The sequence below is a fragment of the Mercenaria mercenaria genome, chromosome 10 (genome assembly GCF_021730395.1).
Source record: "Mercenaria mercenaria strain notata chromosome 10, MADL_Memer_1, whole genome shotgun sequence".
NCBI classification, from domain to species: Eukaryota; Metazoa; Mollusca; class Bivalvia; order Venerida; family Veneridae; genus Mercenaria; species Mercenaria mercenaria.
The window spans coordinates 17,341,429-17,411,284 of record NC_069370.1 but is presented as its reverse complement, the minus strand read 5'-3'; the positions used below and the strand labels follow the sequence as shown (position 1 = coordinate 17,411,284).

At 36.3% G+C, this 69,856-nt stretch overlaps 4 protein-coding genes and 2 long non-coding RNA genes across 6 annotated transcripts; 3 read left to right on the top strand and 3 right to left on the bottom strand.

Moving 5' to 3' along the window:
- Positions 1-5,095: 5,095 nt before the first annotated feature.
- Positions 5,096-15,832, top strand: LOC128559790 (uncharacterized). The gene is made up of 4 exons (XM_053552349.1): positions 5,096-5,191; positions 12,376-12,439; positions 14,153-14,209; positions 15,466-15,832. Exons 1-4 carry the CDS (start codon positions 5,159-5,161, stop codon positions 15,672-15,674), a joined length of 363 nt encoding a protein of 120 aa, XP_053408324.1. The 5' UTR covers positions 5,096-5,158; the 3' UTR covers positions 15,675-15,832.
- Positions 15,833-19,778: 3,946 nt separating this feature from the next.
- Positions 19,779-24,024, top strand: LOC123560929 (uncharacterized). Its single transcript, XR_008372643.1, has 3 exons — positions 19,779-22,151; positions 22,657-22,718; positions 23,935-24,024. It is a non-coding gene; the product is annotated as an uncharacterized LOC123560929 (long non-coding RNA).
- A 13,447-nt stretch (positions 24,025-37,471) lies between these two features.
- Positions 37,472-39,109, top strand: LOC128546354 (uncharacterized). The gene has a single exon (XM_053516787.1). It carries the CDS (start codon positions 37,472-37,474, stop codon positions 39,107-39,109), a length of 1,638 nt encoding a protein of 545 aa, XP_053372762.1.
- Positions 39,110-48,334: 9,225 nt separating this feature from the next.
- On the bottom strand, positions 48,335-54,014 carry LOC123559753 (uncharacterized). Its single transcript, XR_008372642.1, has 4 exons — positions 53,613-54,014; positions 52,318-53,138; positions 51,227-51,843; positions 48,335-50,730 (listed from the first exon to the last, which is right to left on the bottom strand). It is a non-coding gene; the product is annotated as an uncharacterized LOC123559753 (long non-coding RNA).
- A 145-nt stretch (positions 54,015-54,159) lies between these two features.
- LOC128559789 (uncharacterized) lies at positions 54,160-56,411 on the bottom strand. Its single transcript, XM_053552348.1, has 3 exons — positions 56,120-56,411; positions 54,911-55,020; positions 54,160-54,437 (listed from the first exon to the last, which is right to left on the bottom strand). The coding sequence occupies exons 1-3, from the start codon at positions 56,163-56,165 to the stop codon at positions 54,225-54,227; spliced, it is 369 nt and encodes a 122-aa protein (XP_053408323.1). The 5' UTR covers positions 56,166-56,411; the 3' UTR covers positions 54,160-54,224.
- Positions 56,189-65,014, bottom strand: LOC128546353 (uncharacterized). Its single transcript, XM_053516786.1, has 4 exons — positions 64,326-65,014; positions 63,904-63,998; positions 63,498-63,543; positions 56,189-56,227 (listed from the first exon to the last, which is right to left on the bottom strand). The coding sequence occupies exons 1-4, from the start codon at positions 64,479-64,481 to the stop codon at positions 56,189-56,191; spliced, it is 336 nt and encodes a 111-aa protein (XP_053372761.1). The 5' UTR covers positions 64,482-65,014.
- Between the last annotated feature and the right edge of the window lie 4,842 nt (positions 65,015-69,856).

Genomic DNA, 69,856 nt, shown 5'->3' with positions numbered 1-69,856 from the left:
GAAAAAGTCTGTACTAGAATAAAGTAAAAAATTTACTACAATATCATTTAGTTAAGTCACAGACAAAATTTCCACAGCTTTACCAAAATGTTTGGCTAATCTGACACCATTCTCTTCAAATGCAAGAATTATTGCCGCTTTTTAAATACCAAGAAATTATTTCAAGTACAAAGATTGTAAGGCTGTTAAGAGATTAAAGAAAAGATCTTACAAGCAATGATCAGCAAAGTGATGCTCATGACCTTGAGGTTTCTGTTCTCCTTACATGTCTCCACGAAATGGAAAAGTGCCATCATCAGCAAGGCTGTAGAGCCAAATATAAAACCAAGTATTTCAAACGTCTGCACTGTGCGAAACCAATCTGAAATGAAAACAGAAAATGCACATTTACAAAATCAAGTCTGTTTTATCTGGGGGTCTGGGTGGGTGAGGAAGGCAGAAGAGGCAGGGGTAGGGAAAGTAGTTGGCGATAGAGTATACAGGTAATACTTAAGTGAATTCTCAATCTGACTAAAGTACATCTCCTATTACGATACGCATAGGATCTGAGAACGACCTATTCATGGCCTCGTTCTGACAACCCTTTCGCTAGCCAATCAGAGCTTAACTTACAACAATTTGCAAATCTACCCGTAGCTTTTACTTTTGATATTTACAATTCTTATGTCGTAATGTGTGACCGTCGGTTCGGCAGCTCCAAATAGTTGCGGGGGAAATTATACTCAAGTGGTAACTGTAACTGACCACCGAAGACCGATCAGTCAGCAGATATTTTGGAGTGGGGTCATTGCCCCTGTATGGATGCACAAATGATGAACTCCATGTTTAGTTCAGTGATTAATTGATTTATTTTATGATGGACATCAATGTGTAGTTTATGTAATGTTATTTCAATATTTTAGTATAGTCAAGTATTTCAAATGTTATCAAAGTTGTACGTTCAAAATATAATTAAAGATAAACACATCCAAGACAAGCACCAAAATTGTATTCTATACTGTCAGTTTAGTTTATCGATGTTGCTTGTTCGAAATTACAAAGAAGACTGATTTTTAGTTCTAAAACAAATTATAAGTTTCCAAGGGCAATCTCTAGGGTAACCATATTAGCCAATGAAGTTTTAAAAGTAATTTTATATTTAAACCAATGAAAATCATTGTAACAAAAAGGTGAAATCATTTACTTAAGAATTTAGAAGTTTACTTAAGAACATGCCTGGGCTTCACACTTAATCAGCCAAGGAAGCCAAGGTGTTTGTTAACAATAGCACCTAATGCAAAGTGCTAAAAGCAAAATCTGTTTTATAATCAAAATTGTTTAGAAAGTGATAAAATAAAAATTTCTGACATGTTTAAGCAGGAAAAATAATAAGTTAAGTAACACATGTCCAAGCAAATAATGTTAAAAAGTAGAAAAATCAATTTTGAATAATTCTTACTTAATTCACAAAATATTGAAATTAAATTTATAAAATTTTAATTTATCATTAAAATTTTAAGAAAGAATTTGGCTAATTTTATAGCCTGGTTACAAATGAATCAGATTGCCGGATAGCTCAGTCGGTAGGCCACTTGCTTTGTAAGCGAGGGGTCCTGGGTTCGAGCCCTGGAATGACTGCACATTTTTCTTATTCACTGACATATGATCAAGTCGTCTGATTGGTTTAAATAAAAATAGCAATATTGGAAATCCAAAATATACAGAAGACGAATGTGAATAGGCCGTTCTCAGAGCTTCGTTTAGAAGATCAAGTACTTTAGTCAGATTGGTGAATTCTCCTCTTAATATTAAATTCACACAAGCTACCTACTTGAACTAGCCCTATAAAAATTCACCTCTTAAGAATATATGATGACAGTCAAACACCACGGAGACCTGGGGAACAGATATTTATCTTATAGAGCAGTCACAAGTCTGACAGAGTAAATACACTAAAAACATGAAGTGAACACTGTCAGTCTGTTAATTGATCTTTGTTGACAGAACTGTGGTCTTAAACACAGGTTTGACTCTGTCAACCCTTTGTTAATAATGTAGGAATTGGGACACAACATGTTTCAAGACATGCAGATCTACCCATTCCATATAGATTACCATAACTTTATTATCAGCTGTTTAAATGACAGTTCTTTGGTTGTTTTCACATTGTCAGTGTTACTAAAAATAGAAACGTCAGTGATATATACATTTAAGGTATTTTTGTTCAAATTTAGTTAATCCGGTATATACCGGAGTCTGTAATATATCACGGGCGCACCAGCTTTGTATTTAGTCACAGCCTTTTCAAATATTAACCCGGGCGTTTTTTATTTTGAGCTGACCCCTAGTTTATTGCGCTATGGACGCCGACGTAACGTCATATAGCATTTCTTACCCTCGGGACGGACATTTCTATCCGATTCGTAAACACATGACAGATATTATTAGCCTTGCGGGATTGCATAAAAATGTGCTCGGTGTCTTAAGGATATACAATTATTAGCTTTCCGTTTTGAGAGAAAAAAATCAAACAACACCAAAAAGAAAGATCATAGAAAGAAAGAGTTGTTTCAACTAAAAAATAAACAACATGTAAAACATGTACAATGTATATTACTCTACTAAACAGGTGTTCAGGTGATTAAAGTTTCTCTCAATGAAAGGAAACAACGTTAGGAAAACAATTAAGGCAGTTCTGCACGTTTGGATCGAAAAATTTTCTACAATGTAAAATTTGATTAAACTCTGATTTTTCAAAACTTCAGAATATACCTAGAAAATTCAGCAAATAAAAAAGATAGGGTCGTGTGCTTGATCTTTTGCTAGACTGATCTAAAAAATGTGGACCTCACGCAATATTTCATAATGGGAGTCTACGGGAAAATCATAACTTTCATGACATTTTTGTGAATACAAATTTTTCTACAATGTAGATTTTGATGAAACTTCTCACAGTTGTAAATAAACACATGGCCTTTAGTATGGTAAAATAAAATTTATAGGTCCGTGAGCATATATTTGAGATATTTGACCATGATTAAAGTGAACTGGAGATTTCACGCTAATTTTTAGACATAATTTTGAATTATTTAACGTCTCATATGTTTTAATACCGTATTTTGACTTTAGAAATATAGAAATATTGCACTTATAATAAAATTACTCACGGGTGGCCATTAATTAATAAACTGATTTTTATTTCCGTACGCCGAATCAAGACTTTATTCTACGTTTTCCGGATAAATGACGTTAAGCCATCACTTCCTGGTTATCAAACGTGCAGAACTACCTTAATTAAAAAACAAAGATGCTATAAGAATGTTAGCCCAGATGTGTAGTGCATAAAACTATTTTTGATAAATGATTTCATACTGAAAATCCTATTTTATTTTAGAACACTTTAAACTAGTCTAACATTGTTTTATTACTAAATTAAAGTTTAAAGAATGTACAATGTCCTTTCTTTTCTCTTGTAACCATGTTTAAAACGAGTTTGCTGTAGAAGTGGTTAAGTTAGCCTATATAAAGAATATATATACAAGCCTCCTAGTGAAACCTTTATTATAGAGCGCAACTGTACAGTCTTTCCCTTAACATTCTTTGTGGCAATGGTGTCTAGTGACGAAGTCTGTATCTGTCACTTTTGCCCCACCAGAAACAATAGAAACCTAGGGCTCCTACTGTTATTTATCTAATTGTTAAAGTGAGCTCTAGTGTGACTTTTGAGCATTTACATGTATAACGCAAATGTTCATTTTTGCTCGGTTTGGTTTGCCACTTTCCAAGACAACCGTCCTTCAGTGCTTTCAACGCTTTGATTATTTTGATCATTGAGCTGTCTTGAAATTCAATTCTTATAGCTCAGACATTTTCCTTCTGAAACGTTTAAACGCTGATCTTCAAATCAACTCGAAATCCAGAGTCAGCTCAAAACTCTGACCTTAGTAAACTTAAAGTTCGATCTTTGAACTTACTTAACTTACTTGATATTGAGATCTAAAGTCAGATTTTTAAACGTTTGCGATGTTTATCATTGAGTTGGTTTCATTCGCCTCCGTTGTTCTATGAAATGGCTACATCTTCATGCTGTCTTAGTTTAAAGCTACATCAAAATTTGACCGATGCATACATAATTCAAATAAACTTGATAATTATGAATTTCAATTTTTGAACCAAATCATAATCGTAATGCAAATCTAGGTTAAATTAAATTTGGATTTCGATCTCGCACGATGTACAGTACCATCTTCACGGTAGCGCACTGTATTCAAATGTTCATGTGTTTAGAATAGCTGATAAGGCACATCAAAATTACTTATTGATTTACATCGTGTGACAAAAACTGTATGGTGCTCACCAAATAAATAAGATATTCTGTGTTAACTGTTTCCGTAAATGTATAATTCTCTTTAAAACTACAAGGCAGCTAAATTGTTGTTTGCGACAAAAAAAAAAATCAATCAAAAATGTTTCAATGTATAACCGGCCATTAGAAAAAATAACAAAGCAAGTAATTTGAATGCCCCTAGCGTCGCCAATTGCATAGAGAGTGCACTTCTACTTCATGGTGCAGTGATTTTATGTAAAAAAAAGGTTCACTCAACTTTTGCACGTGAACATTTTGATTATCTTCTTTTACTCAGTATTTTCCACGTGGGTTTTAGGGACGTTATATAAGCACTACGGGGAATCACATGATCAAAATAATCTCTAAACCAAAATAAATATATGAATAATATGGGATAACTATGAAACAGCTTTTGCTGTAAATCTAAAATACAGCCTATCATATGGCAACACATATGTATCATAACACTACATATATTTCAATCACAATCCCCTTCTGACTATCTGGACCACTTCAAGAAACTGATACTTCTTATTTTCCTTAGTGTTTGTAATTACAGGATATCTATCATTATTGTCAACAACATGATAATTTAACAATTTTCATTAGTCATATGATAGGCTATGTTTAAATTTCGTATCTCATCATGGTAGGAAATTTATTCATTTTCTTCAAAATGTAACTTTGGTTTGAGATTATTTGGATCATGTGATTCCCCACAGTGATAAGGCCAGATTTTTATGGATCTCCCCACTCTTACGAGAGCATTTAAGCGTTCGCTTATTACAGATTTCATTACACCTACTACTTTTGCACCTACTACTTTTGAAGATGGAAGCTGCCTGGGAAGATCTCAGGAGACGAGTATGTAGCGAATTATCTATTTTTCATTTCACCTTTGTGTTTTTTTCTTTGTTCTACCGGATGATGAAAGTTAAATCTGGCGAAGCCAGGAATCGAACCTTTTGCGTTGTCGTAAGTGTTCTTCGTTCCAGTAATGTCATAGATATTGGCCGCTGTGAGTGATGTTTTGCGCGAAACTAAGCACATTTTTATAAAACTACATAAAAAATATGAAGTACATTTGTTTGTATAACACATATGGTCAAACAGCGCTTTTCAACACTGGTATCTATAGTGCGTTTTTTTTTTCGACCTGGCGGGGCGGAGTTATCTCTGGCTTATGCAAATAATGGTAATCTAAAAGAAACGAGCAGGTCGATTATTAAAATGCACAGTAACATAAGTAAGCATTTGCCGACTAGCTTTATACAGAATTAATGTTCAGGAATTCACGCATACATTATAGAGATAGGAAATTGCACAAAATTCCCCGCAGTATTCATATCAAAGAAAGAACGAAATTAGAAAAAAAGTCTTTAAAAAACTCACCATTAGCAGCGTAGTAGCACACTGTCCTACTTCACATGATAATAAAGCGATTGACCTTTCAACCAAATTTATTACAAATATCATATTCCCGTCTTTCTGCAAATTATCGAAAATTTCGTGCACATTTCTGGATATGAAATAGCGAATTCATGAGAAATGACACGGAAAAGCTGATTATACAATTTCTTTGGCTGTATCCCAAGCTTAACTTACTAACATATTTTACCGTCTCTTTTAAAGCATTTTCGTTCTTTTATATAATTTAATGAGAAATCCGAAAAACAAAACTTTACTGTCATGTTACTAAAATTACCGTTTCTCCAATTTGTTCGTTAATTGACATGTATTTAAACATAAAGCTGTTATTAACGGAAAAGTACTTGTTTGTCTGTCTGCCTGTTCAGCTTTCTAATCGCATAGTAATAATGTTTTCTACTTTTTAGCTGCACTATTTGGAGAATATCGGTGCTATCCTACTCATAAAAGTTTTTCGACAACCTTTGTTTTTCTTTGTTGCTATTGCTTATATCTTACTCTAACTTCACAAGTGTTGCAGGGGCTGGGCCCATTGTACCCAATGTCAAGGTCACCAAGGTGTTATACTTTGGTAATTTTTATAGTTTTTCGGCAACCTTTGTTTTTCTGTCATATCTTTGTTACTATTGCTAATATCTTACTGTTAATTTACATTAAACAATGTCCAGCATACAAACAGTATGTGCAGGAGCTGAACCCAATATACGAAAGGTCAAGGTCACCATGGTGTTATACTTAGGTTATTTTTAAGGTTAATGTTTTTCGGCAACCTTTGTTTTTCAGTCATATCTTTTAAACTGTTGCTTATATCTTACTGTAACTTCACACAAACATTGTCCAGCATAAAACAAAGTATGTGCAGGGCTTGGCTCATTATACACAAGGTCAAAGTCAGTCACAAAGTTGTTAAACTTTGAATTATTTTCATGTTAATTTTTTCGAAAGCTTCGTAAATGAACATATCTTTGGTACTCTAAAAGATAGTAAACATATCTTTGGTACTCTAAAAGATAGTGACTTGAAATTAAAACATTTCTTTATGATCATCATTTGCATGTGTGCTTAGGCCTACAATTCCCATAACTCTAATTGTATTTTTGACAGAATTATGCTTCTTTCATACTTAAAGTTCTTTTGTAATCCATCTGGCAATCATTGCTTTCTGAATATAACTTTAGTACAGTATAAGATAATGATTTGAAACTTAAAAGTATCTTCATCACCATCATGTTCTATAATAATAAATAAAATAGATAAATAAAATAAAAATAAAATATAAGATAAATATAAATATTATTTGAGTTTAGCAAAGTCCTTATACTTCATGTGCCTGTAGTTTCTTGGACTGTTTTGTTTTTCTGATAAAATTTAACTCCATCAAAAACAAGAATGTCATTAACTCCTCCATACTTGACTTTTAACCCCTCTGGGTAGTAGGGTCTTTTTATATTTTGGTGTATCTTCCTTTCAAAGTAGAGGCTTCCTATTGAGAAATAAATTCATTTTACTGTCAAATCGCCGAAAAGTAGAGCGCGCTGTCTAACGGACAGTTCTTGTCTACTTTTGTTTTTTCTCATTCAACTTTTTATGACAAAACTTTCGGATAGGTGTACATCTCCGACAGCTTATCTACCTATAGCAACCAATATTAAGGATACCTATTTTGTATACACGTATTGAAGCATATTTCTCTTTTCTGTTAGTATTGACCTAGCATTCATTTATATTCCGTATATTTTCGTAAATTTATTTTCGGTGTCCGCATCAAAATAGTTATATAGGTTTCGTAAATACAACATATCACACATGCAAATAGCTTTGTTGACAAAACGTTTGGCTTTTAAAGCAGCATGCCTTCTGATTTGGCTAAAATATTTTTCTTTCAAGTTGAAGTTTGGTCTTATTATGAACATATTTGTTTCTAAAATATTTTAAAACTTCTAAATCAAGAAAAAAAAGATGACCGCCTCAGGAATCGAACTCCGGACCGCCGTGACAGTAAAGACATTTTCCCGTCGTCGTAACCAATAGTGTTATCATAATAGCTGTATTTAGTGAGTAATGGTTTCAAAATATAGATATTTATAATCGAGACAGTTTACATGGAGTAAAAGCGTGACAAACACTTTTCGATTTTCATCGTAAAAAGTAGTAAAAACAGCAAATTCTCATGTGTTCATAAGTTTGTCAGTAATTAAGTTTTAAAGCCTTTTTAAGAAATATAGCAATTATTTCAAGATATCTAAAAACATTTTTATGCCCCCGGCATTTACTGATGCAGGAGGTATATAGTCATTGTCCTGTCCGTTCGTCTGTTTGTCCGTCCGTCCGTACGAGGTAAACCAAATGGGACCGTTTCGTCTAGCATCAATACCCCTTACTAGAATGACTTGATACTATTGCAGATGTAACCTGTGACCATTCCTCATCTTTAGACATCACCTGACCACTTGACCTTGAACTTGGCCTCATTTTGGACTTAGGTTGCTTTGTATCGACAAGGATGCCACCAGGGGCATCAAGCATTTATTGAACGCAGTCTCTTGTTTTTTGTTGTTGTCGAACGATCTGGAGGCATGCTGCTTTGACAGTCATAAAATTTGTCATTCTTATCTAACTGAACTTACACAATTGTTGTTATAGTTCCTTTGTAAAAAGAAAATCGATTGTTTTCAATATTTTTATGTGAATGTCTGTTACTCGTTGTATAACATTAAAATGGGTTGCACAACGTCCGGGTGCTGGTGTTGCGCGTAAAAAGAATAGATTTTCCCGATAAAAAGCAAAAGGTTGTTCGACACAAATATGATAATACATCATATGTGTTAAATATCTGGTTTGTAATTTATTATTCGGCTCTATTATCACAAATACTCAGGCGACACGAAGCGTGAAAAAAGTATGAAATCAACAAAAATGGAAGTTTCTGACCTCATATGCCTAATCCGAGGACAATTGATACTTTTATGATAACTCAACTGTTATAAACTTACAAATATCAAAATTGTTTGCTTCAAATCCTGCTTACGGGGACATAATTGACAAAAAATCATTGGGAATGGGGCTGCGCACCGGGAATGGAGTTGCTCGTATACATCATAATGTATATAATGTAAACGCGCAACTCCTTTCCCGGGGCGCAACCCCATTCCCGATTATTTTTTGCCAATCTTTTCCTCAAAAGCAACATTTCATTCAAGTGTATGTAATATTCATAACTGTTTTACACGTGTTTGATCATTAGAGGCGTCACATTCCCAGACAGAAGGCACAACAGTTAGAAAATTTGCATTTTTAATGATTCCATGCTTTTTTGACAGTTCGAGATAGCAGATTTTTTTTTTCATAACAGAGCTGATTCTTAAATTGATAAGCTGTTATTTTACACATATAATCTTTATTCATTTTTGTGTCGAATAGCATTTTGCTTTTTTTTCGAGAACACTCGTAAATGTGTCATTATTTACAAAAACCCACCTACCTCGATTTTTTACATATTGATGCGCAACACCAGCACCGGAAGTCGCGCAACCCATTTCTGTCCATTTCTTGTCACTACTTGTCACCATCATTTCTAAGTATGTTCATGAAAATCTAGAACTTGCTTGTTCAACGGACAATTCAAGCAAATGGTGTAAAGTAATCATAAAACAAATGCAAGAAAAAAAAATAATAACGTGCATCTGTGGTGCATAAAATAATGTAAGAATAAAGGCAGTATGAATAAAATCAAAATACATAGATGTGAATTCGAACCCATGGTTAAGAGCATAAAAAACAGAGACCTTATCACTACGCCAACGTGCCATCGGTTGGTTAGTAATGGATGCCACTATTGCGTAGACGTAAGGAAACGCCCGAAACATATTGGCGAAGATTAATGATTACGGAAACGCTCGAAACATGTTGGCGAAGATTAATAATTACAAAAACGCCCAAAACATGTTGGCGAAAGTTAATAATTACGGAAACACCAGAAACATGTTGACGAAGATTAATGATAACGGAAACGCCCGAAACATATTGGCGAAGATTAATGAGTGCCACATCAATACTTAAAGGTCCATAATGTTTTAAATTTTTATCTTAAAAACAGATGAAACAGCTTTCCAAATGGATGTTATGCATATTTGCATGGTTTGAGTAGCACCATTTTTAATAGTGCACATTAACTGTTATAGAACCATAAAGGGAGGTAATAAAAAAGAGATTCATTAAAACATTGTAGTAAATTCAGCAATATTCAAACATTTGAATTTTTTTTAAAAAGTAAATAGAAATAGAACTTTTCAAAAATTATATGTAATTTATGGTTATAACCGAATATGTGGCAGCCACATTTTTAACAAAAGCATTATGACCCTTTAAGGACAGTACATGTTTTAATCTATTTTATAGCAAAGGTAGCAGATTTGACCAGTCGTTTTAGATATGCTTGTATATTGCTTTTTAGGCATCTGACCAGTACTTGTGTCTATTGTCACTAAATATTCAGAAAAGAACTTGAGAAATTTTCATTTCAGCCAGTTCAGAACCATTTTCTGATCAATTGTAGCAGTGGATTTATTATGCACGTGTAAAGGTTATAGTTGGAGAAATCTTTAGCAATTGCAACTTTAATATATTTTTGAAAAAAAAAGCTTAATTATGGAGCTCCTAGATTTAGAATGAATAGAGCTTAAAACGCCGTTCTACTCACCCGAGCGCCGGCGTCGGCGTCACAACTTGATCATGCATAGGTTGATACATCAAACAATTCTTTTCATGTCAATTATTGCTCTTGCGTACAACCAAATTCCAAGATTATCTGAGTAAAAAATACAATTTATTGGAATGAATCTTCCCATAGTGCTTCCCAAACAAATTTGGCCGAGTCTTGGTAGCGGCAAAATGCGTTGCTAGGGTACATATGATGTGTTAAGGGTTATGGAATGGAACTTTTTTTTTTTTTTGGTAGTTTTTTTCTATATCAGGGTTTGTGCTCAATTTTACATTGCGCACAAAAGAGAGAGATTAAAGGATGGAATATATTCTACAAAAAATGGTTTGGAGTTACCTTCCAGAGATATAATTTTCGCATGAAAACAACCAAAAAATAGATTCTTGGGCGTTTGATAAGGGCCTCAAATAACGCGTTCAATGCAGTAACATTGTTTTGTTGTTTTAATGTGCTATTGTTGTTGGAGGGATAATTCATCGCGATCTTTTAAAGCACGAAAATATTGGATTCTGTAAAACGAAGTATAAATGTGTATGGCACGTGTATCCTCCTCTACCTTGATATTTTTTTTACATCCCACATAAACATAAATGGTGAATTATATGCGTGTTTTACATAAATATTTCCGGCAAAAAAGATTTTTTTTCTCTTTAAAGGTAATGGGTTTTGAGAGTTCACCACAAATATCTTTGAAACACAACGTAAAAGAATGGTAAAATAATGGTCGTGGGTTTGCTCGAATAATTTTCCAAAAACTAACTTCTAGATCATTATTTTTGGTGTATACGGGCGAGTGGTGGTGTGGGGTCCTCCCCGGACATGTAAATGGTGAGTTATGTGTGTTTAGATGGGTAAGAAATATATCTTTTACCTAGAAATGAAGCTTCCTCCTCAGTAAGGTATACAATGTCATGTATATTATTATTTATCTGCATATATAAATGCGAATGATTTCTCTATATGTTTATCGTGGATTTTGGCTTTTTCCTTTATTTGTATGCATACGACGGGTTATGAGAATACCGGGGAGGAGGGGGGCTTCAAAAGTAATTCGCTATCTAACTTGAGCAGTTCTTATCCAATATTCACTAAACTTTGTCATATTGTTAACATCTCGGGCAAGTTCGATAATCAGCCAGATCGTCCCAGTAGTTCTGGAGTTACATTTAAATTTCCTTTAATTGCTCAAAACTGCAAGTATTAACTGCGTCCGCTCTTTAACTTGAGCAGTTCTTATCCAATATCCACCAACCTTGGTCAGTATGCTGATTTGCAGTACATCTCGGCCAAGATCGATAACAAGTCAGATCTTCTCAATAGCTCTGGAGTTATGCCCATCGAATAACTCAAAATTGCGAATGTTGACAGTTTCCGCTCTCTTACTTGAGCAGTCGATTTACAATTATGTTCCAACGTTTTTGCTACATGCCTTCTTAGGGGAATAATTATAATAATAATAATAATAATAATATAATAATAATGATAATAATAATAATAAACGTATTAAACGTTACTTGAAACTGCGGGTAACAGACAGCAGTATACTGGATGCAACGTTAATATTTGCATTTAGTACATTTTAATAAGAAATAATTTAAATATGAAAACATAAATCAGCATTAGCGAGACGTTTAGGGCTAATGTACAGAAGCATCGGATCAAAGTGATCAAAAGTTCCGATGAAAATTACACAATTAGAAATTTAGAGTCAAACTTTCGATTTACTATATAAAATACAAGTGGTGTTAATGTTTTCCGTACATAATTATATTCGCTGTTGTTGTTTCTTACTCGGGTAGCAAACTAACCAATATTGAAAATAACCCACATTCAGAATATGTTATTCTTCAATAGCAACTCTAGTTATCTTTGACGACGTGATTCTGATATTTTATTTAAGGTTGCTGCGTTCACGGAAGAGTTTGGGAGGAGCGTGGTTTTAAGCTCTAGCCTAGGGCATGTTGGTAAGATCTACTTTTTTTATTTCCGTCTGCTTAGTTCAGTAGGGAAAACTCGGATCTGCGGATCACGATATCGCGAATTCGATACCCGTATAAAGGTGTATGCTGTCCCGTAAAGACATTGTTTCTGAATGTACCCCACTGCTTCTTCATGTGAGGAAGTTGGCAGTTACTTGTGGAGAACAGGTACGAATTGCTAAAGAACCCAGGAACACTGGTTAGGTTAACTGTCTGTCGTTACATAACGGCGATACTGTTTTTAAAAAACGGTGATAAACCCAAAACCAAACAAAAAATCTACCTTTTTAAATAATCAACTGGAATGATTGTTACTTTGCATGAAGTACGGGCAATGTTAATGAAAATATTGCTCACTTTGTAAATACTGGAGCCCTATTCTTCTATATGTACGGGATTAATGCACTTACTGGTATGTATTTAGAGTGCAGCACCGTTTTGACTGACTTGATCAACGATAAATGAGTTATGTTATATGGAAGAGGGGCTACTATGTATCGAATACAGGGATGAATTACAAGTGATTCCAAGTCGCCAATATAAATCAATTACTGCAGGAAGCTCCCTGGAAATTATCAACTTAAGAAAAAAAAAAGTTTTTAACAAGTAGTCTCTGTGAAATAGGTAATTGAAGTTAAAGGTATAGTTAAGGTAGTTCTGCACGTCTGGTAAACCGGAAGTTAACGTCTTTTTTCCGGAAAACCTAGAATAAAGCCTGCATTCGGCGTACGGAAATGAAAATCAGTTCATGAACTAAAGGCAATCTGTAGGTAAATTTATTAAAATGGCACTGTTACTGTGTTTCTCAAGTAAGAATATGATATGAAAACATCTGCAACGTTAGATAATTAAAATAAAGTCCTTAAATTAGTTTGAAATGGGCGGTTCACTTTAAACATGGCCAAATTTCTCAAAAATTAGTACATGGACGTATACATTTTATTCCCCATATAATATGCCATATTTTATTCACGACTGGGAGAAGTTTTACTAAAATTTACATTGTAGAAAAATTTCTATTCGTGAAAATGTTATGAAAGTTACGATTTTCCTACAGACTCCCATTATGAAAACTTGCGTGATGTCCAAATTTTTCAAATCAGTCTAGCAAAAAATCAGTCACACGACCCTATCTTTTTTATTTGATAAATTTTCTTAGTATATTCCGAAGTTTTGAAAATCAGACTTCTTTCATAAAAAGAACTTTTTCTACAATGTAGATTTTAATGAAACTTCTCGCAGCCGTAAATAAACGTTTGGTCTATATTATGGTGAAATAAAATCTACAGGCTTGTGTGCTTGTTTTTTGAGATACCTGACCATAATTAAAGTTACACGCACATTTCAAGCTAATTTAAAGACATTATTTTGAATTATCTAACATGTCAAGTGTTTTGGTGTAATATTTTAAGTTTAAAAAGATAGTAACAGTGTCATTGAAGTAATACTCCAAGGTTGCCATTAATTCATAAACTAATTTTCATGCCGAACCCAGGCATTATTCTACACTTTCCGGATAAATGACGTTACGCTATCATTTCCGGTTTATCAAACGCGCAGAACTACCTTAAGCGTAAAATTCAAAAACAGGAATTTTCAAGGGACAATAACCAAACACTTAAAATGAACATTGAAATATTATAAGCATATGCAATCTTCGTAATAAGCTTTCTTGCACATGAAAATTATATTTTTCAGGAACTTGCTATACGTCAAGCACACTGAGAGCCAGCGTGGACGATTCCCTCAGAAGAAGTAAATATATTCAGTTATAGTCAAGAAAAAGCACATGTTCACTGTATAAGACAAGCACGGGTTTTATTGGTTGAGGTTAAAAGTGCGTTCTAGTACGTCTGCTGCAAGTTGAAATGAGGCTCTGGACACGTTACATATACTTGTCACATGTGATAAATACGATAAATACGCTTAATTATTATATACCTATATAAATACGCTAATTTATTATATACCTATATAAATACGCTAATTTATTATATACCGATATAAATACGCTAATTTATCATATACCTATATAAATACGCTAATTTATAATATACCTATATAAATACGCTAATTTGTTATATACCTATATATATAAATACGCTTATTTATTATATACCTATATAAATTCTGTAAAAGTTCTGCTTGTAGTTCACAAGTACATATGGTCAGTCAAAAAAATCAGTATTTTTGTATTGTGTGTTGTCTGACTACATTCATTAATGTGTATGGCCTGACAATATTCTATAAGTATTCACTAAGTTCCATTTTAAAACATTGATAAACTTTGAAGATTTCGTTCAGTAACAAAATAACAAATTGCTATGGTATATAATGAAAGTTTTTTCTATTCGTCTGTCGTGGAATTTTGCAAGGTCGGATCACACTCGGCGATTTCGCGCATCTGGCAAAAATCCACCCGAATCGAATACAGCATCTCGGATCGAGCTACTGTTATGATAACCCTATTTTCCAAAACAATGTGCTATTATGTAAACGTAGTATAAGGTCATTGAACATTTATCGACTAAGTCAAAACAAAAGGGTAATACTCTTTAGCCATTTATGTAGTGTTTTAGTACGGTACATGACATTGGACACTAAATTTCACAGTTTTATAATCCCAGTAAAAGACGACTTAATTATGGAGGGGTTATTGGACCGGCAATTAATATAAGGAGTCATGTTTCGAATAATATTTATAAACCTATAAAACAGTAAGTGTAGCGGCAATTGTAATTTGAGTTTGACGTTTGAGTGACTTCTCTGGCAATTCGGTATATCAGCAACTACACTACATAAAGCAGTGAAACACATATTATTGTTGATGAAACGCATCATGTATTTTACTTGAATATCGTTATATGGCATGCAGATTGTGTCGCTGTGTACACTAAATTCTCTAAAGTGATAGAAAAATATTGTAGTAACAAAAATGTAATAGTTGTCATGAATTGATTCTCTTTCACAGCAGGAACAAGAAACTGTCTATGAGAAACTTTCTATTTCAGGTGATAATGACATCAGACATAGGAGAGATGTTCGTCTAGGCCAGGACCCAGAGGCAATACCAATGAGACAGCTTAGGGTCAAGATCTCCAGTCTGATTGGAGGGACACGTGTGTATAAAGCCATCACTTTTTTTCTTACTCGTAAAACCAGATTCTTACCATGTTTCATTAAGGTCAAAATCTTGATACAGTTAATGTTTAAAGCTTAAAGGTCACCAGGTTCGCCATTTTGAAGCAAGTACAGAATGCCCTAACCTGTATTCGGACCTGAGACCTAAAAGGTAGACAAAACGAATATATTGGAGAGAATTTGTCTTAACATGTTTGTATAAATATTTGTATGTAGAAACGCTTTGTGTTTTCTTATAGACATAGGGATAAAACGACAACGTTTAAACGTACATTTAGTGCGTTGTACCGAGACAGTTGATGACATGTGGAAGTTCTCGGATGAAGACCCAAGGCTCTCAGTTACACCCCAGTCACACATACGGCGTGGATAGCTACGTCTAGCCACGGATAGAAACGTAGTAATCCGTATCGATCCGTACCTGAGCCGTACCTTAAGGTAGTAATCCGTATCAATCCGTACGGCTCAGGTACGGATCGATACGGATAACTACGTTTCTATCCGTAGCTAGACGTAGCTATTCGCGCCGTATGTGGGACTGGGGTATGACACCTGATATCAAGCACGGGTCTCTGTAGGTAATCTTATCTTGAGCAAGCTAACTGGACTGCTTGCTCACGTAATCGCTCTGACAGTGGGAAACACCGAGGAATATTCAAAAATCTATGGCATTTAAGAAGACTTTTTCGAAATGATTTTGGTATTTTTCATGGAATAAAAAGATCTATAAAATATGTCAGCCTCAAGGGAAATTTTTGTTCTCTTGTTTTTCATATACATATGTAAGATTTTGGAAATACCTGTCTTTAAGTTATAATCTGTAAACAAAGAACGTTTGTCCAAGAGAAAAACCCGATTGTGAGTGGTGGTTCTAATTTTCCCTATACGATTTAATCGAAAAATTAAAAATATTCTCTTTATTTGCAGACCATTTTTTTCCAGCTGTTTGTTAGAAATGTTTTTTTTTTTTAATTCCAGTTTTAGCTGTGAAATTTGGCGACGGATTAAGACAACAGAAGCTGTGTTTTCTTTGAACTGTCTCATTAGTCTTTAGTTTACTTTGATACAGGAAAGTCGAAGTACACGGAGGAACAGCAGCCACCGTGGTGGGAGAGGACTGGAATCCCCTTCATGTCCCCTTATAAAAGTGGTATGTAGATATGCAAGTTGCCATATGACAAATAATTGTATCGGCGCGACGTTAAACCCAACAAAATAAAATAAAACTAAATTGAAACTTTGAAGACTCGTTTATCGTCATGATCTCCATCTGTAGGCAAGAAAACATAACTGTGTCAACTTTTTTGGCTGAATTATGGCCCTTTTTGGACATGTAAATAAGTTTTAATTTTTCACACCTATCCATATTTTGTCTAACCTATTTGTCATACGGCTTTGAAACTTCTTTGTCATTACAGTCTACATATGTAAGGCAGGGAAAGTAGCATAACTAGGACAGAGACTTTTGTTCAGTTATGGCTCTTTTGACATAGAGTTTAGTAAAGTTTCGCATACCATTCCATATTATGTCTGAACTGTTTGATATTTAAACACTTGTTAACCATCACAGGCACACATTGCGATATAGTGCAAGACTTATCCACTTATCTTTTTTCCTTATTTTGTCTGAAAATCTCTGGTAATATTTTGACCCCAAACTTACATCAATACATCGCTGTCAGCAGATTAACTCGTTGAATGAAAGTCAGTATGAAAGGATACTATGTAATCCTCTTATTTATTACTTATGTAATTTTCTCTTTATAACAGTTATTTCTCTCCTTTTTTCAGTTGATGGTAAGGGCCTCTCCAAGAGAGAGCTGGAGACTCTTTTAAGAAGTTATGATAAAGGGTATATAAATATCACTACTTTTTACATAATAATTATGCACCGAATCTCAGAAAAGGACTGCATAAAATTGCCCATACTTTTTTTTACAGATAAGCACTTTTAAAAACACCATTTTCAAGGAACTGTTACATATCTTCATTTTAATGCGTTTGCAGTAGTCCCAATGCTGAAATTTCAGATGGCAGATAGCAAATGGTTTTCATTTTTAGGGGAGGAGTGGGGGGGGGGGGGGGGGGGGGGGGGGGGTGAGAATATTTTGATTAATCGTTCATGTGGGACAGTGCGGTATAACATTACATCGGACAAGTAAACAGTTGCTAAAGATGCTGTTTGTTTACAAAGATTTCTATGGTTTGGTGGTTTGGATATACTGCTAAACCTTAAATAGATAGTACGAGTAAAGAATGGATGTGTGGAAAGTTTAACCAACCAGAAAGACTAAACAAATCGTAAAATTTCTAATGTATTACACAACTTTGTATAGTAATTACATACAGTTTGTTTCAGTAGAAACAGGTTCTTTACTGTACATTAACTTGTTTGAGACCATACCATGGGGTTACGTACGTATTTTTATGGACATAACAGGCATATAAAACAAGATACAAGAAACATCGTCCAGGTCCAAACCATCCAAATGCCCTGACAAAAGGAAATTTCTGATTGGACCTCAACATCCCTATGACGCAGAAAAAAGTAATCCAATATGGATCATTACTGGAGACTGTACTTCTAAAACTGCTTACATTTATTTTTATTTCATAAGTCGAAACGGCGGAGAGCCAGTCGGGCTACATCCCGTGGAACGCCACGAGACCGAAGAACCAGGCGAACTGGATCAACAAGATACCCAGACCCCACAGGTAATATAATTGATGTTTAATCACACAAAGAAGATAGTTAACCAAACCTAATGACCAAGCTTGATCTACCTTTTAGGCTAATGTATATACTGTGAAATCATTAATATTCGTGGAGGACTAATTTTCGTGGATTTCGTGATTGAGTCAATCTACGACATTTAATCCCAACAAACAAGAAACATTTCCATCCATCTTATGTTCAAAAGTTGAAATCCACGAATTCTTATCCCCACGAAATTGCCATACTGACCAAAACCACGAAATTAAATGATGTAATATATTATTCGTTACTTTCTTAACCCAGTCGCTAGCATTTAACCGTAAAAAATAACATTTTACATTATTATAACCAATACAATGATTTTGTAAAGAAGTTGGAACTTTGCGATGCATTGCTCTATGGCTGTTTTTGGGGTGCTTTGTGTTTTCGAGAAATCTACCCTTACATTTTATACCTAGAAAAAAAATCATTTTAGCTCCAAGAACTCGGCTTTTGTATTTCAGGCTGGTGGCTCGGGTGCAGCAAGCCATGTGGGGTCTGGGGAGCGAGGAAAAATTAAAAAAGTTTTGTCCAGTGCTTTTAGGCACAGGGAAGTAAGGTATGCATGTAAATATTATTATTTGTAGATCTGCTTCATAACAGAATTTGATCAAAGTAAAAGCTAGTTTCAAGATTTTTAAAACAATTGGAGACAATTGTATTGATCAACATTCTATGGTTTTATCAACGAAATATATGTGCAAGTTAGATCTCTGAAAGAGATCCGGTACTATTTCATAGTATATATTAGGTGGGTGGGATATGGTTACGCATATATTTATTGATAGAGCTTCAAGCGCCTGTGTTCCTTTTTACTTTTACCTTAAAACCTCAAAGTCAAATTAATCATCAAGTGTTCAATGTATTTTCTTTTGCAATATAATTATAAATATACTGATGATATGTTTCAAAGCCTTTTATTGAGATGATGTTTTATATGTGTCAAGTTTCGTTAAAATCCAGACAGGACTAAGAAATGTAAAATTAGGGAAAAAGTACTTAAGCAGTGAACGTACGTGCATGCGTGCGCGCGTCAAATATACTGGACATGCACGTGGTACAACTGCAAATCGCTAACTTGCATTAGTACGTTACATTGTATAGAATATTTTTTTCATGATATTCGTAGTACAACATCGTAGATTTTATTCTAGCATCTCGGCCTTTTTGACTGATTCGTTAAGGTTGCCGACATTGAATTAATTGCACTTTACCCGGTTGTGCTTCCTAAATTCAAGCATTTATTTTCCAATATGTCCTAATTTGTGTCGATACTAGGCTAAAAACAAAATGAAAACATAACTCATTTAGGATGATTGTGTGATAAGACATATCAGTTTTATAAAGTCTACTCCTTTGACAGCAGCATTGTTTACCTAAAAATATTTTGTTTTCATTCACTTATTTTTCATAGTTTTGACATGAGAAGAAAACGAGCAAGGAGAAACCTTTTTGGAAACGTAAGTTGTTTAGCTGACAAGATTTAATTTCCACGTTGCAACACTGAAGTAAATATTTAAGAAAAAATAAGGCCAGAGTGATATATTGTTTCGCATAAGAACGAAAAAAACTCTGGTTATTCTACGAAAAATCACACTTGGGAACTTATTAGTGTTAAAAAAAGTGGTAACTACTTTTTTACGACCGTGCTACGCACCTGGATCGGATGACGTCATTGCACGCGGGTGGTATATTACAGAATAACCCTAGTCATAGCCTCTATGCCGTCTAAACAGCTGATCGCATGTACTGACATGCTGCCGTTTGACTGATGCCCGATATGGATAGCCGAATTCAGAGCTCTATGTATAGATCTAAGAATAACCCGAGATAGTTTTTGCTCTACATGTCATGTATTATATGCTGGTCGTGTTAGAATGGACTTTATAGTTCATTTTTCTACATATTTCAAACTGTTTGGAAATCAGAAATTATGTCCGAAATTTTCTGTTATGCTTTATACGATGATAAAATTTTGAGACAAGGTGAGTTTCTTTTTATTTGGTGGGGGGGGGGGGGTGGTTAACGCCGTTTTTCAACAGTTGTTTTTTTGTTGGGTTTAACGTCGCACCGACTTTCCAGCTTTGATGGTGGAGGAAGACCCCAGGTGCCCCTGCGTGCATTATTTCGTCACGAGCGGGCACCTGGGTAGAACCACTGACCTTCCGTAAGCCAGCTGGATGGCTTCCTCACATGAAGAATTCAACGCCACGAGTGAGGCTCGAACCCACATAGATGAGGGGCAAGTGATTTGAAGTCAGCGATCTTAACCACCCGGCCACGGAGGCCCCTGGTTTTCAACAGTATTCCAGTCATGTAACGGCGGGCAGTTAACCTAAACAGTGTTCCTGGATTCTGTACCAGTACAAACCTGTTCTCCGCAAGTAATTGCCAACTTCCCCACATGAATCAGAGGTGGAGGATTAATGATTTCTGACACAACGTCGTTTATCAAATGATCACGGAGAACATACGCCAGCCCGAGGATCGAACTCACGACCCCGCGACCCGTAGACCGACGCTCTACCTACTGAGCTAAGCGGGTGGGTAGTACCTTGCTTAATCAATCCTTAAGGCTCACTTCCCATGATAAAGAGGATGCCTCAGTGCGTAGGTATATCTAACTTCACTTATATTCGCCAGCTTTTGACTCATACAGGTAAGTAGGTTTTTAAATATTAACTATACATTTGTGTATTTAGCTACTACTGAGGTACTACTGCTCACTATGGTAAGTGAATCCAACTTTAGATTTTCAGTGTTATCAACTTCCACGCAAGGAAAGAATCGCCGTTTATGAAACAAGATTGATTGACTTACATCTGTAATGAGGTAAAAACAGACAGAATAAGTCAATTTTAGCTAGACGTTATTTAAAGCCTAAGTAGATATGAATACCACGAAACAAAGCTGTACAATGACTGACCTCAGGAGCAGATTTACATGATATATTGTTTGACGAGTGATTGTAACTGGCTCCGAATCACTTACCTACCCATCACCCCCAACGATGTGGACTCGAAACCTCGTTCGAAACCTCGTTTTAAGTGTAGAAGCCAGCCAGCAGCCTTAAGAGGATCGGTGTTCTACCCAGTTGCTCGTCCATGCCTAAAGGAACTTTACCGTCAAAGTTTAAGGTCGAAATATGATCTTATTCAGACTTTTGATTTAGATTTTCACCCTTATTTAGCATTTGTAACCAAAACATTGAGAAGACAGACATGAATTATAAAGTTCTTTATTGTTGTTGTTGTTATTGTTGTTGTTATCAAATATGACAAGATCTTGTTATTGTTTGTAATTTTCAGGTTTCAGGTCCAAGATGACAATTTCGTTTATATGTGGAAGGCTGGTGGGCTGCATTAATTGCTAAGCGCGAATTTGAAAATGCGAATTGCCAAAAATGTTTTTAACAAAATTACAGATGACAAGTTACAAAAATATATGAATCTGATATTTACTTTTGACGGATGTAATATTTGTGTTGTTAATGTCAATTCCAAAATTTCTAGGTCAAATGCAAAATGACTATTACTAAATGCAAAGTGCGTGTTCCAAAATACAAAATTTAATACATACTACATGGTTTGTGACAAAATTGTATCCATATCATTAAAATGCTTTGTTGTCTAGCTAACATTCTCTGTAAACACGTGCGATACAAGAATATGGCATTTGATGCGTTGCAATTAACTTGGGGCATCCATTTTCCATATATGTTAAATGTATAATGATAAATGCCAAATTCTGGTTATTCTTGAGCAGGATCATGGTGATGCTGACGGGGACGGAGGCATGATGGTAAAGTGTATTACCTTTTCAAATGATTCATTTAATATATTCATATTTTTTTTACAAACGTCGTACTTTTCTGATTACTTGACAGAAATATTCATAGTTGATATAATTACCGTTATAATTCTACCTATAAAAGTTCTGTCAAAATGTGGCTGTTTTTTTTTCACCTGTAGAATATTTCTGAAATCTAAATTCGTAATGTACCAAGTGAAAATCCTGTTCCGGATTTTCTTTGCCTGAACTAAATTGTTTTAGACTAACGTTCCGATGCTCCACCGAAAGAACTATACGGGTCGCTTGCATCATTCAAATCGATTGTCTAGAACATAAACAAAAAATAAAACGACAAAAAAAGCCTGTATGATGCCTCTGGCTTTTAAGCGGCCAAAAGTTTGTTAAACACACAGTGATTTTAAAATTTATTGCTCTAGATCAAGCCGACAATTGTCACAATTGTAGTACTTTCATATACAATACTCACAAAACTGCAAAATCGTTTCATTTGCAGCAGTTCCTTGCAGAGGAAGATAGCCTACCTGGTGTGGAAGAGGCGGTTGAATTTTCCACCCTGTAAGTTTATAAGGCGTATATGACGAGTATGACCTTCACGCTGGAATACTGTCTACAGTACTGAAAAGAGGAAGTAACACTGTTGGAGTTTGGTCTATCCAGTAAAGTTCCTAGAGGCCCGTCTAGGGGCATTTTGGTTTATTTGTTAATTGTGTTTGTATTTCTGGTAGTACTTGGCACTGTATCAATACTGACTTATTCTTGTGTAGCAAGTAACTTACAACTTCTCCACGTTAATCGAAGACGGATCGACGACTTTGGATACGATATTTTTTGTCAAATTTGCGACGCTGTCTTAACACACGACATCTCGTTTTATAGCCTTGTGATTCTACCTATTAAGCAAACTTGATAGGATAAGCTGTTTGGAGCTATACATCTCGCTCTCGGGGTCTAAATCTCTGTCTGGTGGCATGTTTAATATAAAACTATTCATATAAGAGATGAATGCGTAAAACGCAAATATTATTGGATTATTATAACAGTAGCTTGTTCTGGGATGCTGTATTCGGCTCAATTGGACTTTTCCAGGTCAGATCTCACGAGGCGCGCATGTGCCGAGTGTGATATTTCCTTGCAAAATCCACGAGAGCCGACTCCAGATCTAGCTACTGTTGTAATGACCCTTTTATTATATAACTCTACGTTTTTGTTTGTTTGTTAATTTGTAATCGAACGAAATCTTAAAGGTTTGTTGATATGAAAATGAAATTATTGCTTTTTGTGCGCTATTCATTAAACTGTGTCAGGTCATACACATTTATTGGAAGTAGTCCAGCAAGGTACAATACGCATTTTTTTTCTGCCTGGTCGTGTTTACTTGTGAAATACAATCCAAAAATTGTGACATAATAGGTAAATTATAATAAAAGTTATTTCCAGCTGTAAGGGGATTTTAAATTCTGTTCAGTTTTTCGGATGAACACGTGTCCAAATATAGCTCGTTGATAAATAACTGTAAGAGAAAGACAGGAATGAAATTAAATAGTCATCTGATCCCATTTATATCTCTGCTATGGTTAAAGTAACGTTTATGACTGAGTACAGGAAATGTTTTGAACGTGTTAAATGTTCCATGTTAAACTAGCATGATGATGAGTAAATTCACTTTAAAGATCTCCCGTTCGTGAAAATTAATACAATGCATACATTAATGTTTTTCTGCAGTAATTGGGATGGGGTTTTGTATAAAACTACCTATTAGTTTTATTTCAAGACACTACGACAACCTGAGGAAGGTAGGAGAGGGGACGTTTGGAGAGGTGTTTGTCGGGGCGAGCAACGGCGAGGAGAAAGTCATCAAAGTAGGTGATACTGTTTACTATACTTTATTGAGATGTAGTATTTGTAAGCTGACCTGTGCCAAAGGCTTTTGTGAGCTTTTGTGACCGCTCTATGTCCGTCGTCCGTAGTCGGTCCATCAACAGTTTCTAAAAACATCTTCTCAAAACTACTGGGCAGATTTACACCAAACTTCACGAGAATGATCCTTGGGTATCACCTTTCAAAGCTTTTCAAAGAATTGGTTCCACACAGAACTCTGGTTGCCCTGGCAACCAGAAGGTAAAACTTAAAAAAAATTCTTAGAATCTTCTTTCCAAAACCGCAAGGCATAGAGCCTCGATATTTGGCATATGTTTATCATTTATTGATCCTTTATAAAAATTTGATCAAAAATATGCCCCTGGGGTTAAAAGAGGTCAATCCCCCGGAGGTCCCAAATTTATATAGACTTTTATAGGAAAAACATATAAAAATCTTGTCTGAAGGTTCAAGACCTAGACCTTTGATATTTGGTATATAACATTGTAAAGTGATTCTGAAACAAGATTGTACAAAGTATGGGTGGAAGATGGTAAGAACTGCTTGAAACTCAAAAATATTTGTACTAAAACGAATCTTTGATTTTGTGAGCGATATTTATCATGTTTTCTCTGCAAAGCCTTGGGAAAAATGGTACAAACTCTTACAAGGAAATGTTAAATTCATCTTGCTAAGGTTCATGTATTTTCAATGTTCATAAAAATATTTGTCAACAAATAAGTCCAAATTTGAACTAAAAATTTTTAATTGGTTCTGAAAGAATGAATTTTACATTAAAGATACCCTCAAAATTTATAAAGATATTTTGAATATTTAAAAAGTTCACGCTGCATTTGTAATGATTTAGTATACAATATAGTATTTCTAGTATTTAAAAAGAATTAAGATTTCAAATAGTAATTGTTCTTTTCCAGGTTGTACCTTTTGACGGGGGCCTTACAGGTGAATGGGGAGGCACAGAAGAAGTGGGAAGATATAAAGACAGAGATATTAGTCGCACAGTATGTTGATTTCGTTTTAATTCAATACTTATTTCGAATCTATGGTGGCATATTTCTGCCGTGGGACAGCTAGGTTACCATCGCGATACTTAAAAATCATACTGATAAACCGACGCTTTCTGAAAAATTATTTATGCATGTCAGTTGTCGGAGATTTCCTGGAAATCTTATTGCGATAATTTACACACTGTTGGGAATCACATGACCAAAATAATTTCTAAACCAAAATAAATATATGAATGATATGGGATACTACTGGAGCAGATTTTGCTATAGCCTATCTTATGGCAACATAGATGTATCCTAAAACTACATAGATTTCAATCACAATCACCTTCTGTTATCTGGAACCCTTCAAGAATCAGGGATTTCTTATTTTCCTTAGTGTTTGTAATAACAGGGTATCTATCATTGTTGTTAACTACTTGATAATTTAAGAATTTTCATTAGACATATTTTAGGCTATGTTTAAATTTCATATTTTATCATGATAGAAAATTGATTCATGTTCTTCAAAATATAATTTTTTAGAGATTATTTTTATCATGTGATTCCTCATAATGTTACAGCATTATCTCCATACCTTTTGTGTAAGTGCTTAAAGCCGTCATTTTATCACCTAGTCGCAATATCGATACTATTAGAATTATCTTGAGAGGAAATATGCCACCATACGAATCAGTTGCCATGGAATGTAGATTTTTTTAATTAATTTTCAGTGTTATCAACTTTCACGCAAGGAAAGAATCGCCGTTTATGAAACAAGATTGATTGACTTACATCTGTAATGAGGTAAAAACAGACAGAATAAGTCAATTTCAGCTAGACGTTAAAGCTCAAGTACATACATGAATACCACGAAACAAAGCTGTACAATGACTGACAGGAGCAGATTTACATGATACATGGTTTGACGAGTGATTGTAACTGGCTTCGAATCACTTACCTACCCACCACCACCAACGATGAAGGCTCGAAACCTCGTTTAAAGTGTAGAAGCCATGCAGCAGCCTTAAGAGGATCAGATGTTCTACCCAGCTGCACATCCATGCCTGAAAGAACTTCACCGTCAAAGTTTAAGGTCGCAATATGACCTAATTCAGGCTTTTGAGTTAGATTTTCATCCTTATTTAGCATTTGTAACCAAACAGTTTAGAAGACAGAAGCAAAATCCATGCATAAATTCAAAAGTTCTTTATTGTTGTTATTGTTGTTATCAAATATTACAACGTGTTGTTTTGTTTGTAATTTTCAAGTTTCAGGTCCAAGATGAAAATTTCGTTTATATAATGAGACTGGTGTGCGGCGTTAATTATCAAGCGCGAATATGAAAATGCGAATTACCAAAATGTTTTCATCAAAATGTTAGTTCTAAAATGTCTAGATCAAATGCAAAATGACTTTTACTTAATGCGAAGCGCGTGTTCCAAAACACAAAATTTAATGCATACTACATGGTTTGTGACAAAATTGTAGGCATATCATCAAAATACTTTGTTGTCTAGCTAACACTCTCTGTAAACACGTGCGATACAAGAATATAGAATTTGATGAGTAGCAATAAGCTTGGAGCACCTATTTTCCATATATGTTAAATGTATGACGCTTAATGTCAAATTCTGGGATTTGTTTTTGCACCCTCGTGGCGATGACGACGGCGAAGGGGACGGAGGGATGATGGTAAAGTTTCTTACCTTTTCAAATGATTTGTTTATATTCGTATTTTTATAAAAGCCGTGCTTTTCTGATTACTGGACAGAACTATTCATAGTTGACAGTATCGTTACATTTCTACCTATAAAAGTTCTGTCAACATGTGGCTATTGTTTCACTTTTTGAATATTTCTGAAATTTAAATGTGAAAATCCTGTTCTGGGTTTTGTCTTTGTCTGAACTATATTGTTTTGAACTAACGTTCCGATGCTCTACCGGAAGAACTACGGACTGCTTAGATAATTGCACTTCTTGTTTATAAAGTCTACTTTTTTCTACAGAATTAGTCAAGTCGTTTGCCTAGAACAAACACATACTATAAAACGACACAAGAAAGCCTGTATGGTGCCTTCCGAATTATGATTAAAACTACGTTCAAACAGTAATCGCATATTCTTTTACAGGTTGTACCTTTTGACGGGGCGCCGTTATGCAGGTAGCGTATGCTCTTTCGGTGGCTGAAAGGGAGTTCGAGTTTGAGCACAGAGATCTTCACTTGGGAAATGTTTTAGTTACAGACATTGAAGAGGAATAATGAATATCGAGGGCTGAGCGCGAAACTATTGTATCTTGTTCTTTATTTATATACAGTTACAATAGTTTCGCGCTCAGCCCACGATATTCACTTTCAACTGGAAGGCCAAGATCGAGTTGTTGCGTCCCATGGGGTCAGGGTCAGCATCATAGACTTCATCCAGGCTCAAAAAAGTTTTTTTTGTTTGTTGTTGTCGTTTTGTTGTTGATTATGATTTTATTCTTTTTGTTTGGCTATGGTAAGCGATTATTTTACTTGAAGTGGTGGATGAAATAGAAATTTATGTTAACTTAGTGTTATTTTCCAAGTTTATTGACATTCAAGTCTGGTTATGCATGTACTACACTTAAAGCTTTTTTTCTAATTTAATTTTTCAGAGATGACTGGAAACAGTTCCAACCCCAAACTAATGTTTTTTTGATAAGCTACCTTATTGAGAAGTTGACAGTGGCCAAACGATATGGAAAAGGCAAGGTTACTTTCAGGGACCTGTCTTTGTTAAAACGGCATGCGTCTGCCTCTATCAGCGCATACAACATAGTACATTAGTTTTAAATTGTATATACTTTAGACAAGTCCTTTATTAGTGACCCGCCACAGAAATGAATGGAGTTAATATAATGTATTGGGAGGTGGGGGAGAGTGGGGGTTAAGGCGTTGGAAAGTCCTCATATTTATCGTACTGATCCCACATATTCCCGTGTAAACAAATCCAAAAAACTCACTGATTTATTAAATCGATCATTTGATGTCGGCACAATGCCCAACTTTATAGTGCTGCTTCACTGGAATATCATGCCGTAGACACGTGGCATGATACCTCACCTAGTCACATTATACTGACACCGGGCCGACCAGTGCAACCACTATTCTCTTAATGCTGAGTGCCAAGCGAGGCAGCTATTTATACCATGTTTTAACGCCGTTTTTCAACAGTATTTCAGTCATGTAACGGCGGGCAGTTAACCTAACCAGTGTTCCTGGATTTCGTACCAGTACAAACCTGTTCTCCGCAAGTAATTGCCAACTTCACACGAATCAGAGGTGGAGGACTAATGATTTCAGACACAATGTCGTTTATCAAAGAGTCACGGAGAACATACGCCCCGCCCGAGGATCGAACTCACGACCCTGCGATCCGAAGACCAATGCTCTACCTTCTGAGCTAAGCGGGCGGGTCTACTGTTCCCGTTGAGGGCCATCAACAATCTAAAACTCTATCACTGATTTGTTAAATAGACCATTTGTTATTTGCTTATCTCGAAAATCTATTTACCCTCCACAGAAATATGGGGGGTCAACATGGTTATGTGTGTGTGTGTTCGGAAGTAACGTCTTTTTCAACAATGTTTTAGTCATATAAAGACTTATCTACTTGTAGCAGTGAGGACAATGCCCAACTTTATAGAGCTGCAGACACTTGGCATGATACCCCACCCAGTCACATTATACTGACACCGGGCTGACCAGTCCTAGCATTATCTTCTTAATGGTGAGCGCCAAGCGAGGAATCTACTAGCACCATTTTTACCTCTTTGTATGACGCGGCCGGGGATCGAACCCACGACCTCCCGCCTTCGAAGCGGACGCTCTACCACTAGGCTACCGAGACGATTGATATGTGAACTTTTAAACAATAAAAATGCTACAATTTTTGGAGCTAAACAACTCTTACTGCACTCCTCATATGCATGTACTAGTTCTTATATTTTACAGACGACTGGGAACAGGTCTAGCCAAACGAATGTATACCTTATGATATGGAATAGGCAAGGTTTCTTTCAGTCACCTGTCTGTTAAAACGCCATGTGACCGACTGTATAAAAGTTATAAATTTTATACATTTTAGACTTTTGTTACTGTGTTTTTATGTTGTTTTGTTTGACAATTTTTTTCTTGCTTGTAACGGTTTACTTCTGATCTTGTTCTCCATCTTTTGTTGTTTTTTTTTTTTCTTTTTTGTTTGAAGACGTTCTTGCAGAGGAGCGGGAACTGATACAGTTACATTCATAAAGTATCCTTACATGGTTATCTATCACCTCACTTGCACAGTATCCTGTACAGTCGTTACAAAAATAGTTCTTTTTTATTTTCTTTTTACAAATGGGCTTATTCGCGGTCTGTTCGCTTTTATAGCTTTGGGTATTGTATAATCACCTCTAGGATATGGTGCCTGCTTTTAAAATTTGTCTTGGTAGTTCCTGTGATGAGCAGGCTCCATAACCTCAGATCCCCTTCTAAAGTCCAGTTTGTTTAGTTCTGCCTATTGTTTTCTCGTTTAGAGCAAATGGGGAACATACACCGCTTTTCATGAATTACACTCTAGTGTAACACTGAAGGTTCCATGTTCACCGCCGTATGAATACAACTGCGGATGTCTAATAATTGCTTTTTGTACTTTTAGCATGTGTAAATGTTGAGTTCTGCGCAACCCGGGGCTAGAGGGCGTGGACGGGAACATGCATTTCCATTACCGTCCATGAACAGGCTCAATCAAATCGAGCCTGCAACATTTTCGTTTTGGTTGTGTTGAGCGACCTGCGGAGTTTGTTAACCCAGTGCATTTTCCCTTTTCGCAAAGATATTTTACGCTCTTTGCATGAATTTATTTCTCAGTGTTTTTTTTCTGCAATCTTACTGAATCTTGCCACCACAATAGCGAAAAATATCCACAATTAGAACGTCTGTACAGTGAATAGCTTGACAGTGGCTTGGCGATATCCTTTTAGTAGTTATCACACTATAGACACGGGACATGATGCCCCCATCCAGTCAAAATTTACTAGCACAGGACTGACCAGTTGTAATGAAAAAAATGAAGTGGCACAAAGGTAAGCGCAATTCAAATTGTTTGTTTGTTTTGGGTTTAACGCCGTTTTTCAACAGTACTTCAGTCATATAACGGCGGGCAGTTAGCCTAACCAGTGTTCCTGAATTCTGTACCAGTAGAAATTCTGTTCTCCGCAGGCAACTGCCATCTTCCCCACATGTCATACTTGGTTTGATCGAGTCTGTTCATGGACAGTAGTGGTAATGACAACTACCGTCTACGTCCTCTAGCACCAGGTCGAGTTTGTGTGTGTTCGTGTTAACGTCTTTTTCAACAATTTTTCAGTCATATAAATGACGGTGTCTACTTGTAGCAGTGAGCACAATGTCCAACCTTATAGTGCTGCCTCACTGGAATATCACGCCGTGGGTTGAGCAGAACTTTACATTTACAAACATTAATGTAAAAATACATGGCTGAAATACCCTTGAAAAAATGGCGTTAAACCCAAACGCAAAAGAAACTGCTCTTTACATTTTCAGATTTTCTCAGAATCCGGTGATGGAATATTCTCATGTTTAGTATCATTCTAAAGGATAAACATTCATCTTTTTTCAACTAACATAATTTTCTTATCGTATTCGATTTTGTGTATGAGTTTGACGCGTCTATGTTTAGTAGGGGTCAGAATAAAAAATACACAAATAGCCGCGAGAACGTTTTCTTGTGTTCACTTACTGTAGTTCAATCAAGTGATGAAAATTTTGCATAAACATCGAGCGTTCCCGCATTATGTCTAACAACGTCTCGTGGAATTAACATGGCGCTGTACGTTTGCTTGAAGGTGTTTCCATTCCAAATGCAATGCGTTTTAAAGGTCTTGCAAAACATAGATGGTCAGCAACAGTATCCGTTTGCACAAATCTGTTTCAACAGTATTATAGTGTTTCTATGGCAATTAATTGTCTTTGAAACTGCTGTGACGGAATCGCCTCGCTTTATCAGAGTAAATACGCTGACGTTCCTAACGTACCTCGAAATCTGAAATGATTATTTCGCATCCGTACATGTGCAAATGAATGCAAAGGAAACTAGTTTTACTACCTGTGCCTTTGTATACATGCTGCACGTGGAAACCATGCGAAATTGCTATTCGGGCTATTACGTAAGACTAGCCACAGTTTGACCGATATTATTATTAGTTACACTGCTTGTTGGTGACAGGATACGTGATAGTGTATATCACGTATCCTGTCACCAACAAGCAGAGGAAATCCATATCAGGCGAGAGCGAAGCATAAAATGCAAAATGAACTGTATTTTGACTGAATCACAAAACACAGAAACTCATTTATACAGGTTATGAACTAATTTAGAAAAACTTATATTCCATCCTTTTGAAAAATCATCAGATTACACGATGTCAGAAATGTCTTAATACTTCGGCTTTCGTCCCGTTTCCTGTTAGTTCCTTAATCAGACCACGTAAGCTGCCAACAAAGAACGTGTGTGTGTGTGTGTTCGCTTTTAACGTCTTTTTCAACAATTAACGACGGTGTTTACTTGAATCAGTGTGTAAAATGCTCAATTTTATAGTGCTGCCTTACTAGAATATCGACCCGTAGACATGTGACCCCACCTAGTCACATTTAACTGACACCGAGCTGACAAGTTCTAGTACTATCCTCTTTATACTTAGCGCCAAGTTAGGAAGCTACTTGTACCAGTTTTTTGTTCGACTATTCAGAGAATAGGCAGAGCTATTGGACTCACCCATGCGTCGGCGTTCCGATTTGGTTAAGTTTTCTATGTAAGCTGGTATCTCATTAACTACTAGTGTGAATGGATTGAAACCACAGACTTATTCACTATGATAAACTTATTAAAATTGCACAGGTTTCATAACTCTACGCTACATTTTTACAAAATGATGCCCCTTTTTGTATGTAAGCTTGTATCTCAGTACTCACAAATGGGAAGACAATTGTCATGATCTAATATAAATTGTACAGGTTCCATAACCCTGTTGCAATTTTACAAAATTATGCCCCCTTTTCGACTTTTATATTCATTGGATTGACAAGGCTGTCGAATAGTCGACCGTTGCTGTCCTCCGACAGCTCTTGTTTAGGTATTTGGTATGACCTCTCGCACTCGAATCGGTTACTTAGCAAAGAATGTAACACCATACTCGTAAACCTAGAAACGAACAGTCATTGGATCATACTAAAGCGGATCACGATTGTTTGTTTGTTTTCGTTTAACGCCTTTTTTTCAACATTTTGTGCCGATTCGCCGTAAAACCCAACTCACTCACTTTTCAACAGTATTTCAGTCATGTAACGGCGGGCAGGTTGGGTCGTTACCTCTTTTTAAAAAAACGTTTTATTTAAATTTTTCCAAATACATTTGGAAAATTACCATTTACCCACTATCTTACGAAGTTGTAAACCACATCCCATAAAAAAACGGTTTAGAAATACCTTCTCGAGAAGTGTCTTTAAAATTTCTATTTCTAACAATCAGAATTACGATAGTAGAATTTAGCAAAATATTTTTCTCAAATTTGTAAAACGGTAGCCTTGCTGAGAATTTTCTTGTAATATATTGATTTTCGTCCCTTGAAATGCTTGACATGACTACACGCCTGGCAAACCGAATTTAAATTTAGAAATATATACCCCATAGATGTAGCCTGAGGAAAATCCCATCCAAAGGGGAAAATTTAAAAATACTAAAACTAAAATCATCCCTCTTGTCATAAATTTGGTATGTATAATAATTTTCATAAATAAAAATGAAGCATCAGTATCCGCATTGTTAGTTTTAATTAACTGAAGCTCCCTAGGATAAATAGTACCCACCAACTGACCAAAAGCCTCAACTTGACAAGATGGATCATAGCCTCATTTCCTGCTTTTACACTACCAATAACCCGCCAACAACCTTCATAAACACAAACAAATGATTTTAACTTGTGAAAGGGACCTCCGTGGCCGGGTGGTTAAGGTCGCTGACTTCAAATCACTTGCCCCTCATCGATGTGGGTTTGAGCCTCACTCGGGGCGTTGAATTCTTCATGTGAGGAAGCCATCCAGCTGGCTTATGGAAAGTCGGTGGTTCTACCCAGGTGCCCGCTCGTGATGAAATAATGCACGGAGGGGCACCTGGGGTCTTCCGCCACCATCAAAGCTAGAAAGTCGCCATATGACCTAAAATGTGTCGGTGCGACGTTAAACCCAACCAAAAAAAAATTAACACATGAAAACGACAGGGAACTATTATTAAGCAATTTTATCAACCAGTGATTAGCAGCAAAATGCATTGTACATGCCCAAAGGATCTTATAGATTGTATTCACTATCACAACAGCAGTAGGCAGAGCGTCGGTCTACGGATCGCGGTGTCGTGAGTTCGATCCTCGGGCTGGGCGTATGTTCTCCGTGGCTATTTGATGAACGACATTGTGTCTGAAGTCATTAGTCCTCCACCTCTGATTCATGTGGGGAAGTTTGAAGTTACTTGCGGAGAACAGGTTTGTACTGGTACAGAATCCAGGAACACTGGTTACGTTAACTGCCCGCCGTTACATAACTGAACTACTGTTGAAAAACGGCGTTAAACCCAAAACAAACAAGCAAAGCAATCTGTAAGTGCCGTGTGGCGGCTGTAAACCGTACTTGGATTCGGTGTTGTTATACTTTCTACTCATTTGGAATCATGGAGTCCAACGTATGTGTAATAGAGTAGGGCTTATTAGTACCTTACCGTGTAGAAACTCTAAACTCGACGTTTGTGTTGTGTGTTAGCAGTGTACTCATCTGAGTGCTGTGAGTGTCTTTGTGGACGTTTGGTTTTTGAAACGTGGCATTCACTGTTGGATATTTATTATGTTTTGACATTAAATATGTTGTCGTGGCTTAAAATATATCACTTTTTGTTGCAAGAAATTTGTATGTAAATTTTCATGGAAATCGTGTATAAAAAAAAAACATTATGTAAATAGAAAAGAATACAGTAAATCTGTGGCGCGTCTGACTTTGTAGGAATGCTGCGTTTAAGGAACATGGCTCTCCCTGTTGAATATTCATTGCTTCACCTTCCCAAACATCTGGTCCTTTTATCTACCCCTTACACCACCCCACCTCCATTTTCCTGAAATTTGCGTATGATTATGTATAATGTACGTGTTGGAAATCCGCACGCTTAGCTCAGTAGGGAGAGCGTTGGTCTACGGATGGCGGGATCGCGAGTACGAACCCCGGGCGGGGCGTATGTTCTCCGTGACGATTTGATAGAAGACTTCGTGTCTGAAATCATTCGTCCTCCCTCTCTGATAAATTATGTGGGGAAGTTGGCAGTTACTTGCGGGGAACAGGTTTGTACTGGTACAGAATCCTAGAACACACGTTAAGGATCATGTAAACACCTTTGGGACCACCCCTAGAGTAAATTTTCATTTTGGAAATCATACGTGACCGTAATATTCATAACATATATATACAGAATTGTTTTGAAGGGGTAGAAAATACTGTCTATAAGGGTCACCTTGTTCGATAACATGTATTTTGTCTTACAATACATGTACTTCTTATTTATTTATTTATTTGGGTTTTACGGCGCACCAACACAGTTTAGGTTATATGGCGCCAAACAGGACTACAAATTTTGGTTCCACATCTCATTTACATCGAAATAAAAACAGATATGAAATCAAAATTTGCATACCTGCTGGAATCACAGAGTTACTGCAAAACCAAGTGTTAAGACGCTATTAGTCGCCTCTTACGATCATGTAAGGGTAAGGTAGTGGTCCAATTCTTTTCATACACAGATCGTCCCTGAACCACATGTACTTCGATTGTCCACATTCAATTTTGTAGAAAATATCAACTTCTTTTTCAAACATATTTTTTCTCTACATTTGTTTCTGTTGTGTGTCTAACATATTTACCTAGGTACTCCGGGAAATGAAAACTAATTAACTGATATGTTTTTTTTTTGAAATATTGCAGTTTTTGGTCATTTTGACAGCTCTACTTTCACTTTCATTTTGCAACTTTTGTATTTTTTTAAAATGCACATTGTTTGTAACACTTTCAACTCCCGGAGTACCTGGAGAAATATGTTAGACACACAAGAATTATAAAAAGTAATGACAAAATACTTTTGAAAAAAGAAGCTTGATATCTTCTACAAAACAGAACATGAACAGTCAAAGTACATGTGATGTAGCACAAAATGTGCTGTTCAATAAATATAACCTGTCTTGAAAGTTTCTTCTACTTATCATGAATAGTTTGTTATATTGCACATGATAAACCAAGGTATATGTGGCGTAAAAAACTAAAACAAAAATTCTACCGAGGGGTGGTTTCAAAAGACTTGACAAGAACCTTAAGTAGAATTTCAATTATACTCGCATGTGTATTCATACGGCGGTGTACATGGAACCTTTATTGATGCACATCTATATGAAGATGAACGATAGGTAGTGTGGTGTATATGCACGTATTTTGAGAAGGCATTTAAATGCAATTTTTCTTGATTACCGGGATCTTTTGTGCAGTGAGATTTATATGACATTGACGGTCAGGGATCAGAGATTGTGAATCTGTAAATGGATTATTGAAATTATTTGGAATATTTGGATGCTTTGAGTGAAAAGTGAGTTGGAAATTGACTTTTTATTGACAAGTTTATCTATGTACATCGCTAACTTTACGCATCGATGCCCATACTAATCACTGCCCATTGTCCAGTAGTGTGTTTATTGAGTTGGATCGGGCTATTGTATGCAAGGTCGACGCTCGATAGTAAAATCTACGGAAGCGAGTTTGTATCAAAAGTATTGAAATCGATGACATTTAGTGGATTGAACAGACACAATCAAGATGGGTGTAGACGTAGTCACATATAGAGTAAGAATCGGTACATTTGTGTTTTCATCTCGATCTAGAAGTGCACATAGTAGATTAACAAAGACAAAGTATACACGTTTCGTCAAAGGGACAGATATACACTTGAGAATGTTTGTGTGTATGATTTGGGCAGTCATGATGTTTTCGTGTGTCTATGGTGTACTGCTGATATGGAAGGCTGGTATTACAGAATGCACGGATGCTGAACTTGTTTGTGTCACGAGTAACGTACAACCTACGTCATTAGCAACAAAAGGACAAAACCCGCACTCAAGTTTGTCTTGGTCTACAGACCCTTCGTGGAATAACATGTGTCTAAATAATGAAAAACATAAACCCATGTCACTGATACTGCTGAGCGGGGACATCGAAACGAACCGGGACCAATCTCTGAGGAGAGTGAGAAACGTCTTCTAGAAGCAATTAAAGGTAGTGAAAATAATGTCCGCGAAGAAATAAAATCACTATATGCGGAATGATCAGCATGAAAAGTGAACTAAAATCTGTAAGATCACAGCTTAGCTCGGCAAAAACGGAAATGAATTCGATAAAAGTAGAACAAGAGAGAATCACGGAAGATTTAAACGCTGTCAGGAAGGAAGTATCTGATATAAGTGATCTAAATGAGAACATGCATCTAGATGTAGATCATATTGATGGAAATGTAGAAATAAACAGTAGGAAAATAGATCGAATGTCAGAGCGATTAAACAGGTTAGAACGGGATTCTATAAAGGGTAACATGAGAATATTTAATATGCCTATCGAAACAGAGGGCGAAATGAGAAATATGAAAAAAACGGTTATTGATAAAGTTTTAAACGTAGCAAGCCCGAGGACAAATGGATACAGGATGACATAAAATACGTGAAGATTATGGGGGAGTTAAAAGATGGTAGACAACCGCTGACAGTAATAACCTTTAGATATGACGATGACAAATATAGAATTTACAAGGGACGCGACGAATTGCGGGCTAAAGGCATACGCGTAGGAGACGATCTTACGCAAAGTCAGAGGGAAGAGTTGCAATATGTGAGAAAGATGGGCAACTGGGGCTACTATTATAGAGGTCAGTTGAAAATTGTAGATAAGGATGGGATACAGATAGACGATGAAAATGAACCTTCAGGTACAAGAGTAGTAAAGAAAGCTACTAGAAAGTTGATCGAAGTGATTGATGAAGATACAAGTATGGATACTTCAAGACCGCTTTATGATATAGACATGGATGAAACATCGGTGAAACATGCATAGGATGAAGGCCAACGCCCAGAAACTACTAGTAAACGATTAAATATAGCATGTTGGAATATTGACGGTTTAATTAATAAAGTATTAGACGAAGATTTAATTAAGTTTATGAATATTTTGACATAATATGTCTATTAGAAACGTGGATAGAGCATGAGATAGATCTACCATTTAATTTGAACGGGTACCAAATATACTTTTGCCCAGCAATAAGAAACAACATACACGGGCGAGCTATGGCAGGATTAGTGGTTTTTGTTAAACTAACGTTAAATAGATTTATTACACGTATATTTGATGACTTCGAATTCTCTATACTGTTAAAGATTGATAAAACAATATCTTTGACTGGTAGTGATGTTGTACTATGTTTAGCATATCTCCCACCGGAACAATCGCCGTTCTATAGAAATAAAGAATATAAGGGTATAAATTTAATAGAAAGTATTTTGTCTGAATACGATATTGATGTAAATAGTAATTTTATGCTCATAGGTGACATGAACGCAAGGACAGCTAATAGACATGATTTTATAACTGTTAATAGAAATGTGGCAGAGTATGAAGCCGTAGTAGATATTTTAGATGATTCACATTTAACACTGAGGAGATCACGTGATACGTCCGTGAATTCGTTTGGCCTGAATTTGTTAGAATATTGTAAAGCTAACGCAATTCGCATTGTTAATGGTAGAATCCATGACGATATAAATGGAGAATACACATATATAAGTCATAACGGATGCAGTGTGATTGACTATCTGATATGTTCTGACGATGTTTTTCAGTTAATAGCAAATTTTAAAATTGAAAATCGAACTGAATCATGTCATATGCCGATCAGATTTGAATATGAAATTAAGGGTCTTCAAGGTAACCGAGATGTTCTAGATGAAAATCGAAATGTTAAGATCAAATACATATTCGATGAAAGAAGAACTCAACAATTTAAACATGAAATATCAAGTAATTTCAGTCAAATTTTTATCACAGAGTTCTGTACTAGAATAGAAGATAATAATACTAGTATTTCGACATTGGTTGGAATATTAACGGACAAGCTGCGATTAAGTGGCAATGTTTGTCTAGTAGAAAGAAAATCATACACAGTTATACAGCCAATGTGGTTCGATGCGAAATGTAGAACTTTAAAATATCTAAAAAACAAAGCTTTAAGAGTCTTCAGGCGAAACAGAATAAAAAGCAATCTTGACGCATATCTAGATTCAAAACGTGAATTTAGTAACTACTGTGACCAGCAAAAGCATAAATACAATGAAAAACAGCTTGAGGAACTTATTGATAAGAATACCAATGCAAAATCGTTTTGGTCAAAGTTGAAAAGGATGACAGTGGAAACTAGAAGGGAAGAAAATATTACTATTGATCAATGGAAAACACACTTTGAACAATTGTTTAATAGTGATTTAGATGTCGATAACATAATCCCAGAGCTAGAAGATATACAATACGATGATGATATAACTGACGAATTGTTTAATGGTGAAATTACTGCAGATGAAGTTGCTCGAGCAGTTAGGTCGATGAAAAGAGGTAAAAGTGGAGGAAATGACGAACTAATTCCTGAATTTTTTCTAGAAAGTATAGAAAGCCTGCTTTGTATTATTATAAAATTATTTAATAGGATATTTAGTGATGGTATATATCCAGAACAATGGTGTGAATCAATCGTAGTACCAATATATAAAAAGGGAAATAGGAACGTACCTGATAATTATAGAGGAATATCTCTTTTAAATGTACTTGGTAAAATATATACAAACGTTATCTGTCGGCGTTTGACGTTTTACGTAAATATATATGAGAAGATAGGGGAGCCACAGGCAGGATTAGAGAAGGGTACAGAACAGTAGATAACGCCTTTGTTTTGCAAGCTTTAATTGACAAACAGTTGGCGAAAAAAGGTGGCAAATTATACGTTGCATATGTAGATTTTAAGAAGGCGTTTGACTTGATTAACAGACCAAAATTGTTCCAAGTATTGTCATCAAATGGGGTACATGGAAAACTCTATAATACTATCAAAGCCATGTATACATTAGTAAAGGCTAAGGTACGGTGTTCTAATGGAGATATGACGGGGAGTTTTATGTGTCCTCTCGGATTAAAGCAAGGTTGCTCTGGGAGTCCGATTATGTTTATCCTGTTCATAAACGATCTTGTTAAGCGGATTGGAGAATCAGGATATGCAGGTATACAGCTCTTCCACACACGGAAGAAATATTATCATTATTCTTTGCTGATGATTTAGCTTTGACAGCGGATACAGTTGTTGGTTTGCAACGTTTACTAAATATATTAAGCACCTTCTGTGACGATTATAACTTGCGTGTAAATGTTAATAAGACAAAAATCATGGTACATAAAAATGGTGGCGTTTTATCGAGAGCTGAACGATGGACCTACAAGTATGAACCAATTGAAGTAGTAAAAGCGTTTTCATATGTTGGTGTTCTATTCACTAACCAGCTAGCTTTAACAAAATGGCAAATGAACAAGCGCTGAAAGGGAAGCGAGTCCTTGTACATTTACTTTCAAAATTGTATAAATATGGTCAGTTGACTAAGGAAGCGTATTTCAAAATATTTGATTCGAAAATTTCACCAGTGTTGTTGTACGGATCGGAAATCTGGGGCACAAATAAGATGCAATCAGTTGAACAGACTCAGATATACGCCTGTAAACGATACATGTGTACTCCTCGTAGGACATGCAATGCAGCGGTTGTAGGAGATTGTGGTAGACATCCTATGTTTGTTTCTACGGCTAAAAGAGTAATAAAATACTGGCTACGCATATTAAAGCTAGATCAAAGTAGATATGTCCGTAAAGCGTATGATATGATGTATATTTTAGACCAAAGTGGTCAAAATAACTGGGCTACAAGAGTCAAAAGTTTACTGAATAATGTAGGCTTCGGATATGTATGGTTGGAACAGAATGTGCATGATGAAAATGTATTTATTAAGAATTTTGTAGGCAGACTGATTGACCAATGTATCCAAGAATGGTTTGGCAAGGTTAGAGATAGTAGTAAACTCAGCACATATGCTTGTTTTAAATTACGGTTTGAACATGAATGTTATCTGAATTGTGTAAATATTCGAAAATTTAGAAGTGCTTTAAGTAAACTAAGATGTTCAGCACATGATTTGGATATTGAAATAGGACGATATAATAATATTCCTAGGCATCAACGTATTTGCAGACTTTGTCAAGGCGATATAGAGACAGAGTATCATTTTGTTCTTAAATGTCCTGTGTATAGCGATCTCAGGCATAAGTATATTCCTTACAAATTCTTTACGAATGTCAATGTACACAAGTTCTATATATTGATGTCTTCTTCTAATGAAATTATTGTCAATAATTTAGCAATGTATATATGGTATGCAAGCAAACTCAGAAAAGATCTTTTGAACTGACTTGTACATGTATATACAATTATGTACCATACACCACATTGTCAATAGGTGTAATATATATTTTGTTATACTATGTTGTCATGGGCCGGCGGCCTTCAGCAATAAAATGTTTGAGTTTGAGTTTGAGTTATAACAAGCGGGGCAATATACGCCCGAAGGCTTACATCATAGGATGGGAGCAAAATTTTAAGAACTTGACTGTTGTAGCCCCAAAAGACTGGAACAACAAAAGGAAAACTTCAAAAAACAAATCTAAGTCCACAAAAAAAAATATTCAAAGTCTACAAAAAAATCCGTATCAGGTACAGGTATGTAAAAATACACCTTAAAATTGGAGGTTCCATCCATGTTGTACAACAGAAAAGTGGGCCGGTTTTTCCCTACGGCCAATAATAAAAAAAGTTTCAAAATAAGCTATTTATAGTAACATAAAAGTGAAGTAATTCAAAAAAAATTATTGTAAGTACAAAAAAGAGATCTGCCAAATAAAAACAAGAGCAATGCAGAGCAATATACACAAAGCAAAGTCATATATGACCTTTGACTCTTAAATGTGACCTTGACCTTGAAGCGAGTCATCCGGAACATGCGCTCTGCACATCGTTACAATGTGGTGAACATTTCTACCAAGTTTCTTTGCAATCCTTCCAGCAGTTCAAGAGTTACAGAGCGGAAACGAAACAAACTGATATGACTTTTGACTCCTAAGTGTGACCTTGACCTTGAAGCAAGTCATCCGGAACATGCGCTCTGCACGTCGTCTTGGTGTGGTGAACATTTGCGTCAAGTTTCTTTGAAATCCTTCAAGGGGTTCAAGAGTTACAGAGCGGACACGAAACAAACTGATATGACCTTTGACTCCTAAGTGTGGCCTTGACCTTGAAGCGAGACATCCAAAACATGCGCTCTGCACGTCGTCTTGGTGTGGTGAACATTTGTGTAAAGTTTCCTTGAAATCCTTCAAGGGGTTCCAGAGTTACAGAGCGGACACGAAATTGCTAACGGATAGACGGACGGACGGACAGACAGACGGACACCAGCGTCATAACATAATACGTCCCTTCGGGCGTATAAAAAGCGGCGTATGGTTGTCAGTTAGAATAATAAGTTTGCCTTAAACGAGAAAGCAATACAAACTGGGAAGAGTATCTGAGGTTATGGATCCTGCATGTAATAATACAAAATATAAAAGTAGTACAATAACAAGATAAATGTGCTGAACAATCTGAAGAGATCAAAATAGAACAAAAAACAAAGACAAATATCAAACAGGGGATGCCACGTACCAAAAACGCAGCCTCCCCAAAACGAAACTCACAGCACGCAGACATACACGCGCACACACACAAAGCCAACACAAGAGGACAAAATGAACAAACAAAGGAACACACACACATACACGCGCACACACACAAAGCCAACACAAAGAGGACACAACGAACAAACAAAGGAACACAGTGGGGCACCGCCTTGGAACGGTCAGTGGCTAAAACAGCACTGGGGAGCTTAAACCGGTTTATGGTGCGCACACAACCTCTTATCCCCACCATGTTCCAAAGACACGGGACAGTGTAAATAAAAGTAATCCCCTCCAGGTGAATCTCTAACACACGTTATGGAAACAAAAAGGCATGGCATGTAAAACACAAAAATGCTCGTGTATAACCTGACATGGAGTCAGCCAGGGTCTTACAAAGAATGATTAATTACTGTAGACATTCAAGTTTACACTTATTTGCATAATTGCCTAAGCATAATAAACTGATTTAACGAGGACATGTAGGTATGTTGGTCTGAGTCTAGGTATGCAAGGAGTTAAGCAGATGTGTGTGTTCGGGTTTAACGTCTTTTTCAACAATTTTTCAGTCAAACGACGGTGTCTTCTTGTAGCAGTGAGCACAATGCCCAACTTTATAGTGCTGCCTCACTGGAATACCACGCCGTAAACACGTGGCATGATACCCCACCTACTTACATTATACTGACACCGGGCTGACCAGTCCTAGCACTATCCTCCTAAGGCTGAGCAGCCCGCCCGCTTAGCTCAGTAGGTAAGAGCGTCGGTCTACGGGTCTCGGGGTTGCGAGTTCGATCCTCGGGCGGGGCGTATGTTCTCCGTGACTATTTGATAAACGACATTGTGTCTGATATCATTAGTCCTCCACCTCTGATTCATATGAGGAAGTTGGCAGTTACTTTCGGAGAAAAGGTATGTACTGGTACAGAATCCAGGAACACTGGTTAGGTTAACTGCCCGCCGTTATATGACTGAAATACTGTTGAAAAACGGCATTAAACAAAAAAAAACCTAATGCTGAGCGCCAAGCGAGGAAGCTACTAGTACCATTTTTTACGTCGTCTTTGGTATGACGCGGCCGGGGATCGAGCCCACGTCCTCCCGCACTCGAAGCGGACGCTCTATCACTAGGCTACCGAGGCGGTAAAGTATTAACTCTTGCCATTAACGCAAGGGAATTTATCTGATCAGGCAGGGGAACCTTGCAGAGAAAAAAAACGTTAAACACAAACGTATATCTGTTGACGGTTAGTCTTGCGTAATAGCCGAATAGCAATTTCGCATGGTTTCCACGTGCAGTATGTATATAAAGGCACAGATTACTTTAGATTTCGAGGCAAATATGCCACGACTTTCGGAATGTCAGCGTATTGACTCTTTGATAATGCTAGGTAAAGGCGATTCCGTTATACCAGTTTCACGGGAAATTAATTGCCATAGAAACATTATAATTCTGTTGAGAGATAGATTTGTGCAAATGGATACTGTTGCTGACTGTCTTCGATTCGCAAGGCCTTCAACATGTTCAAAACGCCTTGCAGTTGGAATGGAAACGTCTTTAAGCAACGTTATACAGCGTCACGTTAATTCCATGAGACAGCGTGTTGAGCAAGTTGTTAGACAGAATTGCGGACACGCACGATATTAATGCAATTTTTCATCACTATTGATATTAATGCATCACTTTTGATTAAACTACAGTAAATGAACACAAGAAAAACGTTCGCTCAATCCAGGGAGCATGTGTTCAAGCCCCACTGGAGTCACGACCATGACTTCTCATGACACCAGTGCTGGTTTTTCCAGGGAGCGGACTCGAGGGTGGTTCAAATAAGCTTGAAGCTTTCATCACAAGTGAATTAAAACAAAGGAAGAATATCAACAGGGAAAGCCACGTTCCAAAAATGCAGCCTCCCCAAAGGCACACACGAACAACACTAGCACCACACACACACATTAACACACACGGACAAAACAAACAAATACAGGAATACAGTGGGGCACCGTCTTGGAACGGTCAGTGGCAAAACCACCACTAAAACAAATTAGTATAAACTAAAATATACAAATAGATCTAGCCGAGAGAACGTTTTCTTAGTTTGTTTGTTTGGTTTGGGTTTAACGCCGTTTTTCAACGGTATTTCAGTCACGTAACGGCGGGCAATTAACCTAACCAGTATTCCTGGATTCTGTACTAGTACAAACCTGTTCTCCGCAAGTAACTGCCAACTTCCCCACATGAATCAGAGGTGGAGGACTAATTATATCAGACACAATGTCGTTTATCAAATAGTCACGGAGAACATACGCCCCGCCAGAGGACGGATCTCGGGGCGGGGCGTATGTGCTCCGTGACTATTTGATAAACGACATTGTGTCTAATATCATTAGTTCTCCACCTCTGATTCATGTGGGGAAGTTGGCACTTATTTGCGGAGAACAGGTTTATACTGGTACAGAATCCAGGAATACTGGTTAGGTTAACTGCCCGCCGTTACATGACTGAAATACTGTTAAAAAACGGCGTTAAACCCAAACCAAACAAACTAAGAAAACGTTTTCTCGGCTATTCGTATAATTTTAATTTTTCTTTCTGACCGCTACTAAACATTGACGGGACATACACTTAAACAAAATCAATACGATAACAAAATCACGTTAGTTGAAAAGATAAGTATTTATCCTTTAAAATGATATACCAAAATTGACAACATCACCGGATTCTGAGAAAATCTGAATATAAAGGGCTGTTTCTTTTGCGGTAAGTATATGCTTGGTTTGATTGAAAGTGTTCATGGACGGTCCTACCGTCTACGCCCTGTAGCCCCAGGCCGACATTAACACACGTTATAGTAGAAATTCAATTTTTCCTTTTGGGTTTAACGCTGTTTTTCAACAGCTCCATAACGCTGTTTTTCAACAGCTCCAGTTACGTAACTGCGGGAGAAATACAATTTACACTCGCAGGTGTATTCATACAGTGGTATACATGGAACCTAATGATGCAGAGTGCCAAATCCATGAAAAGCGGCGTATGATTCCAAGTAAAAATGGGGAGAGGATCTTAGATTACGATCCTACATGCTAAATACAAAATATGAAAGTGGTACAGTAACAACATAAATATGCTGAACAATCTGAAGATATTGAAATAGAACAAACCTGACATGGAGTCAGTCAGAGTATTACAAAGAATGATTAAGGTTCAAGTAAACACCTTTGACACCACTCAGGTAAATTTTCATTTTGGAAATCATACCTGACAGACCCGTAATATTCTTAACTTATATATACAGAATTGTTCAGAAGGGGTAGAAAATACTTTCTGTAAAGGTTACCTTGTTAGGTAACATGTATTTTGTCTTACAACACATGTACTTTGACTGTCCACATTCTATTTTGTAGAAAATATCAAACTTCTTTTTCAAACATATTTTTCTCTAAATTTGTGTCTGTTGTATGTCTAATATATTAACCTAGGTACTCCGGGAAATAAAAACTGATTAACTGATATATTTTTGAAATATTGCAGTGTTTGGTCATTTTGACAGCTCTACTTTCACTTTGCAACTTTTGTGTTTTTAGCTCACCTGTCACAAAGTGACAAGGTGAGCTTTTGTGATCGCGCGGTGTCCGTCGTCCGTCCGTGCGTGCGTGCGTCCGTAAACTTTTGCTTGTGACCACTCTAGAGGTCACATTTTTCATGGGATCTTTATGAAAGTTGGTCAGAATGTTCATCTTGATGATATCTAAGTCAGTTTCGAAACTGGGTCACGTGCCATCAAAAACTAGGTCAGTAGATCTAAAAATAGAAAAACCTTGTGACCTCTCTAGAGGCCATATATTTCACAAGATCTTCATGAAAATTGGTCAGAATGTTCACCTTGATGATATCTAGGTCAAGTTCGAAACTGGGTTACGTGCCATCAAAAACTAGGTCAGCAGGTCTAAAAATAGAAAAACCTTGTGACCTCTCTAGAGGCCATATATTTCAAAGATCTTCATGAAAATTGGTCAGAACGTTCATCTTGATGATATCTAGGTCAAGTTCGAAACTAGGTCACGTGCCATCAAAAACTAGGTCAGTAGGTCAAATAATAGAAAAACCTTTTGACCTCTCTAAAGGCCATATTTTTCATGGGATCTGTATGAAAATTAGCTAGAGTGTTCATCTTGATGATATCTAGGTCAAGTTCGAAACTGGATCACGTGCCGTCAAAAACTAGGTCGGTAGGTGAAATAATAGAAAAACATTGTGACCTCTCTAAAGGCCAAATTTTTCATGGGATCTGTATGAAAATTGGTCTGAGTGTTCATCTTGATGATATCTAAGTCAAGTTCGAAACTGGGTCACGTGCGGTCAAAAACTAGGTCAGTAGGTCTAAAAATAGAAAAACCTTGTGACCTCTCTAGAGGCCATATATTTCATGGGATCTTCATGAAAATTGGTCAAAATGTTCATCTTGATGATATCTAGGTCAAGTTCGAAAGTGGGTCACGTGCCATCAAAAACTAGGTCAGTAGGTCAAATAATAGAAAAACCTTGTGACCTCTCTGAAGGCCATATTTTTCACGGGATCTGTATGAAAATTGGTCTGAATGTTCATCTTGATGATATCTAGGTCAAGTTTGAAACTGGGTCAACTGCGGTCAAAAAGTAGGTCAGTAGGTCTAAAACTAGAAAAACCTTGTGACCTCTCTAGAGGCCATACTTGTGAATGGATCTTCATGAAAACTGGTCAGAATGTTCACCTTGATGATATCTAGGTAAGGTTAGAAACTGGGTCACGTGCTTTAAAAAACTAGGTCAGTAGGTCGAATAATAAAAAAAACCTTGTGACCTCCCTAGAGGCCATACTTTTCATGGGATCTGTATGGAAGTTGGTCTGAATGTTCATCTTGATGATATCTAGGTCAAGTTTGAAACTGGGTCACGTGCGGTAAAAAACTAGGTCAGTAGGTCTAAAATTATTAAAAAATTTTGACCTCTCTAGAGGCCATATTTTCCAATGGATCTTCATGAAAATTGATCTGAATGTTCACCTTGATGATATCCAGTTCAGTTTCGAAACCGGGTCATGTGCGGTCAAAAACTAGGCCAGTAGGTATAAAAATAGAAAAACCTTGTGACCTCTCTAGAGGCCATATTTTTCATGAGATCTTCATGAAAATTAGTGAGAATGTTCACCTTGATGATATCTAGGTAAAGTTCAAAACAGGGTCACGTACCTTCGAAAACTAGGTCAATAGGTCAAATAATAGAAAAACCTTGTTACCTCTCTAGAGACCATATTTTTCAATGGATCTTCATGAAAATTGTTCAGAATTTTTATCTTGATAATACCTAGGTCAAGTTCAAAACTAAGTCACTATGTCAAATAATAGAAAAAACGACGTCATACTCAAAACTGGGTCATGTGGGAAGAGGTGAGCGATTCAGGACCATCATGGTCCTCTTGTTAAAAATTTCCATTGTTTATAACACTTTCAACTCCCGGAGTACCTGGAGAAATATGTTAGACACATAATAATCATAAAAGTAATGACAAAATACTTTTGAAAAAGAAGCTTGATATCTTCTACAAAATAGAACATGAACTGTCGAAATGCATGTGATATAGGACAAAATGTGCAGTCCAATAAAATATAACCTGTCTTGAACGTTTCTTTTACTTATTATGAATAGTTTAGTATATTCTATATGATAAACCAATGTATATGTAGCGTAAAAAAACTAAAACAAAAATTCACCCGAGGGGTGGTTTCAAAAGACTTGACACGAACCTTAATGATTGTAGACATTCAAGATCACACGTATTGGCATAATCTCCTAAACATAAAATAAACTGACTTAACGAGGACATGCAGGTATGTTGGAATGAGTGGTCAGACTAGGCATGTCAGGAGTAAGCAAATAAAAGTATTAACTCTTGCCATTAACGCAAGGGAATTTATCTGATCACACAGAGGAACCTTGCAGAGCAAGTCTGAATTTTGTGTTTGAAAAACGTTGAACACAAACATAGATCTGTTGACGGCTAGTCTTGCGTAATAACCAGAATAGCAATATCGCATGGTTTCCACGTGCAGCATGTATACATGGGCACAGGTGGAACAACTTGTTTTCTTTTACATTCATTTGCACATGTACGAATGCGAAATCAATTTTGATTTCGAGGTATATAAGCCACGACTTTTGGAACGTCAGAGTATTGACTCTTTGGTAATGCTGGGTAGAGGCGATTCCGTCATAGCAGTTTCACGGGAAATTAATTGCCATAGAAACACTAATTTATTGTTGAGAGATAGATCTGTGCTGTTGCCGACAGTTTTCGATTCGCAAGACCTTCAAAACGCACTGCCGTCTTCAAGCCAAAGTAATACAGCGTCATGTTTATTCCAGGATACGGCGTGTTGTGCAAGTTGTTAGACAGAATGGCGGGTGCGCACGGTATTAATACAAAATTTTCATCACTTTTGATCAAACTACAGTAAGTGAGCACAAGAAAATTCTCTCGGCTATTTGTATATTTTTATTCTGACCGCTACTAAACGATAGGACGTGACATACACTTAAACAGAATCAATACGATAACAAAATCACGTAAGTTGAAAAGATAAATATTTATCCGTTGAAATGATATACCAAACATAACATCACCGTATTCTGAGAAAATCTGAAAATAAAAAGAGCACAGTTTCGTTTGCGGTTAGTATTCATACTTGGTTTGATTGAGAGTGTTTATGGATGGTATAGCCGACTACCGTCTACGTCCTAGGTTGTGCAGAACTTTACATTAACACACGTTATAAAAGAAATACAATTTTTGTTTTTGGGTTTAACACCGTTTTTTAACAGTTCCAATTATGTAACGGGAGAAATACAGTTTACACTAGCATGGGTAGTATTCATACAGTAGAACCTTCACTGATGCAGAGTGCAAATCCATGAAAAGCGGCGTATGATTTCCAGTAGAAACAATATAATGTTCATCTTGTAAAAATTTGGTTGCAATGTCTGTTTTATAAACTGTCAAAAATGACAAGTAATTACTTACGCTAGTTATTTAACATAAATTGTTAAAGCCAACAACAAATTAAATCTGTTACCACTTTCAGTTGAGTAAATAAGGCAATAAGACATTGACCCGGTCAATCCATTACGATTTGATGCGTGAATTTGTTGCTCATAAATAGAGGGTCGCAATGGGGTTTGTTTTCACATATTAACCATGCATTTGAAGGTAACGATAATACTTATCTGAGGCCTCCGTGGCCGAGTGGTTAAGGTCGCTGACTTCAAATCACTTGCCCCTCATCGATGTTGGTTCGAGCCTCACTCGGGGCGTTGAATTCTTCATGTGAGGAAGCCATCCAGCTGGCTTACGGAAGGTCGGTGGTTCTACCCAGGTGCCCGTTCGTGATGAAATAATGCACGGAGGGGCACCTGGGGTCTTCCTCCACCATTAAAGCTGGAAAGTCGCCATATGACCTAAAATGTGTCGGTGCGACGTTAAACACAACCAAAAAATATGTAAATTTGCTGATATATGTCCATCTGTTTGTACATATGTTATGTTCTTCAAGAATGGATGAAATAAAAGAATCAGTCAACCATCCTCGGGTTTAGTAATATGTAATCCACGGAACACGTTCAGACAGAGAGTCGCCTCAATTAGGAAAGAATAGTTTTAACGTCAGAGGTTATTTCTAAGGTCACGGAGTTTGACTGGCCATCTTGCAATGACAACAGCTTTCGATATCAGTAGCTCAGTCAAGTGTTACTTACCGAATCATAATGTCCCTTCTCAAGAGAATGATAGGGATGCCGTAATCGAGAAGGAAATGGTCAAAACTAAATAAACTGGAGAGAGGATATGAGGTTACAGATCATGCATACCACAGAAACGGCCAAAATACAAAATTTAAAAGTATTACAATAACACAATTAAAATGTCGTGCTGAACGATCTGAAGAGATCAAAATACATGTAGAACAAATCTGACATGAACACTGACCAGAGTCTTGCAAGGAATAATTACAAGTATTTGCATAATCACTCTCCCATGAAATAATCCGACTTTAGCGAGGACAAAAGTCGCCATATGACCTAAAATGGTGTCGGTGCGACGTTAAACCCAACAAAATAGATGAATTAACGAGGACAAACATATGTTTGAGTATCAGGTTTTCTTGAGTTTACGGGCTAGGTATGCAAAGAGTTGAGCAAAGAAAGGCCTTAACCCTCGCCATTAACGCACGGGGATTTATCTGATCTATGAGGCTGGGGAACATTTCAGACCAAACTTACAGATGTTTTCGGAATACGGCGGTACTTTATACATAATTTGTAATACATGTATTTGAATTATGCTCATCTGTGTGCCACTATTTTCATTATAATGAGAACTTATCAGTCCTGTGTCAGGATATTTTGATATGTCACGTGTCTACGGCGTGATATTCCAGTGAGGCATCAGTATAAAAATGGGCATTCCGGTAACTGCTAAAAGGATACCGTCGTTTACAAGACTGAAATAAAATGTTGGGGGAAAAAACCGCTAAACACAAACACACATAATGCAGCTTGTACGATTCAAACAGACTTCGCACACAGACAGATGTGGTCGTTTTCTGTTTCAACACAGGCAGATCTTGCCTTTTCCATACCGTTTCGCCTCTCGTCAATGCCTCAAAAAGGTATCTTATCCATAAGACATTTGTTGACGATTGAAACAGTTTACGGTCGTCCCTGAAATGTAAGACAAAAAATTTAACCGTTACTACATGTATAATGATTTAACTATAATTTATAAACATACAGCAGGTTCGAAAGTCACCCAGTAATATTTGAATGATATTTCGCTACGTTTTTCAATTTTTCTTCTCAGAAATAGGCATGTTTGTGTCAACTCGAATATGCTGACAAATTACCAAGCCTTGATATTTTTTCAACTTTATATTATTCCTGTTACTTTTAAAAGCTCTACAGCACTGACGATTAGTCAAGTGAAAACAAAACTTTCGGTCCTGAGTTTGATCCCCGGGTAAAGCGCACGTTCTCCGTGTCTTGAATTATTTGTCCTCTACCTCCTGATTGATATGGAGAAGTGATAGTTACTTGCAGAAAATGGGTGGGGTAGATAATAGTTACTTGCAGAAAATAGGTAAGTACTAGTGCAGAATTGAGGATTGATCGTTACGCTAACTGCCAACTGTTACATAACTGAAATCATGCAACAACAAACCTTCTGTGAGCCTGGATAAGGTGAAGTCTATGATGCTGACCCTGACTACATGGAACGAAACAACTCGGCCGTGGCCTTCTAGAGTACAGTCTTCTCGTCAGTTTCTTTAATTAAAACATTTTCCCAGTGAGAATCTCGGTGCTCAAACTCGGAACGCCCGTTCAGCCACCGAAAGAGCATATGCTACCTGCATAACAATGCTCATCGCCTGAGCAAACAACGATAGTATGAAAAAGGAAAAATCAACTAGTCTTGTTTCACAGCTTAAAATTGTCAATTATTTTTGTCAGACACAGCTTAAGACACACAACATATCGACAAGAAGTCTTTGTTCTCGAATTGTATAATTGTGGGGACTAAACTTGTTTGATCTGAGAACAAACAAATGGAAAACGAACTGCGAGTTAAAACGAGGCAATGTAAATACTAGTAATCTGTAAGTTTCCACCATAGATTCGAAATAAGCATTTAAACAAAACTGTTTTACTGACATATGAGGGTTTGAGCATTATTAAAACGAAATCAACATAATGTGCAACTAATATCTCTGTTCTGACGTCTTCCCATTTCTTCTGTACCACACCATTCACTTCCATGGCCCCGTCAAAAGGTATAACCTGGAAAATAACAATTACTATTTGAAGCAAAGTTTTTATCTTACTTCTGTTTTTAAAATACGAGCGATCACGTGAGCAAGTAGTCCAGTTTGTTTGTTCAAGGTAAGACTACCTACAGAGACCCGTGCCTGACATAAGATGCGGCTGAGAGCCCGGGGTGTTCATCCGAGAACTTCCACATGTCATCAACGGTCTCGGTACGACGCACTAAATGTACGTTTAAACGTTGACGTTTTATCCCTATATCTATACAAATATTTATACAAACGTTAAGAAAAATTCTCTCCAATATTTTTTGTTTTGTCTATCTTTTAGGTCTCGGGTTCGAATATCAGTGAGGGTTTTCTGTACTTGCTTCTCAATGGCGAACCCGTTTACCATTAAACTTCAGAAATTAATTGTCTCAAGATTTTGACGTTAATAAAGATTGTAAGAATCTGGTTCGGAAGAAAAAAATTATAACTTTATACACACGTTTTCCTCCAATTAGACTTGAGACCTTGACCCTTAGCTCCCGCCTTGGTATCTCCGCAGGGTCCTCTCCTAGGCGGCCATGTCTTTGCTCTCTAAGGTCGTCATCACCTTAAACAGAAAATTTCTCATGGACAGTTTCTTGTTCCTGCTGTGAAAGAGAACCAATCCTTGACAACTATTATATTACTCTTACTACAATATTTTCTATCACTTTAGAGAATCTGGTGTATACAGCGACACAATCTGAATGCCATATAACGACATTCAAGTAAACTACATGATGCGTTTCATCAACAATAATATGTGCTTTGTGTAGTGTAGTTGTTGATTTACCAACAGAGAAGAGGAGTCTATGGCGTCATTGCCGCCATTGAATATTCATAAAACGACTCCTTATATAAATTGTCGTCTTTTACTGGGAGTACAAAACTATGAAATTTAGTTTCCAATGCTGAGCTGTACTAAAACACTAAATTGTCAATTCTTTTTGTCAGACACAGCTTAAGACACACAACATATCGACAAGAAGTCTTTGTTCTCGAATTGTATAATTGTGAGGACTAAACTTGTTTGATCTGAGAACAAACAAATGGAAAACGAACTGCGAGTTAAAACGAGGCAATGTAAATACTAGTAATCTGCAAGTTTCCACCATAGATTCGAAATAAGCATTTAAACAAAACTGTTTTACTGACATATGAGGGTTTGAGCATTATTAAAACGAAATCAACATAATGTGCAACTAATATCTCTGTTCTGACGTCTTCCCATTTCTTCTGTACCACACCATTCACTTCCATGGCCCCGTCAAAAGGTATAACCTGGAAAATAACAATTACTATTTGAAACAAAGTTTTTATCTTACTTCTGTTTTTAAAATACGAGCGATCACGTGAGCAAGTAGTCCAGTTTGTTTGTTCAAGGTAAGACTACCTACAGAGACCCGTGCCTGACATAAGATGCGGCTGAGAGCCTGGGGTGTTCATCCGAGAACTTCCACATGTCATCAACGGTATCGGTACGACGCACTAAATGTACGTTTAAACGTTGACGTTTTATCCCTATATCTATACAAATATTTATACAAACGTTAAGAAAAATTCTCTCCAATATTTTTTGTTTTGTCTATCTTTTAGGTCTCGGGTTCGAATATCAGTGAGGGTTTTCTGTACTTGCTTCTCAATGGCGAACCCGTTTACCATTAAACTTCAGACATAAATTGTCTCAAGATTTTGACGTTAATAAAGATTGTAAGAATCTGGTTCGGAAGAAAAAAATTATAACTTTATACACACGTTTTCCTCCAATTAGACTTGAGACCTTGACTCTTAGCTCCCGCCTTGGTATCTCCGCAGGGTCCTCTCCTAGGCGGCCATCTCTTTGCTCTCTAAGGTCGTCATCACCTTAAACAGAAAATTTCTCATGGACAGTTTCTTGTTCCTGCTGTGAAAGAGAACCAATCCTTGACAACTATTATATTACTCTTACTACAATATTTTCTATCACTTTAGAGAATCTGGTGTACACAGCGACACAATCTGAATGCCATATAACGACATTCAAGTAAACTACATGATGCGTTTCATCAACAATAATATGTGCTTTGTGTAGTGTAGTTGTTGATTTACCAACAGAGGAGAAGGGTCTATGACGTCATTGCCGCCATTGAATATTCATAAAACGACTCCTTATATAAATTGTCGTCTTTTACTTGGGAGTACAAAACTATGAAATTTAGTTTTCCAATGCTATGTGCTGTACTAAAACACTAAATTGTCAATTCTTTTTGTCAGACACAGCTTAAGACATATAACATATCGACAAGAAGTATTTTTTCTCGAATTGTATAATTGTGAGGACTAAACTTATTTGATCTGAGAACAAACAAATGGAAAACGAACTGCGAGTTAAAACGAGGCAATGTAAATACTAGTAATCTGCAAGTTTCCACCATAGATTCGAAATAAGCATTTAAACAAAACTGTTTTACTGACATATGAGGGTTTGAACATTATTAAAACGACATCAACATAATGTGCAACTAATATCTCTGTTCTTACGTCTTCCCATTTCTTCTGTACCACACCATTCACTTCCATGGCCCCGTCAAAAGGTATAACCTGGAAAATAACAATTACTATTTGAAACAAAGTTTTTATCTTACTTCTGTTTTTAAAATACGAGCGATCACGTGAGCAAGTAGTCCAGTTTGTTTGTTCAAGGTAAGACTACCTACAGAGACCCGTGCCTGACATAAGATGCGGCTGAGAGCCTGGGGTGTTCATCCGAGAACTTCCACATGTCATCAACGGTCTCGGTACGACGCACTAAATGTACGTTTAAACGTTGACGTTTTATCCCTATATCTATACAAATATTTATACAAACACGTTAAGAAAAATTCTCTCCAATATTTTTGTTTTGTCTATCTTTTAGGTCTCGGGTTCGAATATCAGTGAGGGTTTTCTGTACTTGCTTCTCAATGGCGAAACCGTTTACCATTAAGCTTCAGATATTTATTGTCTCAAGATTTTGACGTTAATAAAAGAGTGTAAGAATCTGGTTCGGAAGAAAAAATGACAACTTTATATACACGTTTTCCTCCAATTAGACTTGAGACCTTGACCCTTAGCTCCCGCATTGGTATCTCCGCAGGGTTCTGTCCTAGGCGGCCATCTCTTTGCTCTCTAGGGTCGTCATCACCTGAAACAGAAAATTTCTCATGGACAGATTCTTGTTCCTGCTGTGAAAGAGAACCAATCCTTGACAACTATTATACTACTCTTACTACAATATTTTCTATCACTTTAGAGAATCTGTTGTACACAGCGACACAATCTGAATGCCATATAACGACATTCAAGTAAACTACATGATGCGTTTCATCAACAATAATGTTCTTTGTGTAGTGTAGTTGTTGATTTACCAACAGAGGAGAAGGGTCTATGACGTCATTGCCGCCAATGAATATTCATAAAACGACTCCTTATATAAATTGTCGTCTTTTACTGGGAGTACAAAACTATGAAATTTAGTTTCCAATGCTATGTGCTGTACTAAAACACTAAATTGTCAATTCTTTTTGTCAGACACAGCTTAAGACATACAACATATCGACAAGAAGTATTTTTTCTCGAATTGTATAATTGTGAGGACTAAACTTATTTGATCTGAGAACAAACAAATGGAAAACGAACTGCGAGTTAAAACGAGGCAATGTTATTAAAACGACATCAACATAATGTGCAACTAATATCTCTGTTCTTACGTCTTCCCATTTCTTCTGTACCACACCATTCACTTCCATGGCCCCGTCAAAAGGTATAACCTGGAAAATAACAATTACTATTTGAAACAAAGTTTTTATCTTACTTCTGTTTTTAAAATACGAGCGATCACGTGAGCAAGTAGTCCAGTTTGTTTGTTCAAGGTAAGACTACCTACAGAGACCCGTGCCTGATATAAGATGCGGCTGAGAGCCTGGGGTCTTCATCCGAGAACTTCCACATGTCATCAACGGTCTCGGTACGACGCACTAAATGTGCGTTTAAACGTTGACGTTTTATCCCTATATCTATACAAATTTTTATACAAACACATTAAGAAAAATTATCTCCAATATTTTTGTTTTGTCTATCTTTTAGGTCTCAGGTTCGAATATCAGTGAGGGTTTTCTGTACTTGCTTCTCAATGGCGAACCCGTTTACCATTAAGCTTCAGACATTAATTGTCTCAAGATTTTGACGTTAATAAAAGATTGTAAGAATCTGGTTCGGAAGAAAAAATGATAATTTTAACACACGTTTTCCTCCAATTAGACTTGAGACCTTGACCCTTAGCTCCCGCATTGATATCTCCGCAGGGTCCTGTCCTAGGCGGCCATCTCTTTGCTCTCTAAGGTCGTCATCACCTGAAACAGAAAATTTCTCATGGACAGTTTCTTGTTCCTGCTGTGAAAGAGAACCAATCCTTGACAACTATTATATTACTCTTACTACAATATTTTCTATCACTTTAGAGAATCTGGTGTACACAGCGACACAATCTGAATGCCATATAACGACATTCAAGTAAACTACATGATGCATTTCATCAACAATGTTCTTTGTGCAGTGTAGTTATTGATTTACCAACAGGGGAGAGGGGTCTATGACGTCATTGCCGCCAATGAATATTCATAAAACGACTCCTTATATAAATTGTCGTCTTTTACTGGGAATACAAAACTATAAAATTTAATTTCCAGTGCTATGTGCTGTACTAAAACACTAAATGAATGGCTTGCCGGTCAAAAGTTAAGATTATTAACCATCAGTCCTTCGCACCTCGGCATTTGTTTGGCCCCTTGCCGGCGGGGGGATAGAAAATGCTGGCTGTATCTCCATGCAGAGGGGAACGACTCCCCCGAAAATGGAGCCACCTGTTTGCCGTGGGTGGCGGCCCGTAAGCCGGAGAGGAGGGTCCTGGATGTTGAGGTGCCCCATGGCATCCCGGGGAGATGATGCGTACTTGTTTGCATGTGCGCATCTTCTTCCCGGGATGTGGGTGCCAATACACATCTTTGGCCTCTAATTCGGTGTAGACGTTCTGGCGGTCGTATTGGCCCGATACGATCAATCGGCTAGTCATGCCAAGCCCTAGGAAATCTCACCTTTACGTTTACATTTTCTATTGCTTATTTCAAACTGCATCTTTATGTGATAATTTTTATATTTTCACAAACACAACTTTGGAACAAAATACGTTACACAAAACCTGTCCTTACTCTGCTGTATTGTCACATTTTACTGCGCTCAATAAACTTCATATTACGTTCACACAAATGTATTTAACAATATATTTTCATATGTACTTCAATCTATGTTTCCTAGAAGGCGGTGGCTTAGGGCCAATCGGTTGGGTAGAGTAACAATCCCTTGAATCCCATGTTTGCTTTTCTGCATTCAACTGGTGATATGAACAAGATTGAAAAATACCTGGCCGAGTATATCACTACAGTATCCCTAACATGTATGAGCTGGATATCCGCTCTGTTTTCATGTTCCCTTGTTGGACTCCGCGGCGGGTGGGGGCTGCGAGTGACGAATTTGAAACATTTAATATGGAAAACCAAAATAAAAAACGACCGCATACCGAAACAGATTCTGACGGCACGGAAGGTGAGAATCCTCACCGACCATACACTTCCAACATGGCATTACCGCGATTTCTTTTGATCCAGTCAACAGACGAAACATTCAAAATGTCAAGCCTTTCGCCATTTATAATTGAAAAAACCATCGAAGGCATTGCTGGTGTACCGAAATCAGTCAAAAAACTGCGAACTGGTGATCTGCTTGTTGAAGTTGAGAAAGCCTCACATTCACGAAATTTACTTTCCGTAACTTCATTTTACAACCGGCCATGTAAGTGCATTGCACACCGTACTTTGAACACCTCAAGGGGGGTCATTCGTTGTCCTGACCTTGCAGGGGTTTCGGAGACGGAGATTGTGCAAGGCCTTTCAGATCAACATGTCACTGCTGCTAGACGTATAAAAATCAAGCGATTAGGAAAAGAAATTCACACAAATACTATTATTCTTACATTTGGCACTCCGTTTCTTCCTTCATTCGTAAAAGTTGGATACCTCATCACAAAAGTTACAACATATATTCCTAATCCTCTTCAATGCTATTATTGCTTTAAGTTTGGGCACAATGAGAAAAACTGCAAAGGCGATTACACTTGCCCAAAATGCGGACAGGATGGACATTCTCATGACCACGACACTTGTAGTCGTCCATTGCGTTGTGTGAACTGCAACGAGCCACATTCAGCCAAGTCTCGTGATTGCAAGACATGGAAAATCGAAAAGGAGGTTCTTCATGTCAAATTCACACAGGGCATTGGATTTCCAGAAGCAAGACAAATTGCCAATGCCAAATTTACATCTCCAACACTCGTACAAACTTATTCATCAATAACTAAATCTTTCTCTAGCAAATCAACACAGTGCATTGATGCCTGTACTCAAACAGATTCAGTGACTGCTCAACAAAATCCAACTCAAACTTCTGTACCAACTGAAAAGCCTAAAGTACCAGCAAAACCTTCAGAGGCATCTCAACTTCAAAGGGCAGCTGCTAAACCAACACTGCCACCAGCTATACAAAATGTTCCTAAGTATTCAGGTACGCCGTCGTCACGACAAAACGTTTCATCAAACACTAATCAACGTGGGGTGAGTCAAACACCCAAACAAAAAATTGACTTGAGAACTGATGGGTTTGGAAAGGGATCAAATGATCCCATACAAACCCATAACCGGTTCCCTCATGATATGAACCGGTTAACAGGGAAAGATGATGACGATCCGCCATTATCTGCCCCGCCCAGTTTAACCAGCACAAAGGAAGGGAAAATCAAAAGGTTCCCTCCTGAGTCAATGCAACACTAATAATTTAATTTTCCAGTGGTTTAATTTTTATTTGCCATTGTAAATGGAAAGTAAAATTATCCAGTGGAATTGCCGTGGACTTAAAGCAAATTATAATGAAATTCTCCTTCTCTTATCAAAATATAATCCTTCACTTATGTGCCTTAGTGAAACATTTTTAAAGGAAACGGACAAAATAGCTTTCAAAAATTATTCAGTGTATAACTTCATAAACACTAACACTGATAGGGCGTCTGGTGGTACATCTATTATTATTAATAATGCATGTCCGCACAGACAAATTGTTCTAAATACAAGTATCCAATCAGTTGCAATAAACGTAACATTACATCGACCGATTACTATCTGTTCGATTTACATACCTCCCAAATATAAACTAAATCTTGAAGAACTTGATGATCTTATAAAACAATTACCACAACCATTTTTGCTTATGGGAGATTTTAATGGTCATCATGAATTCTGGGGCTGTTCTGACAGCAACACTAGAGGTCAAATTATTGAAACTTTTATTGAAAGAAATGCCCTCTGTTTATTAAATGATCAATCCAAAACGTATCTTCATCCTGCAACAGGTAACTTTTCTTCGCTTGATTTGACACTATGTCAACCGAACATCTTTCTTGATTTTGAATGGAAAGTACTGGATGATTTGCATGGTAGTGACCATTTTCCAATTATTATTTCAAATACTTCTAATCTGCCATCAGACCACCCTTCATATTTCAAATTTAATAAAGCTGATTGGAAGCAATTTGAAACGCTATGTAAAAATGATTTGACTTTGGAGAATTTTACTAATTTTTATGATCCTATTGATCGGTTTTCAGTTCTTCTGTCCGATATTGCTGACAAGTCCATTCCTAAAACTTCAAGAAATGGTAAACATAAAAATAAGCCTTGGTATAATGATGATTGTAAGACTGCTGTTCGAAAACGTAGAGCGGCCATTAAAAAGTTCAATATACGGCCGACGAAAAGAAAACTTACAATCAGTTAGGATTCTGAGAGCAAAAGCTCGCAGAACTATAAAACAAGCAAAGAAAAAATCATGGCATTCATACGTTTCAAAACTTAATTCTAGGTCATCGGTTAAAAAAGTCTGGGAAATGATTCGCAAAATAAGTGGAAAAGGAAAATCTTCAAATGTTTCCCATCTTACAAAGACAGACCAGTCTATTGCATCTAGCAAGGAGGACATTGCCAATACACTTGGTAAAACTTTTTCAAAAAACTCTTCATCAAACAATTATGATAAAAGGTTTCAAAACATAAAATCGACTAAAGAAAGCAAACCTTTAAATTTTGATTCAAATAATGATGAAGATTATAATAAATCTTTTCACTCACAGAATTGCTTGACGCTTTAGATAAATGTCACGATACCGCAGCTGGTCCGGACCAAATTCATTATCAACTTTTAAAACATTTACCACAAGAATCATTAGACCTCCTACTTGAAATTTATAATATTACATGGAAAACTGGCATTTTTCCAGATTCCTGGAGAGAAGCTATAGTTATTCCAATACCAAAACCCGGGAAAGATAGCACTAACCCCAGTAATTATAGACCGATTGCACTTACCAGTTGTTTATGTAAAACGCTAGAACGTATGATCAACTCTAGACTAGTTTGGTATCTTGAATCTCAAGGCCTAATTACAAACTTTCAAAGCGGTTTTCGCAAGCAGCGCAGCACAACTGATCATCTTGTTCGACTGGAAAATTTTATTCGTGATGCATTTGTTAAAAAAGAGCATTTAGTGTCTGTATTTTTCGATTTAGAAAATATGGTATTATGAATGATCTTAACGACTTAGGTTTAAAAGGTCGTCTTCCAACATTTATATCGCAATTGTTATCAGATCGCAATTTTAAAGTACGTGTTGGTTCTACCCTTTCTGACTCTTTTGAGCAAGAACAGGGAGTTCCACAAGGTTCTATTTTATCTGTCACACTTTTTAGCATCAAAATTAATAATATTGTGAAATGTTTGTCACCAGGGATAGATTGTTCATTATATGTTGATGACTTTCTAATATGTTATCGTTCAAAAAATATGCGTACGATTGAACGCCAATTACAGCAGTGTTTGAACAAAGTTCAAACTTGGGCCATGGAAAATGGTTTTAAATTTTCCCAATCAAAAACTCAGTGTGTCCACTTTTGTCAATTACGGAAACAACATTGTGACCCTGAGCTGTTTCTAAATGGTACAAAAATACCCGTTGTTGACGAAGCAAAATTTCTTGGTGTTATTTTTGATAAAAAGCTTTCTTTTATACCACACATAAAATACCTGAAAGCCAAATGTTTGAAATCGTTGAATCTTTTAAAGGTAATTTCAAATACTGATTGGGGAGCAGATCGCAAGGTTTTGTTAAGACTGTATAGAGCTTTGATTCGATCCAAGCTAGATTACGGTTGTGTTGTTTATGGTTCAGCCAGAAAATCGTATTTACAGATGCTGGATACTATTCATAATCAAGGTCTTCGTATTGCTCTTGGCGCATTTAGAACATCGCCTGTTGAAAGCTTGTATGTTGAAGCAAACGAACCCTCCCTTTATACGAGACGTGAAAAACTGTCATTGCAATATGCTCTGAGGGTAGCTGCCAACAAATCCAACCCTGCTCATAAAATCATATTTAAACCCAAATACCACGATTCGTATGACAGAAAACCAAAACAAATTAAACCTTTTGGATTTCGCATTGATAATTCTATGAAGGAAACAGATTTTGAATTTCATGATGTAAAAGATAATTTAGTTCTGAATACACCACCATGGATTCTTAATTCTCCAACAGTTCTTTTTGATATGAAAACCGCATTGAAAAAGGCTGAGACAAACCCTGAAATATTCAAGTCCAAATATAACGAAATCAAATCGGCTTACAAAGATCATTTTCCTATTTATACAGATGGTTCAAAAGATGATTCAAAGGTTGGATGTGCCGCCGTTAGCTATCTGCATCAATCAAAATTACGTTTACCAACTAACGCTACAATTTTTTCAACAGAAGCAAAAGCAATTGATTTGGCCCTTAATTTTATTTCAGAATATAATGAAGAAAAGTTTATCATCTTTTCCGACTCACTTTCTGTATTACAATCAATACACAACCGTAATACAGAAAATCCTCTCATTCAAAACATTCTTCTCAGGGTTCATGAACTATCTTTTAAAAAGTCCATCATATTCTGTTGGATTCCTAGTCATGTTGGTATTTATGGAAATGAAGATGCTGATACTGCAGCAAAGAAATCACTTTCATTAAATCAATCTAAATTGAAATTACCATATACTGATTTTAGGTCAAATATCAACAAATACATCAACTATCAACTATTTCACAAAGACTATTTGTTAAAACATTTTTTTCATAAAGTCGATAATTTCTAGGGAGCTTCCTGCTAAATTGATTTATATTGGTGACTTCGAATCACTTTTACTTCATCACTGTATTCCATCCCTAGCTCATTGGAGGAAGGAATCTATACAAAAAGTCATATTGTAAATTTATTTTTTGTCAAGAAAAATATTAGGCCCCATACATGCATTCTTTAAGGCACGGACGGGCAACTGGTTAGAACCACCGACGATCCCATAACTCAACTGGATGGATACTTCACTTGACGAATTTTGAAAATAAAATGGTTTCGAGCCGACATCGGTGAGATAAGTGATTCCAGCCAGCGACCTTAATCATTCAGCCAACTTATCATTCGGAGCCGCTCCTGAGGTTATTGCACAGCTTTGTTCATTCATATTAGCTTTAACTTTTACATAAAATCAAATTACTCTATCTGTATTTACCTGATTACTGACGTATATCAATCAACTGTGTTTCATGAACGATGAGTCTTTACGTGCGTGAAAGTCGATAACACTTTGAAAATCTAAAATTGTTTTTACTTACCATAGTGAGCAGCAGTGACTTTTTTACAACGATACAAAATGTATTTTATTATAATACAGGCGTAGTGTTACAGTGAAAATACAACTGCGGAACCAGGGGTCGTGATTTCGAGCCCATGCTCCTTGCTTAAACAACAGAATTTAAATAAAAGTTTCTTGTATGGGTGCCTAAACCAAGGGACCAAGGAAACTCCTGAAATCTGAGCGTCTGATGCATCTGGGATTATTTGATAAACGACATTGTGTCTGAAATCATTAGTCCTCCACATCTGATTCATGTGGGGAAGTTGGCAGTTACTTGCGGAGAACAGGTTTGTACTGGTACAGAATCCAGGAACACTGGTTAGGTTAACTGCCCGCCGTTACATGACTGAAATACTGTTGAAAAACGGCGTTAAACCCAAAACAAACAAACAAACTTGCGGAGAACAGGTTTGTACTGGTACAGAATCCAGGAACACTGGTTAGGTTAACTGCCCGCCGTTACATGACTGAAATACTTTTGAAAAACGGCGTTAAACCCAAAACAAACAAAGCATCTGAGATATTATATTCCAACGAATCAAATAATTAACCTGTTTGAGTCGTCCATACTGAAACCAACTGGCGAATACAAGTAAAATAAGATATACACATACGAACATAGGTTTGCACTGTATCCATATAAGTGGGCCTGAAAGATTCTGTAAGGCGTTATGCCATCTTTCCTCAAGTATGTATGTAGAAAATGGTCTATTAAATACAGTATTCATTCGAGGGTAGGTAGCTGAACCCTTTACAAGGAACTTTAATTTTCTCTATAGAATAAATAACTTACGTTTCCAAGCAGGTTCCTCCTTGCCTTCTTGTTTCTGATGTCAAAACTGTGATTTAAACACATATATTATTTTAAAGCCATCAGTTTTATTGCCAGAGTATTTTATCATCTCGTTTTTAGTTGATTCAATATCGGCCTCCTTAACGAATCGAGATGCTTAAATAAAATCTACGATGTTGTGTTATGAATACTTTCAAAAAAGATCTATACAATGTGCCTATTTTCTATTACAATCAGAAATTCGCGGTTAAACCACGTGACTGTCCAGTATATTGGACACGCACACCCTCACAAACGTTTGAAAAACCTTTCCCCTAATATATTTTAAACGTTTTGAAACAAGTTTTTATGTAGATAAGATTCTGCAATGAAGTGGATCTGCTAATACAGTTATTAACATACATACCTGACCTCTCTGCGTCGAAATGCAGTGGAGAGCACACTCCGGAAGCGTCTTGTCTCCCCAGATCCCACATGGTTTGCTGCGCCCGAGCCACAAGCCTGAAATACAAAAGCCGAATTCTTGGAGCTAAAATGATTTTTTTTCTAAAGATAAAATTTAAGGGTAGATTTTTCAAAAGCACAGAACACCCCAAACACAGCCATAGAACCAGGCATCGAAAAGTTGCTGTTTCTTTACAAAATCATTGTATTGGTTATATGTAAAATGTTTTACGGTTAAATGCTAGCGATTGGGTTTAGTAAGTACCGAATAATGTATTATATACATTAACTTAGAAGGTAGATCAAGTCTGATCATCAGGTTTGGTTAACTATGTCCTTTGTGTGGTTAAACGATCAGTTATTTTACCTGTGGGATCTGCGTACCTTGCCGATCCAGTCCACCAGCGTCGGCGTCGTGCTCCTCTGTTTCTGGCCCTTCACCGTTGCGACTCGTGAAATTAAAATAAATGTAAGCAGTTTTAGAAATACAGTCTCCAGTAATGACCCATATTGCACGACTATCATTTTTTTCTGCGTCATAAGGTTGTAGAGTTCCAATCTGAAACTCGACAGTTCATTTGGATTGTTTGGACCTGTAACTTGTATCTTGTTCTATATGCCCGTTTTGTTCATAGACGGCCGTACGTAACCATGGTCTCAAACAAGTTTGTATAAAATGAACAACCTTTTCCTACTCCAAACTGTATATAATAATTATACAAAGCTGTGTAATACATAAAGAATTTTACAGCTTGTTTGGTCTTTCCACATATCCATTCTTTACTCATACTATCTATTTAGCAGTATATTACCAAACCAAGGAAATCTTTGTAAGCAAACAGCATCTCTAGCAACAATTTACTTGTCCGATATAATGTTTTACCGCACTACCGCACACGAACGAGTTATCAAAATATTGTCAAAATTCCCCCTCTCCTTTAAAAATGAACACCATTTGCTATCTGCCATCTGCAAAATTAACTTTCGCATTAAAACGACGATATTTAACAATTCCTTGAAAATGGTGAGATTTTAAAAGTGCTTATGGCCCTTTTGTGTAGTCCTTTTCTGAAATTCTGTGCATAATTCGAGGGCTTGGTGCAAAACTATTGTAAGTGTATATAAATAAAGAACAAGATACAATAGTTTTGCGCCAAGCCCTCGAATTATTATGTAAAAAGTAGTGAAATTTATATACCCTTCATCATAGCTTCTTAACAGAGTCTCCAACTCCCTCTTGGAGAGGCCCTTACCATCAATTAAAAAATAACTGTGATAATCAAGACATAAAATTTAAACTAATGAATATTTTTTAAAACCCTTTTAAGCTTTTATTGAAAATTCTACTTGTGCATGTCAATCTTCAAGAAATATATACTTATATTTAGGGTGGTTTTGAAGCGAAAAACGCATACGGGCGTTGATTTCGCCCGATTCTATATGAATTACAGCACTGCGTATTTTAAAAAGTCCACTTGTCCCCGGATGCATAAGATCTTGACAATAATGAGTTGGATACTTAATCCTTTTTCCCAGATCCACGTAGTCTTCTTTAGATATGTTTTCAACATTTCTTTGACAGATCTTCGAATTTTATTGAATCTGACTGATTAATTTCTGTAAAAGACGGAAAGTGTCCCCTTTTCTAAAACAGAGCACACAAATACTCTTTTCCACGCCGCATTGCCATAGTTCCTCCACCATCGTTTTCAAATCGTTGAAGATTTACTGTGTGTTGCGATTGATGCTATTGCCTCCTAATATGACAAACACGTATCTGAAATAAAAAAGAAAGAAATATATATATATTTGAAATATTGATTATAAGCCATCAACACAAACATATATGTTACCGCACAGATCATAAGAAATTATTCTCTAACGGAATAAGTAATAATTCATTACCAAGACATTTACTTCCAGTCAGATAGTACCTTAATTGTGTGTTTTTATACATTATTTACTGTGGTCTATCTGTGATCGATCAAAGGTAGATGCAAATTTATTTCTCGTTGACGTGCCCGGTATATATATTTGTTTATTATTGTCTCATCCATTTACATACATTACATATAACAATACATAAAACATTACATAAAATTGACTAACAAGACATGCAAATGGCCGTTCTAACATAGAACTACAAGAGACATATCACAGAAATTTTTAACATCACATTTGTCATTTCATCACTTAACCAAAAGCACATACATCATAAAATTTGCACCTCAAACGAATGGAGAGCTTTCCTTCAGTGAAACGTTCAAGCCGGGACACATAACTGTCTCCAAATATTGCGTATGCCATTTTGTTGATGAGTGTTAACGATAAATGGAAACCTTATTTTATATTATTCCAAAGGCTTTCACAGTAATCACTCAAATCATAGTCAAGCTGATCAGCTTGTATAAATGTTATCCCCCACATTATAATTATGTAACGGCTTGTATGTAATTTTATTTAACACCTCGTGTTTGTGTTTGCACGTGTCATATTTATCAATCATCATCTAAATTGTTTAATACATGAAAGAAATTGTATTCAACAATAATTGGAGAAAGAATGCATATATGAATGAAATTAAGAAAATGGGCCATATCCTAAGCATATAACTTCAATTTAATTCTTAGAAAAACGTTTTCATATGGAAAATGTGTTAATGAAAAATAAATTGCAAATCTGAATAGTTACTGTTTGTTACATGTATTGATCTAATAATTGTCGGATGATATAAATCGGCACAATTTTGACCGAATGATTACCTGCTGCATTTCGCACCTCTTCAAACGTGTGTGAAAACCACCTTTTAGGAGAGATCGTGTTTGTATACAAATTCTATTTTTAGAACTGATAAGACAGTGATCGGGTGGGCAGAAGCCGACCGTCCATGTTTTTTGTAAACAGTGATGTTTTTCTAACGGTCTAAACTTTCTTGAAACACAAATTACATAAATAATTTTTTGATCAATGGAAAGGTTATAAAACAAGCAATTTATTGATTACTTTTAATTGTTATTTCGAAATAAAATGGATTAATTATGAACGCTTAACTTACACTGTTTTTCTAAAGGTTGTGAAAATCACTATGCCGCTTTTAAAATTATATGTCATTTAAAACGGTTATTGATTGAAAAAAGATATTTGGATACAAAAATATGAAGATTGTTAGTATTTCAAATCTTTTTGAATTTTGAAAATCCATAAATGAGCAAAAAAGTTATTAAAAATTAAAAATTCTGATTCAATACGCAAACGGTGTTAAAATCATTTGTTTTGCCAACCACCAGATAAACAGATGTTAACGCGTGACGTCACGGCGATCTCTCCTATAGATTATCGTTTATCCCCGCTTAACTAATTGGATTAAATTTTATTTGATTAACTAATCAACTTTTTATGAAATATCAATGTGTTAATGTAATTAAACAATAATGTCTTTGATCTGTGGAAATCTTAAATGACAGGCAAAATAAAACCATAAAATTTAAAGTAATGAATATTTTTTGAAAATCCTTTTAAGCTTTTATCAAGAACATATTTCTACGTGTGCATGTCAATTCTCAGGAAAAATATTTATAATTAGTATGATTAATACTGTAAACGAAAACGGATGTTGATTTATTTTTAAATTAAAGTATCACTATTCATCTGTTTTTCGTCCGATATTTTTTATAGAACTGAGATAGTTCTTGGGAAACATGTACTTAGGTATACATGTTTCGATTTATAGAAGGCCGTACACGCTATATCAAATGTTATATAATGTAAGTCTAGGAATAAGGTCAGTAATTCGGTCGAAAATGTGCTTCCGTGGTGTAGTCGAAAGAAGTCCATAATAAATAGATCCTAATTTTCCCATTTTTGCGCAAATTCGTGTAGAACGAGTGCTATTAATCACCGTTTTTCACTACTAGAAGACATTCTGCATGATGAGACGGTTTTCATGTTATGCACCTCACATGGCAAGTTTTGCAGATCGAAACCGGAAGTAGGTGTTTATTGCGCGGACGAGAGTAAATATGCGCCATTTTTAGGGTAGTAGACCACAACTGACTGGCATTTCACTAGGAACTACATAACCCCCTATTTTCTTTTCATTTTTTCGTTAATTTGTGATAGAACTTTCATGAAAAATAGGTGTAGGAAAAAGTGATGTTCTCTAAAGATACGTAAAGACGACCTGAAGTTGTCGTTTTTTATATGAAACAAAGAAGGATTTGAATTACTGACCTTTAACCTCTATGGGAAAACAAATGGTGGTCACTAACCTTATAAATTGCTCGAGAATTTAGGCGTGTTAGACCTAAACTGGTGGAGTGAGACGCGGACACCGGCGAGTTCATTGATAATTTATACATATTTAGTGAATATTTTAGGTACATAACCATTGTTTATTGTAAAGATTAACGTGATTTTTACAGCATATTGTTGGAAGTATGAAATATTGAATTTTAAAGTGCAAAAGCATTAACCTTGATATTTGTCACCAGTTTTCGCAACGTGGATATGTTAGATAAGCTTACTCAAGTTACTGTCGCTGAGTGTCTGACTTTTGCAGCCACCGCTGTTACAGTTTGACCGTCACAATATAAAACAAACTGTATACGTCGGATTAGTTCGACTAACTGAAGTGTTTGAAAATCGTTCGAAGACATCCTTGTGTGGCCAAAGTTCGTGGATACAAGGAACAACCATTTCATATTTGAATGAAATTAGCAAACAGCAACAAATGCATATTTACAATTAAATATTTAATCCATATCCTTTCAAAAGTAGCAACAACCACTGATTTTCAAAGATGCTATAATCTACCTGAAACCTTACATTTTTGCAAAAATCAATAATGATGAATAAATAGAAGCGAATGATTGTGTCATTGTCATCTTGCTGTTAGGGAGCGTCTAGTTACATATGTGCTATCAACTGACAAGATTCCAAGCTGTCAACAGTTCATATGCTTCAATGCCACGCCACGGGGAGGCACCCTTGTAAATGTGTATCAGAAAATTTGTTAAACCGTGATCAAATAATTTCATAGGTTTTACAAATAAGTCATTTAAAGAATCTGCTACAATGTACAGCAAAAACAAGGTCCATATCATACGAAAATGTGTAAAAAAAATTTACTAGTGAAACATACATTCATAGCCATGCAATGTACATTTAGAAAATCACCAATGGAGAAATAAAAAAGATTTTTTCCCCTTAACATGGTTAAAATGTATACAAACGTTGTATGAATAAGCAGCGTTGTGAAATTTTTAGGCAGTGGCTAGTGAACCGTCACCGGTGCAGCAGACCCGAGGTCTAGTGCACCGTCACCGGTGCAGCAGACCTGAGGTCTAGTGCACCGTCATTTCTGTTATATATAAAATATTGCCTTTATGTAAAGTTTAATCAAAAGATATTTTCACCAGTAAATTGCAAGAACATAACTAAAAGAATGAAGTAAGATAAACCTCGACTTACCTGTTAATTTACCCTTTTACCTTAAAGCGCTGATCTCTGTTCTTCGGCAACAGTGGTATCCATCATTTACTAAGCTATTTCCGAATGACATAATGAATTTCATTGATCCTTTTTTTTTTTTTTTATTTTTATGAATACCGTATATCGTTATTTTTGTCAATTAATTTCATTCAAGTTGAATAAATAAGATTAATTATTGTCTGCATTTGGATATATATGTATGTATATCAAAAGTGAAATTCGATCTTAATTTCAGATTTATTATGTCAGTGACAATTGACAATTAACTCTTCGTGAAACCTGAAACTCGGAAATGTTGACATCTTGCAAGCACATATTTTATAATGTACATTTACGGTGAAAACTGTTATGATTTCAATATTTGTTATATTCATTTCATTTCATTCATATTATTAATGAAAAAAGCTACATCTTACGAAATCTAT

Coding starts and splice junctions, on each gene's coding strand:
- LOC128559790 (XM_053552349.1), top strand. CDS start 5,159: ATGGAAGCTGCCTGGGAAGATCTCAGGAGACGA. Junction 5,192..12,375: donor GGGAAGATCTCAGGAGACGA/GTATGTAGCGAA, acceptor ATTTTATTTAAG/GTTGCTGCGTTCACGGAAGA. Junction 14,210..15,465: donor GGACGATTCCCTCAGAAGAA/GTAAATATATTC, acceptor TTTCTATTTCAG/GTGATAATGACATCAGACAT.
- LOC128546354 (XM_053516787.1), top strand. CDS start 37,472: ATGGCAGGATTAGTGGTTTTTGTTAAACTAACGTTAAATAGATTTATT.
- LOC128559789 (XM_053552348.1), bottom strand. CDS start 56,165: ATGCGGGAGCTAAGGGTCAAGGTCTCAAGTCTAATTGGAGGAAAAC. Junction 55,021..56,119: donor AAGTCTAATTGGAGGAAAAC/GTGTGTTAAAAT, acceptor TTTCTGTTTCAG/GTGATGACGACCCTAGAGAG. Junction 54,438..54,910: donor GTCTAATTGGAGGAAAACGT/GTATATAAAGTT, acceptor GTTATTTTCCAG/GTTATACCTTTTGACGGGGC.
- LOC128546353 (XM_053516786.1), bottom strand. CDS start 64,481: ATGACGCAGAAAAAAATGATAGTCGTGCAATATGGGTCATTACTGGAG. Junction 63,544..63,903: donor TTTCGACGCAGAGAGGTCAG/GTATGTATGTTA, acceptor TTTAAATCACAG/TTTTGACATCAGAAACAAGA. Junction 56,228..63,497: donor GGAGGAACCTGCTTGGAAAC/GTAAGTTATTTA, acceptor TTTCTGTTTCAG/GTGATGACGACCTTAGAGAG.